The 72,089-nt window shown below is 34.2% G+C and overlaps 1 pseudogene across 1 annotated transcript; it reads left to right on the top strand.

The window, feature by feature from the left end:
* Positions 1–24,043: 24,043 nt before the first annotated feature.
* On the top strand, positions 24,044–48,462 carry LOC309629596 (small nuclear ribonucleoprotein G pseudogene; annotated as a pseudogene). Its single transcript has one exon. The product of its transcript is annotated as a small nuclear ribonucleoprotein G pseudogene (transcript).
* The last annotated feature ends 23,627 nt before the right edge of the window (positions 48,463–72,089 follow it).

Here is a 72,089-nt window from a genome sequence, read left to right as displayed (position 1 = left end):
TAACTTTTGTATGCACTGGGAAACAAAAACTTTTCTATGACTCACTTTATTGCAGTATTTGCTTTATTGTGGTGGTCTGGAACCAAACCCACAATATCTCTGAGGTATGTCTGTAGTTTCTCAGTGTTGATAACAAAATACCACATGTCAGGTGGCTGAAAGCAGCAGGAATTTATTCTCTCATAATTCTAGAGGTTAAAAATCAGAAATCAAGGGGTTGGCAGGACTATGCTCCCTCTGAAAGCTCTCAGGAAGAACCCTACATGGTCTCTTTTTAGCTTTTGGCTTCTCCTAGTAATCCTTGGCATCCCGAGCCTTGTAGCTACATCACTCCCATTTCTGTCTCTACTGTCATATAACCTTCTTCTCAGTGTGTCTCTTCTCTGTGTCTCTTTTCCTCTTATGTGGACACCAGGTATTGATTTTAGAGCTCACCTTAATCTAGTATGACCCCATCTTAATATAACTAATTACATCTGTGAAGTCTATATTTCCAAATAAGGTCACTTTGAATTTCTGGGTAGACGTAAATTTTGAGGTGATACTATTCAACACAATATATCTGTCTAAGATGCTTCATTTACTTTCTCACACATTTCCTCTAAGAATATGCCCTTAACAAATTCTTAGGGACCACTTCTAAGAAATCTGAAATCTATACTAATACACTATTATACTCTTAGTATATAATATACAGTAGCAAAGTATTTAGCACATAACGAAATATGTATATTTAATGCTAAAAAGTACACTTTATCAGGAACATGGGTAAATGTATGTATGGGAAATTGATAAATATGTGTGAATAGGAATTGGTAAGTATAAGAAGAAAGTACACACTACATTAGGAAGAGTTTTGTAAATTACTCTCCTATTCTGTTTGGGGAATGATTTTGCAAAAATAATAATAATTTCTGGAGGGAAATTTGGCTTCATTAACTAGTTCAAGCTATTTATTAAGCACCTGCTATCTTCTAGGTGGTCAAGACACATTAGTGGAACAAAACTGACAGAAATCTCTACCCTTAGGAAGCTTACATTTAAGTGGAAAAGTATATGAATTAATTATATATATATATGTATATATATACATATATATAATAAACTATATATATTCTATTGATTCTATAAAGAACACTTTACAGCTATTTAAAGACTTATATTTCAAATATGGCATTACACCTAAATTTGGTTGCCCTTATAATTGCTTCCAGGTATATATGTGGCCTGGAAGAGAAATATTTGAAGTATGTATTACTTGTAATAGGGGTGAAGAGCAGAAAGCAAGTGTAAAGCTAACAAATGGAGGGCTGAGATTTGATGAATTATAATCAATTATAATCAACTTACATTCTTCAACTTCAAGTAGAACTCCTATAGGCTTAAGCAATTTCCAAGACAGTAAGGAACTCAAAAATAAAAGAATATCATATTAAAAACCAGGACAAAATTTCAATAGATCTATCTTAATTCTTGAAAATTATTTTGTTTATGATTTTGTTTACATTGTTTATAATTGTGTTCCATTATGCTCACTAAAACATTTTCTGTTATATTTACAAATAATAACGCTAAGTGAAGTTGAGTAAAATGCTAAAATTTTGCCCAAGACAAAACAACCAAACAAAGTCTCTCCAAATCATAAAAAAATGGAATTAAGGAAACAAATCTTAACTGATCATTTGTAAGAATAAAGCTGTAGCTAGTAGAATACGTAGGACAAACAAAAGAACTCTGCACTCTAGCAATTGTAGATATATAATGTAGATATAAAAAGACAAGTCAAATCTTCTCTTACACTAGTTACTGCCATAACGGTAAACAGCAATTTTGAAATGGTGAGTTTAGACTTTTCTCTACAAATCTTTCTATAACGTATATCCTATTCCTAAGTCTGCTCCTCAAATTCTTTATGTTTTTTGTTCCACAACTCATTTTTCCAACAGTTCATTCCTTTAAAGAATATCAATAGTATTTCTAAATGAAGAAAGAAACTATTATCTGTTATTTTATGTTCAACTCCTCCACCTCATCTGTGCCATGTCAATACAGTAATGGGCAAAGAGAAAGATAGTATCATTCTTGCAAGTTATTTATAGCATTTTCAAATTATGATTAAGATAAATTATTCACAGACCCACAAAGACTCATGCTAAACAATTGTGGCAATCTTAGATAACACACCATCTTGTCATTGTGATACTCTGTCAAATAAATGCTTGAAGTTAAACCTTTGACCCTGAGAAGATTTAGGGCAAGGATTATGGAGGAAGGGGCAGTGACTTCAAATTCACTCACTGCTGTGATGTTGGTTTTTATTTTATTTTTTTCTTTATCTTTTTTCCTACTTTATGTCAAAGAAGCAGTCAATGTTAAAACTGTTCTCAATTTCCAAATGGAAAATACTACTCCTTTATGGTAAGAAAACAAACAAAAAACAAACAGAAATGCATTGGTTTCTTATCTTATTGATGTCAAAGATTTTTTTATAATCATCACTGGAATGTTTCAAAAACTTTTGGTCTTCCAAAAAATTTGGAAGGTCTGTAACTCAAAGAAAACGCAAACAGACCTTCATTTTAATAACATTTTAGTTTCACATTTTAAACAAGTTCCATTATCACAGAAGTGCTCAGGCTAGTAGCTGTTCCTTCATGTCAAAATGTGTCTGACTAAAATCAGAAATGGAAAGCAATATACTCTTTTCTATTTACCTTATTTTATCTGCTCAGTCCTATGCCATTTTCATTCTAGAAGACTGTAGAAGTGTGGAGACAGTACTTTCAGGTACATAGATGACTACAAGTTTCATTCTAGTACATCAGCTATATTCCTTTACAAGACCAGATAAATCAGAACCCGTGGATCTATGATAATCATACTATAACACAGAAACCCTCTGAAAGCGTAGTCCCTTATTGCCTATCACCTTCTGAGCCTGCCCCTGAATCTTGCACTAGGAGAGAAGAAACATAGGTTGTAGTAAATTGTGAAGTATGTATAATCAACACATTCCCTGACCGCAGCATGAAAAGTCATAGACTATCACTGCCTATTCAGCCAGGATAGTTTTTTGAGATCTTAGGTAGAAGTGGAAAGAGGCTGTTTTTGCCAACCAAACATGAGGGTACACTGATCATGCACTCATGGTTCTTAGGGAAAGCAGACAAGAAAAATAGAAAGCAAAAGCAAATAAATAAATAAATAAAGAATGAATGAATTTAAAATCTTTAATTCCAAATGACAGAAAAAGAAGTAAATTCTATACTATTAGCTACTATCATTTTGGCTAAATGGTAGGCATTTAGGCTTGAGAAAGTAGTCAACTTAATCGAGGGCAGGAAAAACAAATGGTCCTTGGTAATTCTGTAAAAATGTCATCAGCCTGAACAAGTGGTCAATTTTCAGAGGTAACCAATGGCACACCTTTCACTGTGGATAAATGGTTATTGATGACAATAGTAAGAAAAGCAAACATCAAACAGAAGGCTTGGCTTTGCTTTAAATTACTTTGATTTAAAATTAGGGTGGCATGATTCCATTTCTGCTTTTATTTAAATCCATGTTTGAATAGCTTAATAGCAATACAGAGTGCTTTTAAGAAACATAAAACAATATAATGTAGTTGATATATAATCTACTTTTATATTTATATAAATAGATCTAAATACTTGTTTGTGTGTGAGCATTTACATAATATGGACATTAAAGGCAAATGCTCATCACCAAATTGTTGAAGGATTATATAAAAGAATATGAGTTGTACTGTACAATATGAAACATAATAGCTGACTTTTATTCATTTGTTACATTATCTTTCTTTTGGTAAGATATGGAATATTATGATTCCCTGGAGATAAATGCACATGAATAAATCACCAATATGAAGAAACTGTCAAGATGAAAGTTAAAAGTAGCACTGCATGCAGAAATTTTGAGTCTTTAAGAAAATAAAACATTATTACTTGATTATTTCAGGCACATGAACCTCAGTGGCAGGAATAATATGAAAATTAATATGTTGATCTTTTAAAGACTAATAATGATTTACATAATACATTTTCTTCTGAAGGCAAATAAATATTAAATTTAAAAATTTTACCATTAAGAGGAAAATATTGTAATGACATCTGTGTTGGTGGCACATGGCAGCATTTGCACAACCGGATTAAAGGATGATGGAGTGGTATAACTTCTGCAACACTGAAGCATGAATGCAGCCTAATTAACAGAATTGAAACTGTTACACTCGTATTCTATTGCATTTATCTTTTTTCACTTCGTTTCCTTATGCTGTTGGGGTCACTAAAGGGCTGTTTCTCCCTGGCATGCTGTAGTATTTCCCGTCCACCTGCTGCATCTTGACTATGTCAGGATGTTGTGAGTGCAATTCTCTTTCTGCTCAGAAGCATTCTAATCAAAGTCTATTTTCTAACTGAGATTCTGCTATAAAGAGCAATTGAAAATGCTCTAACCTTCTTGCTCTGAAGAATAGGTGAAAACAATTATAAAAATGCATTTGTCAATTGCCTTTGAGTTATGCATCTGACAGTGTTACATACATGGGACTTTCATTCGCTTCATTAATTTTCTGGCTTAATTCTTTGCTACCATTTTTCAATATCCATAGAAAATAAACTTATAAGAGGGAGAAATAAGTGGAGATTAAGATAAATGTACTTTCCTGCCTTGGTCGTGGCCAATGCTTTCTCTCTTTAAATATATCAATTTTATTTTTTCAGGATATCAGCTCAAGTTTGCCTATGTCTTTTACCCCTTTTTTAAAGGATAAAGCAACTGTTTTGTTGTGTGGAAATAATATTTTAAGATATTATAACAAAATTATTTCTTTGGTGTTATGAAGCAGCACCAGAAGTACTAAGTTGTAACTCTGAACGTCGTTAAAAGTTTGACTAGGACAGGCCACATAATTCTAGGCCTTCATTTCTTACATGAATTAGGAGATAGAATGAAAACATGACTTTTAAAAACTCATTAATTCTGACATTTCTGTGGTTCCATTTATGTTTTACTCCTTGGCCAGCTGCAATTGCACATGTAGGTTCCTACTGGAACCAAACATATTTCTTTATATCAGTAATTAAAGATATGATAAAGATACTCTAACAAATACAAATAGGGTTTTTTCCCTATGCCACTAATTTTATACTAATAAATGTTCTTGAGCCCTAATGAGTGTAAACAATAGTGCTAGCACTTTAGAAACTGTGAGTGTTTTAATGTGACAATAACAAGAAAGTCCTTCTTACTCCACAGTATTTTCTTCAAATCCTAAAATGATGAGAAAAATTCAACCTTATATGCTTATCTTTTCTGTCTGTAATTGTTCTGGGATAATTTGTTTTATATATGATAAAAATATAAATATTTGTGTGGAAGGTCACCTCCATCTACTTGTAGAGCCAAATAAGTTTATTTCAACACCTCTCCAGGATGTTTCCTCTATACCAACATTCTCCTCTTGCCTCTTGGTCATCTCATTACTTCATATTCTTGCCACTTGCTCACCATACAGGAAAGACATACAAATATTTGAAGTTATTTTGAACTGTGACATTGAATCAAAAAGACATGGACTCTGGCACAACTAAACTGGTTTGAATCTCTAATCTAAGACGTGATCTTGATCAATTTCATTATTAAACTTTTCACTTGCTTATCTAGCAAATAGGTAACACTGCTTGCTTCAAAATGTTATAAAATATTATTTGAAGTAGATGCAGTAAAAGACACCTAAAATTCACTTGAATTTCATAAAATAATTTTGTATACTAGCAATAATATAGTGCATTATCCTTTTGAATATATTTGTTTCTATTAACTATTGGTACACTGATCTAATGGAATAAAGCACCAGTGGTCACCATTTTCAGTCCAAAGTCACTCATAAATATCTCTTGATTCTTCCTCTTTTCTCAATACCTACTGCCACTGACTTTTATCAGGTTGTTACTATCCCGTACCACAACTATTTTAATAGACCCCTAAAAGGTACCTCTTCATTCTTTTCTGGTCTATGCTCTCTTTTAATTTTATAATACTCCATTAGATTTTGATTCTAGTCAGATCTTTCTCAATTTTTGCACTTTGTAATATAGCTGCTACTGACTGAAGGATAAAGAGTGAATCTCTTTGCAGAGTCTGAAATATCTTTCCAAACATCCTAATCCCATTTTCTGTCACTGTCGTGATTCATGTTTCCTATGATTTATTTGTATTAAACTTCTTCTATTTTATCAAACTTAAGATTCATGAAACAAAAGTGCTAGAGGAGGGGCTTCCCTGGTGGCACAGTGGTTGAGAATCTGCCTGCCAATGCAGGGGACACGGGTTCGAGCCCTGGTCTGGGAAGATCCCACATGCCACGGAGCAACTAGGCCCGTGAGCCGCAATTACTGAGCCTGCGCGTCTGGAGCCTGTGCTCCGCAACAAGAGAGGCCGCGATAGTGAGAGGCCCGCGCACCGCGATGAAGAGTGGCCCCCGCTTGCCGCAGCTGGAGAAAGCCCTCGCACAGAAACGAAGACCCAACACAGCCATAAATAAATAATAAATAAATAAATAATTTTAAAAAAAGAAAAAAGTGCTAGAGGAGAAATATATGAACAGTAAATAAAAAAATGATTAAAATATCAGAGATCTGAGTGGAATACAAAATCAAACTTTGATTTGGATCTTAACAACTTTTAAGTTTAAAAAATATATATATGTTAATTAGAGTTGGTTTCCAGTTCTGCTTATATGGAGCTTGAAAGTCACCATTTCATCCTAACAATAAGTAAAAATCTGAACAGAATGAAAAATCAACCATTCTTCTTGGATCCGTAAGATAAGAGAGCACAGAGGACAAATCACTGCCCCCTGGATTGAAGAGACAGGCAATACCGGGAGTCACAACTTACCAGAGCAGAGACTCAGGACCGCAACTGCTGGGGAAACCAGTGCTGTGGCAGGAAAATCTGGACTGGAATTGACAAATCGCTGGAGGCTCAGGGCGGACAACTTTGAAAGTTAAAAACTACAGGGTGACTCAGTCATGGGGGGCGGAGGGCCCACATTATTGTGAAATTTACCACTAGGAGCTCAACCAGGTTCCCACAGTAAACATAAGAGAAAAATCCCCTCCTGTTTCCAGCAGGAGAAAAGGAAAAGGAGCCATTTTGAAATAACCCGGAGCAGCGTGTTCTTCTTAATAAGACCTGCCCTCAGGGGAAACTAGTTAACCAGAGTCTAGCCCGCTGGGGTTTAATCAGAGCAGGGGTTTCATTAGGGAAAGGGTAATACCCAACACCAGCATACTCTAGCCATCCTGTCCCACTTAAGGAAGAGGAAAAAAACCTGAGAAACACCTGTGAAGTTCAGGGTCCACAGGCACAGGCTCACTAAAATACCTAGACCTAATTGTAGGACTATACAACACCCCCTCCCTCCACTTCTCACTACCACTTCACTAAAGGTCTATTTGCAGCAGGTCCTGTTACCCAATAGGTCATGTCCAGCTATCAAGAAAAAATTATAAGGCATACATACCAAAGGCAAAAAACGCAATTTGAGAAGACAGAGCAAGCGTCAGAACCAAACATAGCAGAGAAGTTAGAATTATCAGAAAGTTATCAAGGATGAAAAGGGCATTACATAATGATAAAGGGGTCAATTCTCCAAGAAGACATAACAATTCTTAATGTGTATCCACTTAACAATAGAGTGTCAAACTCCATGAGTCAAAAACTGATGGAGCTGCAAGGAAAAACAGGTGAATTCACTATCATATTTGGAGGCTTCAATATCCCTCTCTCAGAAATGGACAGATCCAGCAGGAAGAAAATTAGTAAGGATATAGGTGAACTCAACAACACTATCAGTCAAATAGATATAAGAATGTTACAAACCTATGTGTGCTATTAAGAGTAGGATAAGGAAATATGACTATTGAGAGAAACAGAAATAGAGAAAACTCTTCAAATCATCAAGGAGAAATTAAAATAAATATACATTTCGTAATGCTATCAAAAAACTGGTCAATTTAGGAAAAACATAATCTCAACTTAGTAGTAAGCATATAATAATACCATACAAAAGAATGAAAATTGGATATAGCATTTATTGCATTTAATGTCAAAGGTCTAAAAGGAAGAAGTTATAAAATCAGGTTAAAATGCAGAACCAGGTTATATTTTTACAATGAATAAGTTTGAAACAAAGTGTCTAAGAAAGCCTGGAAAGTAAGGAATGACACAGATAATCAGAAACTATGAAACAAAGAAAGAGTAGAAACATTAAGAGCAGACTAAATTGGATAAAAGATTAAAGAAATTAAATGTAAAGAAGAACTTCATATAATGTTAAAAGGTACAATTAATGGAAGAAGTATAATTTCAGTATGCAACAAAAACATCACATTAAATAAATAAATTGAAAATTTGACAAAACGTAATTATAGTTGGAAATATTAAACTATCTTCCCCAGAATGAGACAGATATATATATCAAAATAAAAATATGCATTGTAAATCAACTATACTTCAATAACATAATTTTTAATTTTAAAAAATAAAAATGGGGCTTCTCTGGTGGCGCAGTGGTTAGGAATCCGCCTGCCAACGCAGGGGACACGGGTTCGTGCCCCGGTCCGGGAAGATCCCACATGCCGCGGAGCAACTAAGCCCGTGAGCCACAATTACTGAGCCTGCGCGTCTGGAGCCTGTGCTCCGCAACAAGAGAGGCTGCAACAGTGAGAGGCCCGCGCACTGCGATGAAGAGTGGCCCCCGCTCGCCGCAACTGGAGAAAGCCCTCGTACAGGAACTAAGACCCAACACAGCCAAAAATAAATAAATTAATTTATAAAAAAAATAAATTAAAATAAAAAAATAAAAATGAAGAAAGCAATCAACAATTTAATATATAGTTATATTATAAACTTTACATTCCATAAGGAGAAAGCTTACATTTTGTCATTTGTCAACAGTACATTTACAAATCAAACACAGACTTGATCATAAATAAAATCTTAATAATTTCCACAAGTAGGAGAACTTAAAAAACATACTGTCTCATTATAGCAATCAAATTAGAAATAAGTAATATCTATGTGGTCAAAAATTCAAAGATACTTGGAAGAATACAATTCTTAAAAAAAAAAAAAATGAATTTATTAAATTGGAAATTACTATTAAAAAAAAGAAACAGAATATTTCATACCAGTACTTATAAGGAACTACAGAAGTTGTATTTCCATGAAAGTTAAATATTCATGATATCCATATCTTATAGCATTCCTAAGTTATTAAAAACAATAAGGAATTCTTAAAAAGTATTTAAGCATTTGAAAGGATCTCAATCAGAAGTGAGTGGACAATTATTATAAAGCTAGAAATAAGGAGACAGAAAACAAAAAGAAAAATTGTATTAAGTGACCATATATCCCAAAGCTAATGCTTTCAAAAGACTATGCAATAGATTTTCCTGTTCAAGTAAAATAAAAAGTGAAAACAGAAAAAATGCCCAAGGAACCAGAATCGCAGATACAGAAAATATAAACAGAATAATAAAATATTAATATTTGCAAGTTTTGGCAGAAATATTTAAATATTTTGAGAGAAATAATTATATATGACTAATTTAAAACTACCACAATTGAACCTGGAGAAACAATATACAAAATTTGAATTGATTAACTACCACAGAAGTGATTGGAAATATGTTTAGAGAGGTATCACTGAAAATGAATTACACAGCTGAGTTTTATCTTACTAGAATATATAATCAGTAATCCTTACACTTCTAGGCATTGAAAAACATGGAAGTATTTTAATACAGATTTATCATTCCATGAAAATTAAACAAATTTAAATATAAAGACCAAATAAAAATAGTCCATAAAAGGAAAGTATAGATCAATTTTACATATATATAATTTTCATATAGTATACAGAAAAATATCAAAAGAATAACTCTTAATGAACAACCTAATAAAATTAATATAGTATTAGGAACAGAAATGGAAAGATAAAAAAGAATGGAGAATCTAGGACCAGATTAAGTGCATATCAGAGCAAATATATACAGCTGGTAATTCCATTCAGCTGTAAAAGGATAGATTATATAATTAACTAAATATTTATCTGGAGAAATAAACAAATGGACAACATGGACATATGCATTAAAATACTTTTCAAAGGGTACAGTTATATATAAAATACAGAATAAAAATACTACAAATATCTAAGATATTTCGTCTCATTATAGTGGTACAGGGGTTGGGGGAAAGTTCTTAAATAGAAATCTACAAAGTTAAAGATAAAAAGAATAAAGAAATAAAACTTCTTTGTAGGAAAAATACACCAAAATTAATAGATAAATATTAATTCTGGGGAAAAAACATGTGTTACAATCTTTAGTTCTTCTAATATATACCTATTTTTAATTGAAAAGTAAAAGATAGTCACTTCAAAACAAAAGCAGTCCAAGGAAATGAATAGAAAATGGACAAAAGCATGTGAAAAAAGTGTTCAAATATTTGGTTGTCAGAAAAATGGATATTAAAGTGACTAAGAGATGCTTTATGACTAACGGACAGGCAAAACATTATGTTTCATTGCTGGCAGGGATATGGGGAACTTGTGCTTCCTTATATTACTGGTGCAAAATATGAATTAATAGACTTTAATGGAGGCAAATTGGCAACACCTACTAACATTAATAAATGCATCGTTTGATTATGTGATTCTTTCCTACATAGATACAATGTACAAATATGTCCAAAGGTACACCCTAAAGCATTTTCATTGTGAGCAAGAACAGTAAAAAATTAATATGCCCATTAGTAGGATACTAAAACGAAAGTGTTACCTCATGTACCCATTAAAAAAGAAAAATTAGAGTAACACTTGGTTATTTGGAGAGATTTTCAGTAAGAAATTGTTAATGGGAAAAGTAATATGCAGAAAGATGTGTCTAATAGTATCCTGCTTTATAAGACAATGATAACAGTGTCTAAGATAAAACTGTAGATATATGTGTGCACATGTATATGTATGTGCACACGTAGAAACATGTAGAAAGGGCACATGTCACTTGTTAGCATGGATGAGTGTGGATAGTGATGATAATGGAGGGAGGAAAAAAATAACTTTGATAAATATTATATGTATTATATAATTTAAATTGTGTATATAACGAGGTCCATGAAAAAGAGGTCACCAAAATGTTAATATGTTTATTTCAAAATGTTGGGATTTAAGGTGATCTTTACTTTGTTCAATACAATTTATGTATTATTTGAAATTTGAAAAATAAATATCAGTGTTGAAAATATTTTAAAATTGCCTTTGATTTTATATATATAACACATGTATAATCATATAAATGCATGTTATATGTATTTATGCAGTATTGATATTTTTATTTAAATATGAGAAGACTATTAACTTTTGTGATACATATCTGAGTAACAATTACTACTGACCTCCCATTTTAGTTGATAATTTCAGAAGGAAATCTATGTTTAAAAAATTACACTTAAAAATCACCTGTAAATATTTGGGAGAAATGTCCTGGGCAATTACTTAAATTTCTTATGAAAAAGAAATGACTGTCAAGAATTGAGACACAGAAAAGGTGATGAGACACAGAAAAGGTGATGATTTCTTCCTCCAATAATGTTACAGTGTAAAGAACAAATGCTTTAGGGTCACTACTTGTGACCTTAGAAAATAATTTTACCTCTCTAAATCTCTCTTTTTGCATGTATATAGGGATGATATAAATAGCTAGTTCACTCTGTTTCTTTAAGGATTTAAAGACATTTCATTTATGCAAATTGTCGGCATAGAGCAGACCAAGCATGTTAAATCAATAAAAGCATAACTGCAACTAAAATTCTGTTTTAAAATCAAAGCACTCTGGAAAGGGTTAAAGTCTTCCTTATGAGAATCAGACTCAAAAAGACTTAAACATGTTCCCCTGATAGTTTTTATAGGGCTATAAAAACTATAACTGGCTGTATCTAGCCCACCAGTCTATAGCAGATTGGACAGGCAATGCAGTTAGAGGCAAGGAGATTAAGATTAAGGTGGTTACCAAGAGCAAAGGGTACAGATAGAGGAAAGTCAGTCCGTTCAGACTGCTATAATAAAATACTTCAGACTGGGTGGCTTGTGAACCACAGAAATTTCTCATAGTTCTGGACGCCAGGAAGCCCATTTCCTAGACAGCTGTCTTTTCAGTGTAACTTCACATGGCAGAAATGGCAGCCCATCCTCATGACCTAATCACCTCCAAGGCCCAGCCTCCTAATACCATCACCTTGGGGATTAGGTTTCAACATATGAAATTTGGGGTGACACAAACAGGGAAGGAAAAGATTTCTAAAAGTTTGCCAGAAATCCACTTGGAAAAACAGAACAAAACAAAACTACTCTATGGCCAAAGTGTATTTAAATAATCACTAGTCAAATACATTTTAAAATTCATTCATATTTATTGAATTCCTACCTCATAGTATACATTTTTATCTCATACTCTGCATTTACTTTCTAAATTTAAGTCATTTCAATTTCTAATAATGAAAATGCATATCATCAATAATTGAGAAGAAATCTAAAAAGAAAAGATATTAAACCTGACTTTTACGACATCTCATTGTTTTTTGTCTATATTTATTCTCATTGTCACTGGTTCACATGCATTGTTGGAATAAGGTACTCAATCTATTTTCCATTGAACTTCAAATGCCATCTAAACTTTTTACCATGAAAAAGGCATAATGCTTGAAGACACCGAGCATTTTGATATCATGATCTCAAGAGTATTCAATATGAAACTGTCTTTAAGACATAATTAAGAAACAACTACTAAATCTCCGGCAATGAAAGAAAATTATTCACTTCATCTTTCTAGCATACCTCAGTAATTCTAGAGAAATAGGACAGATAAACTCATCATTACTACATAGAAAGTTGAATTTTCATATATATATATAAATGACTATATTTGATTATATATATAAAATCTACTTTCAATAACCGATATTGGAAAACTATAGTCACATGTTTTCACCCAAAGTATGGCATTTTAAATATAATGTTTTAAATGTGAAAGATATGCCATGCTACTAGTAAAGACACACAGACTAAGAATGTAACAATATAGAGAAAATTAGAATATCTCTTGTGATATTATTTGTATCACTCTAGTACAGATTTTTACAAACTAGTAAGCTTTAATAAAATTTTGAGTCAACCCTATTTTACCATAAGTTTGCATATTTGCAATTCACATATCAAGTTTAAGTATAAAGTAGTTTAAATAACTGACTGAATGCTGTACATTAATTTAACTATTTATTTTCCAAAAATAAAGCTTTGTTCATAAATACATTCACATCATATTTATTTTCTAAATTTATGTATTTCCATTTAGTAGCATCAAATTATTACTTCTAAAATAATGAATAAAAATAAGCATTATTCAGTTACATCTTTAAGGTAAATATCTAATTTGACTTAATTTCTCCCTAATTTTTTCTATCCTTATTGGGCAAAATTTGCATTAGCAAATAGTGATATGAATAGAATTATTAACATTTATTGGTCTCTCAGTTCTGCCATTTTCTACTGGATTATGCTGCATAAGGATTTAAGTTAGCATTTTTCTCAGAATCCTTCTGCTATAGTTCCTGAAAATATCTGTGTAGCTGCTCTCTTGCTCATTTATAGCATTAGGACATTGACTTTTGCCTAAGGAAACTTCATATAATTATAAAATTTGGATTCATGAATTATTTAGTTTTAATTAAATCATTACATTTTTCTCAATGGTCAGCTACAGAATTAGAATCTGTAAAATATTAACTATAGCTCAGAAGTACTTCCAATAAGGTTTTCATGATGGAACACACTGTTGATTCTATGGAGGAAAATGGACTATTAGTTGTTGGCAGCCTAGGTATTAATTTTCTTTTTTTTTAAAGAATTTTGAAGATGAAAGACATAAATTAATTCAAATCACCTGGACTAAATTTTGTGATTTTTATATGGCTGCTAAGGAACCACAACTTTATAGCACTACAAATTATATCTGCATATATATTCTCCTTAAATTCTCTCACATCTTTGGTTTCTCCAGATTGAAAAGTATGTAATGATTTAGTGAATATAACAATAATAATAATAATTGCTGCCAGTTAATTAGAACCTATTCTGGAGCTTTAACTCTGATAGCTATTTTATAACTATATTTTTACTATTAATACAACAATGCTATAAAGTAGATTTAGTGCTAATTGTACAGATGAGGAGATGGTGACTCTGCAAATCATTAATCTCGAGAAATCAGGTTTTGAATCCAGAATTTGATTTAATATAGTTTTTAGGAAAAGAGTATGGTCTTTCAAAAAAAATAATATCTATATAACACGTGGTAGGTTTTCTAGCACATAGAAAAGGCTAAGAATGCTCATTACAGTTCTGTTTATTAATAATACGTTAAGAAAAGACAGAAAATAAATTGTTGAAATTGTTACTGTGTCCATCGAGGAGAGACCATGACAATGGTAGCGTTCATGAAAATGTACAAAATAGTACTACTGGAAAAGTGTACCCTCCCGAGAGAAAGTGGGCAGGGCGATTCCTGTGAAATTAGGGCAGCACTTAAAGGACATGTTGAGGAGAATGGCCCTTATTAAACATTAAAGTTTTGGAATATGTTTGAAGGAATAAGACTTGATCAGTTTGTCTTTTTAACAAAACCTCCCCAGGTGCTGTATGGGTTGGTCAGAGTTGGTGTAGCAGTGTTTCAAAAAGCAGGCAGAAGAGAACAAAAATTTTCTGCATTTTAATCTTGCATTAGTCCTACACATCAAACAATATTAAAATATACAACAATATATAGAGAAACACACTTCTCTTCATGGCCTTAATTGATAACATATTAGTTATAACTGGTTTTAAAGACAAAAGAGGGAACTGGTATTTGTCACCTTTCATATACCAGGACCTGCAATGGATCCATAAATGGTGGCCCTTAATTCTAATTTTGAGGGTGCTATTGTTATTCTAATTTTAAGATGAGAGAACTAAAAATCAGAAAGGGGTAGGAAAGTCCAACATTGAAGGATCCGAAAACAAACCCAGATAGTACCAGAGCAATTCTCTTTCTAATATGATTCAAACACTGAAGAATAAAGAGTCCCAGTTAACAGATAAAACTGATTTCTTGAATATATATTCATGGACATGACAAGAAATGCACTGAAATTGTTCTCAAATGGCACTCAAACAGGTACTCTACGTAAATGGCATGTATGGGTTGGTGTGCATGTACAAGAGGGTGGGCGCATGAGCAGTGGGGCATCATATGCATATGCATATTATACTTTTTTCTAGCACATATGAATAGTTTTAATCCAATTCAGAAATGTTGTATATGCTATAAGTGCACCAGATTTTTATAATTCAAATATCATAATATGTCATTATGCAGTATCATAACATACTGCATAATATCATTAACACTACATTTATATGCGCAAAATACTCTACTTCATGAATGCATACAGAATTTTCTCAAAGGTTTCTCACTGTTTCAAAGAATATCTGTTATCACTAAAGTGCAATAAAAAAAAAAAAGCAGTAATTCAGTATCCTCATGCTAAACACTCCAAGTACTTAAAAATTTAACAGCTTAGAATTAATGCCTCAAACGTAACATGGTCAGCACATAAATATTTAATCCCATTTCTGTAAACTTTCAGAATTAGCATATATTGTGGTAAGAGTTCAATAGCACTAACACATACAGAAGTAAAGCCCACTTAGTTCGTTTTAGCCTGTGCTTTGAGCCTCCAAAACTCTTACCAGAACTACTTTATGGGGGCTACCTACCTAGTCATCCTCTCCCGTTAAGATTTTCCTACTCAACTGCTAACGGATGCAACAAGACTTTTTTTGTTTGTTTATTTGGTTTTTTAAGACAAGAAAGTGAGCAAAGAAAAATGAGAAGGGGCAGGAATAATTCCTAAAATGCTTACTCCTTGAACAATCTATCAACTGCAAGTACACTTGGACTCCATGCATGTGCTATAGAGATGGATAGGAAGTCGTAATAAGAAATGAGGTTGTCTTCCACTGAATGTTGCTTAGCTAAGTTAGAAGTTCAAAAGTCAGTAGACACTGTGTCATGACAACCTTACAGATGTCATTGTCTCTTCAACTCGCTGCAGGGTTTTGGCATTTCAAAATCAGCGGACTCATTTTTCATCTTTGGTTGAGTTTGATTTCACATGAATCTTCAAGAAGGCATTTTAAAGTCCTTTAAATTCCCGGAGTAGAATTAAATATTAGAACTTGGATGATGCCCCAAATATCTTTTACACAGACAGATGTCAAATATCTAAAACAACACAAGATGCTCATTTGAACATGAGTAATTTAACAACAAAGGAGAAGTAGAACTAGGATATTATTTTGTGTTCTTTCCTCTGGCTCTTTTGAAATAGAGCATTAAAAGCTTGTGCTGATGATATGGGTTTTTGTTGTGACACTTATCAGTCATCTATACTTTGCATTTGAAAAAAAATGCTAAAGCAAACTCTGTTAGGGAAAGCTATTTCTTTAAATCATCTAAGAGTAATTTATGCCCCTGAGAAGATAGTGTGTCAGCAAAATTGTTACATTTTTGATTAAAAGATGTGTGCAATTTAATAAAGTTTGTAGGTCAGTGAATTGGCTTCAGGATTTCAGGCAGGAAGTAAAACAGATTTGAAAGAGCTGAGCACAAAAACTGCAATAACGAAAAGAGGACAACCATAAGAAAAAAATTAGAAGACTAAAACCAAATTGTTTCCTCAAAAATGAAATCTAATATCAGATGATGATCACACATGATATATTTCCAATAAAATATGAAATAGCAACTGAGGATTTACATTATAATTGCCACACAGCACTTATTAAGTTGTACCTGGTTCTAGTTCCTAGAATATCAGAAAAAATATGGGTCTATAATTCTGATTTATTAGCCTGCTTTTAATGAGATGTTTCGAAGTTTATGCAACTATCAGTCCACAGGAAAAGCAGAAGTAATCAAATTCATGATTTTGTTTGTTCTGCTTTTTAGTGAATAATTTTTAAACTGTTCATAAAAACAATATAAAAATAATTTAACAATAATAGCTGCAATTTAATGTGTGCTAGACACATTGTTCAATTGTCCCAGTGTAAATGCTGACATAAGAGAGAGAAACTTAACATCAACCAATGTATAGAGAAATTTTAGGTGAACAAATAGGCATTCATTCTGTAGATAAAATAAGTGTAATCAAAATGGGCATTCAAATCTAATTTTTTTCTGAGTTTTTTTTAATTTGATGAACCTAAATTTAACTCTAAATTTCTACTTTCCCACCCTGGAATTATGATTATGTCTCAAGATTTTCCAGTGTGAAAAAAAAAAAAAAAAAAGCCCACTTGTGCTGTCATCTAAACGCTCTGCTTATCTCTGTTTTTATAAATGGTCTTCAGGTTTGAAGTTTGGTGATTCTGCTAATTTCAATGCCACTCTCGGAATAGAGAAAGCTTGCTAGCCCACGGCACTCACATATTAAATCTTGACCCTCCCTAAGGACCTTTTTTGTGTTTTTCTTACGACGACTCTTTTCTTCGAGGAAAATAATGTTGCTTTCTAATTTGAAGGATTCTTCAGAATTCCCCTCAATGGCTCATGAAGAAATTTCTCACTTATAACAATACTCTGCTATTTGCTTTCCCTTATTATGTGTTAGAATAAAATCTCTAAAGAGTTTAAGATGTTATGAGATATTAGTGCTTTTGACTTTAAAAAGCATTTTCTATGGCAAATAATAAAAATAATAATGCAAAGAACAATACTAACCTCTTAAACTATCTTGGAGACGTTGAAGGTATAGCCACTTTAATTCAATGTCGTATGTCAAGAATTATTTTGCCATATATGTTGTATGAAAATCATAGAATTGAGTAAAAATCTTTATGAGAAAGGGATTGAGGAATTGAGGGAAAAAAATCGAGCTGATTCGCTTTCATGGCAGCAGTGCAAAATTGAAGACACTCTGGCCCTTAAATAAAACATTGTCATGATTCTAATAAACAAATATTTGCCAAGTTTCAGCACTGCCTGAAGTTGCATATTTATTAGACAACTCTTAATTAGGCAGTTTTGTAATTTGTACCTTTATGTACTATTCTTACAAATATATTTCACTTACACAATTTATATGCTGGTATTCTTGTTATGTTAGGGCTTATTATGTGTTTATTTCCACAGAGCTTCTAAAATCACTTACAAAATTTAACTCAGAATAAAATAGAAGGAATTATACATTAAAACATCCTCCCACCAAAACAACAAATTGGTCATAAGAAGCAAAGAAATTGTCATTCTCAGTTACCTTAAATGAGCTTTCTGCCATTTTATAATCTTCCTAATAGAAAATCATGTATGCTTTCAAAAATTGTGGCAAATTATAGATGTAAGTGGACCCTGGACATTGTTTTCCCTCTTATGAGATGACAAAAATTTCATTAGCAATGATATTGGCTATTTTAAGTAATTATTGCCTTTCCAATTCGGTTTACACCTATGAGCCCAAGAAATCAAAATTCATGTTACTAGAATCCTCTTTTTCTCCATTACCATAGCAACAGACTACTGAACATGTAAATATGATATACACATCTAATTTGTTCTTGGTCTACAGGTAGTTAACAAAGGAAGATGTACCTACTGAGATTAGCCCACTTTGTCGTTCAATTCATCTCACCAAATAAAATGACAGATTATGGTATTGCTGGGTGAGTAATAATAATTTCATTCCTTTACCTATTCTCACATCGTGTTTGATGAATTCTAATGTGTGTTTTCATGTTAGAAGTATTTAAGGGACAAGAAGTTCACTATGAGGTGACTTTACTTGGAGACTTCATGTTTTCATTTACTTGTTTGAATCATTTTACATTAAATAATTTTCTGTATTTTATTTGCTCTCAGATTATGTCATATATATTTGTCTCATCAATTCAACTGATCATAAGTATGTTAAGCACATAATAATTCTTCCAATCATAGTAGGACTGTTAAAGAGAGAGAATATGAAGCAAGGAGCTTTGGTTTCAATCCTGACCCCAACACTTATTAGCCGGATGATTTTCGCAAGTCATGTAACCGCTCTGAGCTGCATCAAGTGTATCACATGTAAAAGAGGGACAGTAACACGACTTACCTTAGTGGATTGTTGTGAGGATTAAATAAGATTTTTAAAGAGGTTTAAAAAAAACCTGCCTAATACAGAGATAACTGTATGTGTATTTATTACCAAAATCAGTAGCTATGAAAAATATTCTCCTAGAGTGTCTAGATTGGAATTTGGCAAACTTTGTCTGGAAAGGACCAGACGGTACATTTTTAGGTTTTGCAGGACACAAACATCTCTATCACATTTTTGTTTGTTTGCTTTGTTTTTATACTCCGTTACAATGTTAAAAACATTCATAGCTCACAGGCATAAAAATGCAGGCCAGATCTGGCCCATGGGCTGTAGTTTGCCAACCCGTGGTCTGGATGATAGGAATCCTTGTGGACTACAATATATAGTAACAGATAGAAGGAAAATTCACATAGCCCTAGAGAATAAAGTGTCCTGTTGTTTTCATGTGTTTTTGATTCTTTTTACTGATGAGGACTGAACAGAAAACATTTGCCAGACCAGTTGCTGCATATTGAGTGCCGGATGTTGTGTTGGTTAGTGCTAGTAAAAACCCCATAGCTGGAAGTAAACTAAGATCAAGGCTTAACTAATTGGTTATATTTGGGGTAGTCCATATCATTCAGCTTCATCTACATAGTTTTGATTGAGGATATGATGGCGACCACCATCCTTCCATCCTCTCAGTCACAGAGGGTGGACCCAGTATATGAAATGGATTATGATTTCTTTTCCTGATGATACTTCCTCACATCAGGGAACAAATATGAAGGTTCTGTTTTTTACTTAATATATCTATCCTAATTAAGCATTTGAGAACGGAAAACGAACAACATTGGGCACTCAAATATTGGACCAACTGTAAGAGAGTCCTGGGCTAGGACTCCATTCATATCTTGCAGCCATAAGACCACACTCTAACTGGGGGTCCATAATAGAATTCATGTTCCTTAGTATCAAGACCCTATACTAATAACCATCAAATGCCCTAGGTGTTCAGTTTCCCCCCGTATACAGTTGCTAAGGTGAATGGTTGCCGATTTCTTTGGGAAAGAACTGGGGGAATACTTATACAGTGGTGGTTTGTGGTATTTCTGGGTCTTTTTAAAGGGTATCCTGTCTTGCTTTCAATATATGGGCTATGGATCTTAAAATTGGATCAGACCTAGAAACAGGTAAGGACTTGTAATTTTCCATTGTCACAACTGACCTCAGTCTGTTTCTCACTAACTCCTTTTTCTTTCCTGTTTGTAAAAGTAAAGTCATTGCCTAGTTTCCTACCCATTTTTCACGGTTAAGACATTATAATTTATTAACCAGTGCCATAGATTTGTGTATTGAGTTTCATCATATTAAGGCACATGGTTCCCACAGTTGTTTTGCTGTCCATGCTGACGCTTGTGCCCACCTCACCTCTAATGTTTAAGGGTCGACACTGCATTTCTGCTATTCAAAAATCACTCATAACGTCACTCAACCTTAATGAGCCTAGTTCTATGGAGATATCTCCCATCATAATCCCTGAGGTAGAGAGGATATTCAACATGCAGCTGCCAAATGATGGAGGTTCCATTTCTTACTGTCTTAATGAAGTGTGTGTTGCCTGGGATTTTCTGGTAAACATTACATGTCCAATTCTCTGAGCTTTCAAATCTTTCTACAAAGGAGTTCTGTCATCTCTATCTCATAACATTAGGGCATCGCTGAGTGCAACTTTCAAGGGACTATTCAAGAAGTGCATCCAAGAACTGGCTCTATATCAATGTATCATTGATAGACTATTAAATCCTGAATTATAGGAGTTTCCACAACCCCATGTCAGTTAACTTTCCCTTATATAGCCTTATAATCTACTCCCTCTGGGTCAGCATACTTAATATACATTCTCACATGTTTTTCATTGCTCTTATCAGGGCATATTATCCTTGGTCTAGCAACTCGTTTAGGGAGTAAATTATATTCTCCTGGAGCAGGAGAACAGACTTCTCATCAGTTTATACTGAGACCTGACCACAGTTATCGGTCTAGATGCAATGAAGACAAGCTGGGGAAGACCTTGAGTAGTACAACCATCATCCAGGGGTATCCACTTCAGTGAGGTCTGCATTGTATCCAGGTAACCTTAGTAGATGCTGCAAAATAGTTTTTCAAAGTGGTTGTAGCAATTTAAATCCCAACCAACATGTTATGAAGGTATAAAAATTCCGTTTATTTCACAACGTCACTAACACTTTAATATTTCAAGCATATTGTCAAACATTTCACCCATTATGTTTTGGGACTTGTTGGTTGTATCAGGTGTTGGTTTAATTTGAATTTTTCTGATGACTAATGATGTTCTACAAAGTTTAAATACTAATTGGTCACTAAAGTACCTTCTTGTGAAGTAACCAGTCAAGATTTGTGTCCATTTATGTGTCATTTTCTAATTGATTGGTAGGCATTCTTTACACAGGATGAGTCTGTTGCCTGATATGATACATACAAGGTCACACTTTTTATCTATCTATCTATCTATCATCTATCATCTATCTATCATCTATCACCATCTATCTACCTATCATCTACCTATCTATCTATCTATCTTCTGCAATATATCTTCTCCAATCATATTCTCTCAGTGGTGTCTTTTAATGCATGTAAGTTATTAATTTTAATACAATTAATTATGCTCTTCCTTTTATGACTAATAAGTTTTACTTCTTGTTTAAGAGATGTTTGCCTACTCTGAGGTCAAGAAGTTCTATAATTTTTACTAAAAGCTTTACTGTTTTACTTTAAACATTTAGATTTGCAATTTACCTGGAATTATGAGCTTGTGTGTCTGTGTGTCTGTGTGTGCACACAAATGTGTGCATGCTTGTGTGCAGTTGAAAAGGACAGCCTTTTTCCCATGGTACTGCTTTTGCCATTTTCACAAATCATGTAACCATATATGTGTACATTTTTTTGAACTCTTCGTTGTGTTGAACCCTCCAGTTAGTTTATCCTTGTGCCAATATTACATGTTTTCCAGGAGGAACAGGGCCACACCCTCAGCTTTGTAAAGAATAAGAAAATAAACAATTGCAGATATACTGAATGATTGACCACATGCTATTTGTATCAAGAGAAAGTTTGTACCCCCATTATTCTGTTAATTCTCTGTTCTTTGGAAAGAGGGTATGTTTGATGTTGGAGTAGTTAATACATGAGAACACCACAGATAAAGCAAAAGCAAACAAACAAAATTAGAGAGGAATCTGGAACAACAACGAACTCTGAGACAAGAAAGCACCAATCTTTCAAGGGCATCTGAAAAGGAAATTTTTTTTATGTATAAACTTTTGGCACTAAACTTCGGTACCTATGCCAATTGAAGTACTCCCTCTTTGAAAAGTACCTCAGTTATATACAACACAAAATAAGACTGTATCACTCTGGATTAGGCATTTTGCTGTCAAACATGCATATGATATCTTTGTGTGTGTGTGCGTGTGTGTGTGTGTGTGTAGAGAAAGAGAATGAGAAAGGGGAAGAGAGAAAAACAAAGAGAGAGAGGGAGAATGTATTCCAATTTTTAAGGAAAAATTTAGCTTTTCATTAAATAAATATTTCACCTTCAAAAGGCAAGTTATTCATTAGCTGTTTTGACTAAACAATATACAGAACCTACCATAGGTTCAAAACTTTTATGAAGATCTTACAAACATAAAAGTCTCTTAAGGTATGGTCCTTATTTTAAGAGACTAAAATAGTTTTGGAAATAAGACTAAGGCATATTTTAATATTAGGAAGCAAATCATTTTGGTGTAAAATAGAATGCTAAGCATAATCTTGCATAGTGTAAGTACAGCAGGACTTGGGGGAGAGAGAGGTCACAGGAGGTTAGAATAAATTAATTTTTCTGATAATTTGACATGTGTATTTGAATGTAAATTCTTTATCTGTTAATAGTTTGCCTGCCCTCTCTTTTTTGTTTTCTTAAGAACTACATTTTGGAAAATGTGCTGTGTTTAATACAGACTTACTTTAATTTCCTTTTCTTTATAATGTGAGTGGGAGGGACAATAAAAAATGATCTTAAGTATTTGAAAATTTTAAATGGCCTAAAAATTTGGAAATCTCCCACTTTACTTGTTATATTCCTCCAAAACCACTCAAAGTCTTGTCTTTTATCTTTTATTTCAGGATTTTTAATTCCTGGATGAAGGAAGTAGGAAAATGAATACAACTGAAGTTTAATTATGTCTTTGTATGTGTAATGGTAACTATGATTAGAAAAATTATTACCTCTTAGATCAGAGTTGGAAAGAAACTAAAGCATCTCTCTCCTTAATTCAAGTGTAGACTAACGACCAACTGGACCCCAAAGCGTACTTATCAGATGTTGTATGGCTATATAAGGGCAAATAAAATTCCTGGCTGATTTATGATAAAAACCAACCATTTTCATATAATTTGTAACTAAGAAGTTGCTAACTCACTTTTTTTTTTTTTTTTTAATTTTTATTTATTTATTTATTTTTTATTTATTTATGGCTATGTTGGGTCTTCGTTTCTGTGCGAGGGCTTTCTCTAGTTGTGGCAAGTGGGGACCACTCTTCATCGCGGTGCGCAGGCCTCTCACTATCGCGCCCTCTCTTGTTGCGGAGCACAGGCTCCAGACGCGCAGGCTCAGTAATTGTGGCTCACGGGCCTAGTTGCTCCGCGGCATGTGGGATCTTCCCAGACCAGGGCTCGAACCCGTGTCCCCTGCATTGGCAGGCAGATTCTCAACCACTGCGCCACCAGGGAAGCCCTAACTCACTCTTAATTGATCTATTTACACAGTTAGTGTAGTAGATTTGTGTTATTAATATTTATTTTAAAATTATACTGATGGTTCATATTATAGTCTTAAAATGTTATCCTTCTTTCTTCCAATATTAAATATTTTGCTATTTAAAACAATAAAAAGGAAAGGAGTCTAGTCTTTTGTCCTGTAGCCTTACATATCTTTTTCGTTCACACTGACAATCCTGGTAGGCCAACAATCAAAATCTCCTACAGAAGAAGTGTGTTTTATTCATTACAACCACCCATCACATGTATCACTATGTTTCCTCCTTTTGCCGATGGCTTGAGTCAAAACATATATCCTTTCAGAGAAGCAATAACCTATCTTTAAGTATAATATCTGGCCATGCAATTCTTTCTTCTCTTACGTTAATAAACTAAGAACAACATCTTGTTAAATATCATTGGCTGTAACCTCAATGCCACGTCCTGTTACCCTTTGGTATGTAATAAAATTTTTAAGATGAAGTCTACTGTTTAAATGATCATACCTCCAAAAACAGTCTTTTACATGAATACATATTCACCTGGAGTTCTCAAAATTACAGAGGAGGTGAAAAACAAATGGTCATTTAACCTCATTATGTCTTTTTTCTCTCTTTATACTGTGAAGGATATTCGTGAAATTTACAAATAAGTTTAAGCTGGTTTTACCTCATTTAAACTACTTTCAGCCAGTGTTGTTTAGTGTTTCTTTAGAAACATCACATTCTAATACATTTTTCATTGATCTGAATACACTTTAATGTTTTGAAATATAGAGAAAACATACTAGGAAACATTGGTCTGAGGCTCCATTTATTTCATTAATTCTAAAATCAGTGTTTCTTTAAGGAAGTAGAGATACATGGAAAGTACTGAGAATGTACTGAAATGCTGAAACAAATTAAGAACTAGGCCAAATAATTTAGAAAACCACAGACACACAGACAAGCGTAGCTGCCTTTTCCTAAGATGGATGCTGAGTCAGTTCCACTGGCTTTCAGTCTCTAGTCATAGACGACTATTGAGCAAAATTTTAAAATAGGAGCATTTCTACCTATCATCATTTGTATGGAAGTTAGAACATGCCTAGGGTTTTTTTTCATATATGATCCATAAAGGTAATCCATTGTGCTTTAGGTAACTAAAACTTCAGGCAATTAAACTAGATGGTTTTTCTTTAGCAATGGCATTTATATACACCTTAATTAAGCATTTAGAAACAAAGATAAAGCAAAATTTCAGTTAAAAATGAATGCATTCTACATTGTAAAATACTAATTATTCATATCTAAACTATGATTACTTTTCTAGTCAGAAATGTGTGGTGATTCTAGTGCTCTCGTTCGTCAGGGGTAAGGAGAGAAGGTGGCTGTTTCAGAAATGACATTGGTGCAATTGCACCATATTCTTTCCAATATGAGAACAATGATGACTTTAAAATTATGTCTCAACCTAAATAACTCATGTCAATAAGCACAAATGTGAACATAAGTACCATAACCTCATATATCACACTATTTCTTCTTATTAGTCCCATAACAGAGATACCTTCAGTTTGAACCCTATTTCATATGCTTTGGAGGAGGCTAGTTTTTCTTGGTCCACGTTTTGGACAAATGACTCCTTTATAGGAATTGTTAGTAAATCATAATCGTCGCAAGTTCCCCACTGAACCTACCGAAAAAGACAATTCCCTTTCCTCTGATAGTGCTAGATAACAATATGATATGCATAAAATCCAGTGCTAGCCTTGTCTGGATATATCAAGACAGCAGTGGATAGTAGGTGATTCCAAGGCAAAGAGAAGCAGATTTAACAAGAGAGACCAATGATGGCAAAGAGGCTTAGTTACAATCCTGGATCTACCTACACTTGAAAGTAAGAAGGCCCATGGATTATTTTTTCTCTCATTTGAAAACTTATTTAAGATTTATTTATGTAATTTGCATTTTAGTTTGAGTTAGGATTACATGGCTTGTAACCCAAAGAGAGCCATTTACTACAGATAGTGCTATATGACAAAGGATAGTGCAAGTAACAAACCTTAAAGTACAGAATAAGCTGTGTTAAAGTGGGATCAAAGACATGGACTGCACACTGCCACTCTTCATTCCCAGAGCAGATATTTAGATTCTTTTTACATGCAATCAAAACAATTTTATAAATTGCGCAACTGCCATACCTTGGCATTCAGACTCACTCAACTAAAACTTTAAAGGATATGGTAGAAAACTGTCCAGGTGTTTGTGTGTTTCAGCTACTTTTTGTGGCTTTCCACACAATGAGAAGGACAATGTCTGGCTGTACAAAGCAGCATTTGGTCAAGCAAACAATTACAACAGAGAATGATAAGTGCCATGATAGATGCACACACGTGGTGGGAAATGTTCTTCTCACCATGCCATGGCTGCCACTTGTCCCAGCCACTTTACTCTTCAACATGGTAGGGCGGACACTAATGTATTTATTATATCAGAGCCTAGGAAATAAAGACTCAAAGAGTCTCTACCTCTTTAAGTAAAAAAGAAAAGAAATCATTAATTCTTTCTTTACCTCACAGGGAGAATACAGTTAAATAACTATATAACAATAACCATGAATACTTAAGTTGAATTTCCTCAGTAAAGAGTAAAATGGTATTGGACTAAGTTCAACCAGAATCCAGGAAATGCCTTTTTTTGGACATATGTATAACTTAACACTTTTGTGAGAATTTTTCAGTGATGTCTTCTCATTGACTGCTGACAGAATGTAACAGTATTAATGGACATAAGAACTTAGGTCCTTTTGTGAGGAAGTGATGGATGGTCTTGTTTCTTTCTGTTTCATTGTTCAGTATATCTCTTTGAGTAAATGCTGAAGACTATAATAAATTCTCGTCACATTTCCAGAACCTCTCCTTTATACTGAAGGTGTTTGGATATAAGCTTGCCAACACTTTCCAATAAAACTCCACTGTCAATGTCAAAGTAAAATTTGCCAAACAGCTTGTCAGATTAATGTTAACGACGTCCAGAAATAGATGCTTACTTTGATGCTTAGTTTTTAAAAAGTTAAGAATTACTTTATTAGAAGGAATGCATTCATTGCTTTCATGCTTTGTTTTCTCTAAGAGTTTTCAACATAGCAAAAAAAGTACTTCGTTTACTTTTAATGTTAAACGTTCTTTCAGTATCAACTGTGAAAAATGATAAAAGAGATCTCATTCTGTTAAAAAAAGAAACAAAACTGTGTACCACTTTATCACTGCCTCAGTATAGATAGATTATAGATAGTTGATAGATAGAAATAGATATAGATGATATAGATATAAATAAAAAAGGATAGATACAGAGATAGAGATAAAGGATTGAACAAATTACAAGCTTTCCAAATTCTTACTCCAGAAACGCTTTTCCTGTTATAATTTTGTCTGTCAGCAAACCTCAAATCATAAGTCTTTATTACAATAGTAAGTTCTGAGATCACAGTAGGTTTTGAAACTTGACACTGCAAAACCAAATAGTTCTGTGATGTTGGACAAGTTGTAGAACTTCTGTAAACCTCACTTTCTTCATCTAAATAATAGAAATGTAGTGGTTTAATGTGAGGAATAATTGAGATAAATTATTCAAAGCTGTTGGAAGAACACTGATTACACAATTCATGTTTGTTGGTTATGTTATTACCATCGTGATTCTTTTTGTTGTTATTATTGAATATCTATTAGACATTCAACCAAAAATCTATATATTCCAAAGATGTGGCTAGTGATTCTCAGTTACTGTAAAACTATTTGTTTACAAACTGATAGCTTATTAAAATCCTATATTGTTAATGGGTTGCACATTCATGTTGCTCTGTGAAATTAAGGTTTAATGTCCATTTGAAACTTCAATAGTTCAGGATACGCCTTTATATATAGGCAGTGTAGGATAATATTGAAGACAAGAGACTTTGGAGTTTTATAGAATGTAATGGGAGTTCTGACCCTGCTACTGCCTGGTCTTGAGACCTTAGACATGTTTTTATCTTTTCTAAATCAAAACTCCCTCAGTATAGTGCAAATGTGTCTTTGTGGCATACAACTCCTCACAGAATCTATTAATTTCCAAATACATTTATATTTTTTAAACAAACTTAAAAATTCCTACTAATGAAACAACTTGAAAATTTGGAAATTATAAATGCTTAAAAATAAAGAACACTAATCCCTCACTAGAGATAACCCTAGCTAAAATTACAACTACTTTCTTTTCAGTCCTTCTGTGTATCCTGTGGTTCAGACTCAGAGGCACAGGGCACTTAGGAAAGTTAATATTTGTATCACACTTTTTGAGAAATGTTATAAATGTTTCATGATAATTTGAACTAATTGTGACAACAATTATTTTTAAGGAAGAGCAAATACAAAAATGCATGTTTGATTTTAATTATACAATTCGTATGTTTGTCTTTCATTTGCCATCAAATATCATATCTAATCTTCTGAGGACTTAAAATGTTTTTATATGAAGAAATTTCATATTGGAATATCATGATGATAAGAAAAATTCTCCAGGTCTAACAAAACATATATTATTGTCTAGTACAGGCACAAAATAAAAGTTTGATTCTATAAAAACTTAGAAAATGTTGAGAATTCTTACCATTTTTTTCATAAGAGCACAATGTCAACATAAATGCACTTTCATATTTATTTCATTGATTTTTACGTAATGGATCAGAAGATCTAGGTAAGATTATTATGCTATAGTGTTAAATGTTTCAGTTTGTTTCCATGTCATGAGTAATAAGCTGTGATAAGCACCTGGGTTTTTTCCATACTTATTGTCGCAGAAGTTATTTTTACTCAAATGCTTAATGAATATGTTCTTTAAATTATGTCCTTGTTTTCCTCTTGCTCTCCCTCCCCAGCAGTCTCCAGGATGATTTTAGGGTCCAAGTGAGTCTGGAATGCTGAAAAAATCTACAACTGTTACACACCCATTATCTGAAAGATTTAGTGGGTTAAGGTGAGTATAAATTCACTTATTCTCCATCTTTGGAATATTTTAATTTAAAAGGTTCTGAGTTCTCTATATTTTGGGATTTTTACTTAAATTATTCTGTCTTATTTAATTTTAATAACTCAAGCCAGTAAAATAATTGTTGGTACTTATTTATAACCCTTTTGTTGCAAATGGGACCACATTATTCATATTGGTAGATAGATTAGATAAACAAATAGGTAGATAAACATAGATATATACATATTTTAAAGAATTTCTGCAAATCCCTCACAGGTTAATTCCCGAAAACACTTTGTTTTAAATACTCCAATTTTTAGTGGAAAAATTATAAAAATATAACTTTAGTATATATATATGCTAAAATAAATTGTACAAATAGCTATAGATTTATATATCTGGTTTTGGTCAATATTTATGGGTGAAAAACTCATATATTTAACATACACTTTTATTAAAATGATATATAAGAAAAATATCTAGTTATTATATATATATATATGTATATATGGTCAGCAAAATAACTCATTAATAGAAGCTTGATTGGTTGAATGAAAACATTAAATCTAAAATAAGTCTAGGCTGAATTGCCCCATCTACTTGATTTACATTTCTACTGTAATGCAATATTCATATTTGATCTATGAAAAGACTTTTTGTTTCATAGTCATACATTTAATAATCTCTAAGCTCTGCCCTACGTATGTTAATAGCTATGCTTAAGACAGGCTTGGCTTACGAAGCACTAAATGCAATGATCTCTTTTCAAATAAAGTGACATCTACTTTTTGAAAACTACTGCAGTTCTACTGAGTATCCTGTCAATGAAAGTTCAGATGGTAAAAAGAAGTGGATTGAAGGTGGAGAGAACAGAGAACAATGTCATTACACCTGTCAAATAATGATAACCAGATGCATAAATTACTTTCTTATCCTTTGTTCACATTTAGTTTTTTTTATCCTAGAACACACATACAGACTATAAAATTCACAATCATCCTGTTCCCTAGTGCATATTCTAGTACATTGTAAAAAATTAAACAGAAACCTCAATTAAATAGAGCTGGGAGTCCCGAAAGGGGGTGCTCTCACACCCTAAGACAGCAGAGCCCAACAGGAGGAAGAAAGACTCCTCTTCTTTCCTGGCAAGGACTCAGTCGATGAAAAGCCATGGACTCTGCAGTAGCCCTCCCAACTTCATTTTCTTCTTTATAAAATTTTTCTCCTTCCCTTGCTGTGCAGAAGTTGCACGCTATGGTTGCAAAGTCTGAATTGCAATTCTCTGCTGAGAATAGACCTGTCTTTGTTGGAGAAATATCTAGCAATCTATTTATTTCAGGTCAACAATATGAAGGCAGACACACACACACACACACACACACACACACACACACACACGCAGATTGGAAACAATTATTAAGACTGGGACTTCTTAATTTTTCTAATAGGATTTTGTAGCAGAGAGGAGGAGACCCAATGTGATTTCTTTTATACTGACTTTCAATTTGGACTGAAAAAGTAAGAGCTGATGCTTCTGACAATTTTTAATTGTGTAAGCATTTCTACTGTAATTTTATGGAAATTGATATCTTACTGTAACAACTGAACACAAGTTATTTAATATACCACATTTTCTTAGTTTTAATAGAACTGTATATCACATTTTATTTGTATCCATTACCTCAGCCAGGGATAAAGAACACATTTTTTTTTTCTACTTTTATTAAAGAATTGCTCTAACCGCTGGAACGTGAGGGACAACTCGAATTCCTTTTGGAGGCATCTTTGAGCTCATCGAGTAGACATTATGAGCAAAGCTCACCCTCCCGGTTTGAATTAATTTATGGACAAGAAGTTATCATTAAAATTAAATGGTGGTAGACATGTCCAAGGAATATTGAGGGGATTTGATCCCTTTATGAATCTTGTGATAGATGAATGTGTGGAGATGGCAACTAGTGGGCAATAGAACGATATTGGAATGGTGGTAATACAAGGAAATAGTATCATCATGTTAGAAGCCTTGGAAGGAGTATGAACAATGGCTGTCTTCACCAGAGAAATCAACTGCTTCCACGTGACCCCTTTCCACATTTTACTACGATGAAAATTGGGTTGTGTACATTTTCTTACTGAACTTTTTTGTTACATAAATTTCTGTCATAGTCAAAAAAAAAGAAGAATTTCTGCAGATACCTTGAAAATCAAGGACACATATAGTTCAAAGAACCTTGATTAAAAATAGAGGAAATAGTTTGCCAACTGAAAGAGGTATCACAGAAGTTCAAAAGGGTCAACTTTGAGGAAGTTTACCAAATGAGTTGCAAGGTGTTACAAAGAGACGTATTATTTTGCCAAGGTTGGATTGTGTTGTATTCAGAGTGGAAATACAGTTTCTTAATATAAACAGGTGCAACACAGGTGTTTAGGAAAAAAATTACTCTTAATGACATAATAAATGATAATTATATTTTAGCCACTAGGGGTTAACTATTTTTCTTTTTTCTTGTTGCAAGGGCTCCAAAAGTTGAAATCTAGATTAATTCAAGTAATCTTCTGTGCTCTGGAAAACTGTCCATGGAACTGGCATTTAGCTTTTTCTCACCAATTAAATATTATATGTCTCAAATACAGTTGATTGCATATATTTGAATTTCCGTTAATTAGTCAATTCTTGCCAGAGGTTTTGCATCTTTCAGTTATTCAGGAGAATAAATTTTCCACAAAGCAGTGCCATAATATATTATATAACTCTTTTACAACTTAGCACATTATTTTATATAATTTTTTAAATATTTAAAACAACTCGAATTCATGGGAATTCTTGTAAATGTTGTTTAAAACTTACTATGTTAAGTGAATATACTTATGTCGACTCTGGGCAAGTGGATATTATTTTTATTATGGTCTACAGAGTCCACGTCTCTCTCTACAAAATTTCTTAGAATATTCCCCTAGTTACTTATGAAAGGTACAGAAGTTTGTTTTTTAATGATTAAAAAACTTACTGAAAAGATGAAATATATTCATGTACATATTATATACAATAATATAACTTCTTATACCTCAACAATATATACGATAAACCCAAATACCTACCATTGGATTTACTACAGTGGTATGCTGGTGCTGGTTATTATTAGCCCTCAAGAGTTTATTATTCAATTTCAGCAAAATTTTACAAGCAGGTTACTAGCTGGAAATAAATCATGGTGGGACTATAACACATACACACAGAAATATGCAAATCCTACAAATCAAGATTCTATTTTTCCCAGACTGCCAGTTTTTAAACATTTACCAGCTCACCAATGGGTTGTTTTCTCAACTTCTAGTACTTTCTACTTCAGAAATTGTTCAAGAAGAGTCTCTCTCTTTAGTCCTGGTTGTTTTTATTATCCTTTCAAATGTCCTATTCAAATATTCCTCTTTGTGAGTCCCATTTTTATCCTTTTATAAAAATTTTCATAGTTTGAACCATGTTATCATTTGCAGACTATTCTCAATTCCTGCTCATACAGTTCCTCAAAGTTCCTTAGAAGTACACTTTTTAGTCATTTATTTGTAAAATTATGAGTAATTTCAAACTAGTCTAAAAAAATTTTCAACACAACCGACATTGATTTATCTTAAAAATTGGTCCTCCATAAACTCCTGCCCTCTTTGTGCATGTACCACACCACCCACTGAGAGATGGAGTCGAATCCTGTATGTTACTGAAACAGTGCTGCTTTGATCAGTAAAATATAGCAGGAGTGACCTGGGGCCTATCCTTTTAGAGGATTGGTGGTTACAGTGTCCTATTCATAGCGCCCTGGGCTGCCATGTCTGAGGTCTGTGCTGTGGACAGAGGATCCAGGTGGGGGAGCATAGAAGTGCAAGCAATTAAAAAAAAAATAAGTGATCTAGTTTTATTGAGCTTCCAGATTATCTGGCCTGCACCCACCACCACTGGTTTATCCTAATAGTCTGCTAGAGGACCTGGCCCTGGGACAGGGTTGAATGAGTAAATGATGGATGGCACTGAAAAATATTTGCTGCTAAGAAAGTTGTATTTTAAACTAAACTGATGTCAGTTTCTAAAATCCACATATAATTAAATACATCAGATAAATGTTCTGTTCCTGTGGCAGAGATTATCTTCTGTTCTTCGGTAGGTATTGCAAAACATCATTCCTCTCCCCACTGACCCTAAATAGCACCTCTTCTCATCGACTCTCCTCCTCCCCACCTTTACCTTTAGCCTAATTCATGAAGATAATATCACTCAGGTGCAACTTTTCTTGTTCATGATCATCCCCTTGCCTACGAAAATGTTGGTTGCATATATTCTCTTTTAAATAAGTCTAGCTCCCAGAATGATTGTTCAAGAAACTACTTCCTTTCTCCATTGTACTTTCCGTATTTCCCCTCCTCTGAATCAAGTATTTCTGTCCTTAACAAATGAGCAAACTTGTCACGAATCTAACTTACTCTCAGAATTTACATCTATTTAAAAAAATTTCCTTACAGGCAATTATCTTTATTTTATTTTTTAGTACCTATTATAGATGGTTAGGTTATCTCTACTTGATTCAAATAACTCAAAATGTTGACAATTGCATGCAACCTCTTTTAACTAAAGAGGTTGTGTTGTCTAAAAATTTCTTTATCAAAATGAGAAAGGAACATGATATAAAATACAATACAGAAAACTGAGAATTAAAAATAACAAAAAATGCCATCTTCTGTATGTAATTCCTTTACCCATTGATTGATCTGTTGAGCCCACTTTTCAACACTTTCAGTTGTTTTTTTTTTTTACCACTTACTTACCGCTGTTTTCTCTATAGCATGCTTCATGTTTTTGCTTTCTTACTTATATCTACTGATTTTCTATGAAAGATGATGATTGCTTATATATTTATCCCCACTCACTCTCAGGGTTTCTTTCCAAAATTCTTTTAATATATTTCAAACATCTGTGGTAAATTATATTTCAATTGGAGACCTCTTATGACTATGTAAATATCATTCAATGATAAGTAGTATATTTTAGTCACATATATGTTTTCCTGCAGCCTTTTTTCCCCCAAGTGTTAATTAGCAATCTTCTTATTTTTAAAATTTGCAGGGCTTTTTTGTTCTAATCTAATTGTTTTGTAAAACTTCCAACATAACATCCAAGAACTTAGTAAAACACCTCTCAAACTGATTTTGCAACAATCAAATCTACCAGATAATCTATTATATATGTATTTTTTTTTGTCCCTTTGAGACTTCTTTTCTGGAACCCTCCATCCTCTCATTCCAAACTGGACTTGTGACTTTGTAGGAAATTTGCGTAGCTGTTGTCCTTTGAATTTTTCCTGTCATCATCCTAGGAATTTCCCTCTACCATATCCTAAATTAAGTTCACTTTTTCCAGGATCCTGTGTATTTTTAATTGTTGTTGGACATTGTTCATTTATTCCCTAAGGAAGGATTTCTCAGTCACATCTGCATGCACAGGGATGGGGGTACAAACAGGTGGGCAGATACCACATCGAGAATGGTACCAAGCTGCACATGCCCAATTCCTTGTCACAAATTAACTAATCAGATCGAGCACTTCATCTTTCGAAGGGAGGAATAAATGAGGGATGGAAAGAAAATAAGATCTTTATGTTAAGGGAGGCCCTTTCCCATGGAAGGAATCACCAGAAATAGTGAATATTCATTTCCCCTAATCTTCTTTACTTCTTGCCTTGGGTACAGCATGTATTCAGTATTCATCTGACTGGGGATGTTATTACCAAAAATATGCTGTATTTTAGACTTTTGAAAAATGAAAGAGTTAATAATTTTGTCAATCATCACATACCTCTGCTATCTATATATCCAAACAAACATGTCAATAACACCTTTCTCCATTAAACATTTGGGAAATATCCTATAAATATAACTTTCCTCCATAGTTCAGTCATCTTCTTCCTTCCTCCCTCCTCTCCCCTTCTCCCTCTCCCTCCTCCATCTTTTTTTCTTCCTCTTCTTCTTCTCCTTCTCCTCCTCCTTCTCCTTCTCCTCATCCTTCTTCTTCTCCTTCTTCCTCTTCTTCTTCTCTCTCTCTTTTTCACTTTATAATTTCCAACTCTAGTTATATAACCCATTACTAGACATTTGTTTAAAATCTCTGCATGGATGATTGCTACTTCAGCTCCAGCATTTATTCTGAATCTATAAATTCATGTTTCAAATTGCCTGCCAAAAATTAGTGTGACTATCCTGCTAGACTATAATTCAACCTGTTAAAAGTTAAACATATCTCTAAATAAGTTTGTCCTTTCATTTTTTAATATCCTTAATTTTCCAATGAGACATCAACTTGGCTCATCATGTCATCATTTTCCAGGGTGTTCAAGACAAAAAACTTGATATCATTGCCTAGCCATTTCTCCTCTTCAACATTCTTCTTTTCTCAGCTAAAAGGATATATTATTGTATCTCTGATATGTCACATTAATTCCAAGCTACTTACTGCCTCTATTACAAATGTTGCAAATTCTACATATGTCCTCAGCATTCCTCATTTCGGTAATTGCAATAATGTCCTGTTTTCCCAATATTCCTGAAAATTGGCCTTGCTAGCTAATTCTTAATACTGCTGGAAAAAACAAATTAGCCCATTTGCATATTTGAACTCTCTATTGGCTATGGAGTATAGCTTATATTTCCAATACAAGTCATTCCACTGTTGGGCTAAATTGCTACTGCCTATACATGAAATATATTCCTCAATAGCTTACAAATATATGTTCTTTTTATTTTTAATATTTGTGCAGTCTAAGTCATGTGGAAGTACTTATTTATATAAAATAAATATTGATTTTCACTTATGTTATGGACTGAATGTTTATGTCTCCTCAAATGCATATATTGAAGCATAATCCCCAGTAGTATTCTGAGGTGGGTATTTGGGAATGATGAAGTCATGAGAGTGCAGCACACACGAATGGGATTAGTGCCCTTCTAAAAGAGACCCCAGAGAGCTCTTGCATCTTTACTGCCATGTGAGGACACAGTGCAAACATAGTCTATGAACCAGGAAACAGGCTCTCACCAGACACTGTGTGCCTTCTTCTTAAACTTCCCAGCCTCCATAACTGTGAGAAATAAATTTCCTTTGTTTATAATTCACCCAACCTATTATTTCTGTTATAACAACCTGAACAGACTAAGACAACATATCACACTTTCTTATATTTAGGCAAATCCTCAAGTTTTCTAAATCACATTGTACAGTTTAAATCAGAATTTCTAAAATCACTTTATAGTTCAATGTTTTAATGGATTTTACTCAATTAAAAACATCACATCTGATCTTTTTCAACTTAAAAAAATACTCTTTTCAGGTTTAAAATGGACATGGGGCACCTTCATTCTGAGTTTGTGTGAGCTCAAATAAATTTTATTGTAGATCTAGGCTACAAACTTACAAGCATGTTGCAACAAGATTGCTGTAACTGGTGAGGAACTCTGGGAGTTTTAATCCTGGTTCTGTTATAAACCTGCTGTATGACCTTGGCAAGCTAATCTATATCTGTGTATTTTTATGGAAAAGATCACTGTTGTACCTAAGCACTTTGATAAACATGTCACCACTGTATAGTGTAATACACAAGGAAAATCACAGAGTCACAGAATGTATGACCTGATAGAGAACATGAGGGAGTGTCCTGTTTATAGTTTGAATCTCAAACAGTACTGTCTATAAACAACTAGTCACATCACGGCAGATTCAGTGTCAACTGTAGATGGAGTGCCAGGCAAGTGACATCTATTTTAAAATTAACATTTAAAAAATTTGATAAAAATGATTTCCTGCATATTTTGATCATTGATTATAAAATCAAGTAACAATGGTCAATTATATATATGATATAGTTTGCCCATTTTTCCTTATATTTCTAAACACTATCTTACATTCATCCAGTACATTGTTTGTTACATGTTTGAAGATGGATTGTTAAATTCATAGCTCTTTACTTTTTTCTTTAAAAGCCTGATTTCATATCTTATCTGTCTTTGTATTTTTTCTACGATATCTGAGACCTTGCCTCCACTTATACTAGAATCCCAACCACAAACACTTTGACTTATAAGTTCAGGAAAACTTAGATTTTGCTCTCAGACATGGAGGTGTTGAAGAAATGAAATCTTAGGGCAATCTTATTTAACTTAGATTTGTAGAACCTTATTCAGCACACACTATTCTTAAAAGGGTGGCTTTAATTAACTAATGTGTTCTTTTATTAACCTCCACACGCATATGTTCTTTATAATTCTACATTATATATCCTTATGTTAAATATTTTAAACATCCACTTGATTATAAGAAATATGGTATAGCAGAATTTGCTAATTTTGAGAAGAGTGCTAAGCCAACATGGGGAAAAATCTATTCTGGGCAATAAATTCACTAGATATTTTTGGCATGTGAAATCAAAGATTGAACAATTTGGTTTGAAAAAAGAATGACAGTATCTGTAATAATTCTGGCTTAAAAGATACCTTCACTTGTTTATAAACTGTATATACATTTTGAGTAGGAGAATTTAGAGAAATATACTAAATCACCGAGCCTTAGCTATGAAGAAGGTGCATTAATTAAATTCTTGGTATAGTATTATTTTGGATATTTCATATTACTACTTACTGATCCATCCACACACCCCTTTTAAAATCAACTTTACTGAGGTATAATACATATGTAATAAGATGAAGCTATTTTAAGTAATCAGTTCATTAAGTTTTGACACATATACTTACTTGCATGAATATTACTCCTATAAAGTTTCAGATTATTTTCATTGATTTGAAAATTGCCTCTTGCTGCATTTACAGGCAATGTCTCACCCACCCCTTGCTCTAGGCAACCACTGATCAGTTTTCTGACAGTCTAGATTAGTTTTGTCTCTGTTAGCATTTGTTTAGCTTGTTGAATCTGTGAGTTTGTGATTTTCACCTAATAAGGAATTTTAGCTGACAACTGTGCCAGTAATCATTAGTTTCATCATCACTTTCATTTTACAGATGAGGATATTAAGCCACCAAATGAGTAGGTGGCTTGGCTTCTATTGTATGACTGGTTAGAATCAAAGTCAATCTCAAAAACTAATTCTTCTCACTCCTTGACCAAGGATTTCTCATCTTTATTACTCTGTACACGCCACAAATAACGAAAAGCACAACACGATGAATATTTTAAAGTAGTGATCTCTCCTTATATTGTGCTGAATATTTATAAAATAGAGCAAGTTATCTCTTCATATTTTTAAAGAAATTTCTTCATATACTGAACTTACAATTCAATGGGGTTGAACTTTTAGATATTAATCATAAATATTTTAATTCTACCAACTTGGACTGTATTTGGAGCTAGTCATGGTTAACATGAAACTTTTCTTCAGTGATGCTCTGAGAACAGCCACTAATCTACTTTCATAAAAAAGAAGTGACATATTTTAAACCAGACAGAGGATAACCGCCTTTTGTTTATGCTTTTAAAATGTTAAAAATGTTAACATTTGGCTTATTTGTCAAATGTTACTCTTTTTAAGTAACTAAGTTACTAAGCTTTCTTAGTTATCAGAATAACAGCCAAAGACAAGACAATTTTGTGTAAATTGAACTTAATTTTAAAAATGTATTTATCTCTTAAAATCAGAATACATCCTGACAATAAAGTATTTTAAAATATATTAAAACTAAAAATAATAAATAGAAAAGGAAATTCTGAATGTGACAGTGTGCAAAATATATATTAAATCATACTTACACTACTGTGTATCAAGTAAATAACAGTGAAATAGTAGAGAAAAAGTTTTTGAGTTTGTATGTTGCAACACTTTATTAAGAAGCATGATGCATTTTTCTCTTCACTGATTTATAATACTTTTATTTACATGGCTAAATATTCCCCTCCTACTGTTTCCCCATCTGGGCACTAGAATTGAGTTTACAGTAAAAAAATATTAACTTTATTTTAAGAGTGTTTACTGAGACCCTAATCTGTCCCATGACATATGCTGGGCTTGAGCATGTACACAAGGCATATGTCTTGTGGAGGAAACACACAGAATACTGTCAGAAATCAAATAATCAAATTACATTTCTTGATGGGAGGAGTAGAAAGCTGAGACCTAAAAGTTGAGTGAATTAGGCAGGTGAAGAATGGAGACAAGTATTGAATACATTCCAGGTAGTAGCTTTCCCCAAACCTACATCTTCAGAAGTCAAGGCCACCACTCTCTTCTCAGAAAAATGTGCATCCATGTGGAAATAACAATCACAAATAAATATACTTATCTGGGACTCACAGATGAGATTCATGGGAAAAAGACAGGAATTTGGGAATTAACCTCTAATTTGTATGGAGAACCACAGAAATGATGGGACTGCTTGAAACATGAGATTTTAGCATTTGAAGCAAAGAATAACCAGTCTTGATTCCTAAGGAACTTTACCAGTTAGAGGACAGGTACAGTAGGAGAGGCCAGTAAAGTCTTCTGAGAAGGAGTGGCAGAGTTGAGGGAAGAAGTAGCAGTGTGAAAGGGGGAAAAATGAATAAAAATGTATTTTAAAGAGTTATGAAATAATGCCATTCACAGCAACATGGATGGAACTAGAGATTATAGTATTAAGTGAAGTCAGAGAAAGACAAATATCATTATCACTTATATGTGGAATCTAAGAAAGTGGTACACATGAACTTAACAGAACAGAACTAGAGTCACAGACATAGAAAACAATCTAACAGTTACCAATGGGGAAAGCAGGGGTGGGGGGAGGGATAAATTAGGAATTCAGAATTAACAGATACACACTAGTAGATATAAATAGATAAACAACAGGGACCTACTGTATAGCACAGGGAAATATATTCAATATCTTATAATAAACCATAATGGAAAAGATTCTGAAAAAGAATACGTATATATAAAAAAAACTGAATCACTTTGCTGTACAACTGCAACTAACAAAGCATTGTAAACTAACTACAATTTTTTTTTAAAAAGTAGGATTGATCAACTCTGTAGAAGTCTGTGGGAGGTAAAGTGAGATAAGAAGAGAAAAACACATATGAGACTTAGGAAATTGGAACGCCAGAAAAAGTTAATAAGAACAGCTTTTTCAGGGGCTATGTATATATCAAAACATGATTGGAATTGACTGAGAGGTAGAAGCAAGGTGGTGAAGTAGAGAGGTCACAGGACACCACCCTCTGAGGAAGTTTACATGTTCTAGGGAATAAACTTACTGACAGGAGCTGGATATAGGGTCAGGACAACTTTAGTTTGCTTTATAAGGAGAGACAGTATCACTTGTCCACAAGCTGATAGAATGATCCCATAGAAGGGAGGGTTCGATGTGCAAGAGCAGGAGGGCATAATTAATGACAGCCATTCCTGAAAAGGGAGAAAGAGCACAAGGGGAGCTTTTGATCTTCTGTTAAGAGGAGGAAAGAAGTAGCGAAGAATAGCAAATTTGTAGATTTGGGGGTGTGGTAAGTAGTGATTATTGTTTGATGAATGATATTTACTCTATGAAATGTGAGACAAGGTCATTAACTGAGGATAAAGTAAAATTGGCAATTTCTGTAGACTGCAAAAGTAGCTTGTTTGTTTTTTCTTCAACTATGCTAAAACCTGGGACTTCACATTTCAAACACAATTGCAGCCCATTATTATTTTGGCCTTGAATATGGTATATGAAGAGGAAGGAACTGAAGAGAATGTTGGGGATAACTTTAGTGGTGTACTGTCTGTCACGAAGCCAAATCATGCTGGAACTATTGAATCCAATCTAGTACCTTCTTTCTGATTCTATCATTTTTCCACTTCCTTTGTAAATTCTGCTTCAAAGAAAGTGTGTTTGGGTGCGCACATGCGCACACACACAGTATAGGATCATGGCATATAATGAAGAGAATTTCCATAAGACTAGTGATTTATGCAGAGTTGGGCAGTCAGCTATTCTCCACCAACAGGGACAATAATAAAGATAATGTTATGTTAAATACTTTATACCCATGTAATCATTATTCTTAAAGTGATCTTTGGGTGCTACAATTTTTCACAGGCACATTTTTGTGCCTTTTCAATAGATACAGTCACTTTTTGAAAAACAGGACAGCATGTTGTACTTTGTAATATCCCATTGGCGCCCAGTGTTACTTCGTCAATTGTTCACTTTTGGCATTTTTCATGGATATTTTTGGCCTAAAAATAATGAACAGGTGGTGCAGAGGTAAGAAGCCATGTGTGTGTTAATGTGGCATCACTTTCTGCAGAACAAGAGGAAGTGTTTTCAGAATCTCAGGCTGCCAGTCTACTCAGTTGGCACCTGTAGTCTAAACTGGAACACCATTCTGAGAGCAGGCATGTTGCCATCGTAACAGATGGTTGTGAGTATTGATGGCCAAGTGATCATGTATGTACATCAGTTGTGGGTGTTGAAAGCAAGCTGCTCATTTGAGAAGGTCAAACAGCAGTCTGTCCAGAGCTCTCACCAATAACATTAGAGTGATAGCTGTCTATTTCTCATATTCTATTATTTATCTTCTTATTTACACTCTCATACAATTACTTGGATTGTGTTCAGCCTGAGAAATCCCATATTGCAATCAATAGAACTCAGTGGCATAGCAGGTGCACTGAATGTGGAATAAGTAAAATAATTAATTTTGATAGTCAAAAAAAAAGGGGGGAGGCTTAAATGTCACATAAAATGAAGGGAAGTTGACAGTTAATTACATGAAATATATTCTTTTTAAACAGGATTTTCTTGTCTAGTAAATTTATTTTCAAACAGCCCTCAAGGTTCCACTAAATTGACTAGGCTTATTGTTTATTAATTTTGGAAAATCAGCACATTATAGACCCTGTGAAAGGTCCACAGAGCATTGTTCCTAGTAGGTTTTGTTCCCTAAATAGGCTCAATTCAAATACTACCAATGTACAATGGCATAATTAGTCATCCAATTTCAAATGAATAATCAAAGATATCACAAGGCATACTAAAAAATATATGTCCTCCAATAACTTACATTCAAGTTTGTTCAACCAACAATATTTTTATGAAAGAATAAATAAATTCAAACCAGTATGTGTGGCAGATTCTAAGAAGCCTCCTTCTCCAATTATTCCCAAATCCTGGCACCCAGGATGTTGTGGAATTCCCTCTCTTGAGTACTGGCAGGACCTGTGACCAATGGAATATGACAAAGGTGATGTCATCATATTACTACCATTATTGTATTACAAAACCTGTAACTTCTATCTTGCTAGTGGACTCACTTCATTGCCTTTATGTTTTATATGCTTTGAGGAAGAAAATGGCCATAGTGGAGAGGCCCATGTGGTAAGGAATTGAAGGTCACCTCTGCCTAAAAAGCCAGCTAGGAGATGAGGGGGACCTCTGACTGATAACTAGCCAAAAAAATTAGTCTCCAGAAGATTGCAAGGAGCTGAGTCCTACCAACAACCATGTGAGATTGGAACCTGATCTTTCTGCAGTCAAGCCTTAGATGCACTCCCAACTCTGATTGATACCTGGATTGCAGATTTCTCAGAGATCTTGAAGCAAAGTACCAAACTAATTAAGGACTGGATTTCTGACTCTCAGAAACCGAAATTAAAAATGTGTGTTGATTTAAACCACTTAGTTTGTGTTAATTCATTAAGAAGAAACTCATAACTAGTATAATATGTTTATTCATAGATTAATGAAAAACTCAGGTAATAAAGGAATCTGTAGGACTACAATGGCAAGGAGAGTTTCATAGAGGAGATTTTCTTTAAAATGATAGAATAAGTGTTGTCTGCATTCCTAGAAGACAGAAGGAAGTATGATCCATAAAGAAAATATCATGAATGCTAGGAAGAATGTTAAATGATATGGAGATAATAATGAAAATTTCTGCCCAGATGACTCCACACTTTTGTCAACCTTCTTTATCTTTGAATCTCATCAATTTTTGAGTTATTGGTATGTAGTAGATTCTCAGTAAGTTTTCTAAATAATTACAAAATTATGGAAAATTGGAGGAATAGTGCATGTATCATAAAAATAATAATACTGACATGCTAGATAAGAGATTATTTGGTGAATAATTGATTAAATGACTGAATATTTTGTGATAAGAATTATCATGAGAATAACTGACATTTACTTCGTATTTCCTATGCATGAGCAATAAGTAAGTTTTCTATATGCATTGTTATATTTAAGACTGGTGACAAGTCTGTGAGTTAGCCACTATTTTTTGGCAATATATATACCAGCATGGTAAGGCGTAGAGATGTTAAACTGACTGTGCAGAATCTCTCACTCTTGAAAGAAGATGAGCTGGGGTTTAATCACAGGGTGTCTGATCTCAGAAACAATGTTCTCTACCAATACAAAAAGCTAGGCAAATGATGAAAGAATGGAAAATTAGGAAAGAATAGAAAAGCTGGATAATATAGTTTTGAATTAACAATGGAGTAAAAATAAAAAGAATGAAAAAGCACACACGCATTATAATCATAGCTCTATCACTATAGAATGATGTAATTAAAAAATACTTCATCTCTAAAAAGAATTATTTACTAAATAACCTGAACCTTACATTGTAAAATTCCATAATTCTAGAAAAGCATGAGAGGCTCATTTTGAGATCTGAGAGTTAGAAATTTAAACATAGTGTAACTATAATATATATATATATATATATATATATATATAATGTATATATGTATATATATATACAATTTCTACCTTTTTTAAGATTTTGAATTAAACTTTAATGGAGGTAACAATATTTTATATTTCACCTTATTATTTCATTTGACAGAAGGGTTTTTTAGGATACTTTGTTAAAAGTACAGTAAGAATGAAGGATTTTATGTTCTAAAAAAGCAGGGGAAAATGACAGTAAATGGTCCCCAAAGGGAGATGGGAAAGGTAAATCATAGTGCAAGGGGAAGTATTGTGTTTTAATCACAGGGACACCTGTTTTCTTGTGGAAGGGAAGGGAAGAGAGATGAAATTATGAATTCAAGTGTCAGAAATTTGCGTAGTTACTATATTATGGCTTTGATTTGCTCTTTTCCAGATGAAGTAAGTATATTAGTATATAAGGAGAAAAGGAAAGGGAAAAAAAAACATAGTCTGAAATGACTTGAAGTAATCACGGGCAGTGGACAAAGAACCAAGTTCCTTGAGGATCATCAAAAAAAAAAAAAAAGAATCAGAGATTAAGAACTAGTTGCTACTAGTGACTATGAATATATGGAATAGTGGCACCTATTTGATTTTATCCATCAGCATTTAGTTATAGAGGGGCAGGTTTAGAGAAATTACATGGAGAGATTTTAAACATGAAGAGGTATTGCTTAGAAAGTTACAAAAATGATAGAAGGAAAAAGAAGTTAAAAACTAAAAAGACATGGTCCCTGAATCTCAGTTGTATATAAAAAAGATATAGCCTGTGATGAGAAAAAGCTATGGTCAGAGAGTAGGATATTTAACACAATAACTTCAAGGATGTTTTAGTTCCCAAAGATCTAGTATGTGACCATAGGATGCGTGACAAAAATGTAATGGAGAAAGTTATTTATAGGAGATAATAATTTTTTATCAATGAGATGAAGCCATTCTAATGGATTAGAGAGATCAGACAGGAAGATATTAGATGAATGAAGATAGTATCCATAAAAGAGTATGATTACACAATGAAGAACTGTAGAGACAAGTATATCAAGGTGGTACAATCACCAAAGAATAGTGAATTTTGCAAGGATGGAGGAGAAATCGTTTGGGAATAAGGAACAGTGATCTTGAATCCCAGCATGAAGTCTATGGAACATGAAAGAATAAAGAGCTTCTTTTTACATGAACTGAAAAGAAAGCAGCATGCTCAGTTAAAAATAGAGTTAGAAGGAACTTCTAGACAAGAAAAGTTAAGAGTACAGCTTAAGATATTGACATTGGAGCTGAAGATTTAGTACTGATAGCAGCATTAAAGGAGTGAGGGAATGGAGAGGAAACCCCATCATGAAAAAGGAAATTTAGAGGGTTACTAGAGATATAAGAATAAAGTACAAGACTGATGCTCCAAGAAACTTATATGTAGAGCATTGACCAAAACCAATAGTGACAAGTGGTTAGTCTTGATGTTTTCTTGCAGAACAGAGAAAACCTTTAGGTCTAATGAAATACACCAGAAGCCTGGAAGGGACAGTCTAGTAGTTATGGTATGGAGCTGGGCATTACTTTTCCTGAGTTAGTACAGCCGAGGCTGTCACAAGACTCAAATATCTTGCAGGTATGAGAAGACACTGGCCCCATCTGGCCATTACTCAGCTCATCCTTGCTGGGGCAGCTTTCTGCTGGGTTGGATATATTGGTTCACCTTGTTTGCCATTTTTCAAGGTCCTGCCTTATTGGCAAGAGATGTTGCAGTGATTACAAAATTTTCATTCCATAAAATAATCACCATAGTAGTTATCTCAGTGAGTCAGAGAGAATGGTAACAATGTATAGGAAAATGCTAAGGCTGAGGGCAGATTTGTGTACCATATGCTTCCACTGCAGGAGTAGTGCTGCAAATTCGGTTTTAACAGCCAAACTAAAAATGGACACATAATCAGTTAAATGATTCATGGTATGCAGAAGGGAAACAGAAATGTTAAGTAAAAAAAAAAAAACAAAAACACAAACCTCATTTTTTTTATTAGTAGTAGTATTTTTTATTGAAGTATAATTGATTTACAATACTGTGTTAGTTTCAAGTGTACAGCAGAGTGATTTGCTTATATATATATATATATATATATATATATACACATATATATACACACATATGTATGTGTGTGTATATGCATATATTCTTTTTTTTATTCTTTTCCATTATAGTTTATTATAAGATATTGAATATAGTTCCCTGTGCTATACAGTAGGTCCTTGTTGTGGGGCATCCTATTTTTATGCCCATTTTACAGATGAGCAAAATGAGTCTCAGAGAGATTGGGTAACTTCTCCAGAATTCCAGAGCTAGGGCCTAATCTGCCTCTGATCCTAATACAGTTCTATTATATACCCATGTTATTAACGTCTACACTTTACCATTTTCCTTGAGATAGTAGTCACAGTAATCATGGGGTTTATATCTATAAAGCTGCCCAAAGAGGACCTGAATTTGAACAGGAGAAAAAAAACCCCTCATTTTAAAAGAAAAATATATTTTCTGATATTAAGAACTGAGAAAAATTTCTTTCCTTAAAAAATGAGCTCTCTTTAAAAAAAGCTGATAGAAAAAGTAAAAAAATATTCTTTAATTTATCCCTACAAATTTCAGGAAAAATGTTTTGAAGTTTCAAAAAATATAATATTCCTCTCTTTTCTTTTCATGCATCAATTTATTCATCAGTAAAAATGGAATTACAAATAGTACATACTTCATGAGATAATTAAATGAGGCCTTTTAAACTAGCTTAGCATTGAGCAATATACATGCTTTGGTAATCAGGGAGGCACAGGGAAGGGTTAAGTCTTTTCAGAAAAAAATTAAGATCCAAACAAAAGACCTAGTATGGTTATTAGGGCAGAACGGAAGTATACCTAAGTGTAAGATCTTACCTTCTTCAGGAACAGATCTTAGGGCATCTATTCCAATAATATAATTAATAAATAGTCATGGTCCCAAAATGCTATGCCATGGAGACTGCATGTAAGATTTTAGTTTGGAAAATATTCAAATAATGACCTGGTGTGACTAAAAAAAAAATCCGTTAAATCGCACAGTGTCTCATTTAAGAAATACGGTTATGTTGAAACCCTCAAAATGAAGCTTGTAAATTGGACCCTTTTATAACTATTGGATTGTTGGCAGATGTATCATGAAATACTTGAAAACCATTGATGAAGAGAGTGGTTTTGTTTTTAGAGTAATTAATGATAATCTTGGTTTCAGGCAATGATTAGAGAACAAGAACAAGAGCCTGTTGAAGTCACTCTGTCATAGTGCAGGAAATAATCATTTTAATATAAGGGTGTTTGAATTTGGCATTTTCAGAATTAGAATTACTTTGAAATAATTTTTACAATTTAGAATGGAGAGATATAATGTAAAATTTAAAATTTCATTCTTGGGTATTGCTAGTGAAAATTTTGTCTGATTTTTAAAAAGCCAACATTTTATATGATGATTTGGAGAATGGAGGTTCTGATCAAAGAGACAGGCTATATGACCATTACAGCCATTCAACAGTGAGATGAGATGGCCTGAACAGGTGTGATGGAACTGGCATAGAGAAAAATGGGTGAGGCTGAGATAGATAGATAGATAGATAGATAGATGATAGATAGATAGATCACAGAAACACAGAACAGACATTTGTAACCTACTGAAATCAGAAATTCTGGTTTAGGAGAACTACCCAGTGCCAAGTTATAACCCTAAATTTTAATGCACATATATATCTTTACTGGTATTAGCAATGGCATTCACTGCATGCAATTGAGTGTGTATACAGGAGATAAGCTTTAAACCACTGTTTAACTGAATTTAAAACACTATTCCACTGAATTTGAAATGTCTTAAGATATCTTTGAAATAAATAGTCGTATGTATCAATATTCTTCATTTTTGAAAAAAACGTTTCCTTGAACAGGAAATGGACGTATATGTGGCAGTGAGACTCTCCTCTCCTGAGATGCTCACACACTATCTGTTCCTGGCAGCTTTCCATTTGGAACAGCGTTTCTCCACTCTCTTTAGATTCACAGGATGCTTTTGCTTGCTCCTGTGAGATTCCTGCCCACACTTAACTGAGAATGGATTTTGAACAACTACTCCTCTTGGAGCTACTTATTTCTTGAGAGATACTACGTCTGCAATCTGGGCAATATTTACTAGGTGAATGGGTAATATTTTCATGGATTTACAAGCCTAGCCTCCTAAATACCATGATAATTAAGACAACAGATGCACAGTGCATCCCCTAGTCGATGATATTATTTCAAATATGGAAAGAAACTCAACACAAATACAAGAGCTGATTAGTCATTTAGTACTAATGATGTCACACATATTTGTTGAGCAATAACACATACAGCAAAGCTTGCAGAAATACAGAATTAGGGTTTCCCTGGTGGCGCAGTGGTTGAGAATCTGCCTGCCAATGCAGGGGACACGGGTTTGAGCCCTGGTCTGGGAAGATCCCACATGCCGCGGAGCAACTGGTCCCGTGAGCCACAATTACTGAGCCTGCGCGTCTGGAGCCTGTGCTCCGCAACAAGAGAGGCCGCGATAGTGAGAGGCCCGCGCACCGCGATGAAGAGTGGCCCCCACTTGCCGCAACTAGAGAAAGCCCTCGCACAGAAACGAAGACACAACACAGCCATAAATAAATAAATAAAACACAAAAAAACAAAAAAAACCATTAAAAAAAAAAGAAATACAGAATTATATTAATATTTTGGTAACTACCTAGTTAGGTTTAAACATTAAATGACTTTTGCCAAATGTAGACCTCATTGCTTTGCTTTTTTGCTTCAGTTCTATTTTATTTTGAATATATAACACTTCAAGAATTAATGTTAATATTTGACTTAAAGTGTATTCTTGTACTATTTTGTGCTCAAATGATCTAATTAAGAGTATCCTGGTGGTGTGAGTTTGCATTAAGTGACAAAAAGCACTCAGCATTCACTAAATAGCATTTTGTCCATTGAAGAATGGTCTCCATTTTTCTATCTTGATTTTTTTGATTTTTTATCCTTATGACTAGCTGCTTCAATAACATTCCATGATGAAAATACAATATTTATTTCTCATAGGTTTCTCTACTTCTGGTTTTTTCCTCAGAATAAATCTTTATCCGTCTCTAATTATTGTGAAAGATCAGGAGTCCTACTTCAGTGAAGCAGGATAGAGTATAGCAGGATAAAGGTAAGCAAACCAGTAACATTCATAATACTTGACAAAACAGACATTCACCAGGATAAAGTCATAGAGATTTGCCTTTGCAATGGATAATCAAGCCCACATGACGTGCAGGAAAAATACTCAGCATCACATGATTCAGAATGCTATTTGATCAGCACTTTTCAATAAAAGAGCTAAATTTCAAACTATAATAATATTTCAAATATTAATGATATTAACAGGTAAATTTATGGAGTACTTATGGCTAGAAACATTTTGTTTACATTATGAAGTGCGTTCTACAATTATGTCCATTTTTAACAATAAAATGAGTCACAGAATATTAAGTGACTTGCTCATCCTCAGACATCAAATAAGTGTTTTCATTTCTAAATAAATGTGTTTTATAAACCTTCTGAATGTCAAAAAAATGATAAAGGGTGATATAAAATGGTATAACCTCTTGTGCAGCCTTTAATTCAACCTCTAAGAAAAAAATAGAACTCTTATACATATTAATTCTTAAGATATTTCTCTCAAAACTGGTCTCAGATGCTCTTTTAGAATAGTAGGATTTTATAGTGGAAAGATTAGGTCATTTAGTAAACAACCTTTAGAGATGGAAAAATTTATGATAGAAAATAAGATCTCCATACTTAGTTATTAGCATATCTAAGATTTAAATGCCTGTCATAATCTGTACTAATTTTTACATATTTATTTGTGTGGTTAGTTACATGCTCAAATGCTTAATTTATCCAGGGAGATTTCCAATGTTTGCAAATAAGAACGCTGACTGACAGGCTTAAAAAAAGAAAAAAAGAAAAAGCAAGCTTTTGACCCCCACATTTACCTGAAACTTTTATTTCATTTGTAATAAAGCAACTCAAAAATGTAATCTATATTTCCACCCAATTTTCTTGACTTATAGTCTCTAATTTAACCAAATTTAGACTCCTCTCTTCAAATGTCAGACATATTTTCCCCTTAGATACCTACAAGGCAATTCAAAGCAGAGTTTGTGACACCACCCAATCCAATTCACCCTACTTCTCTTTCTCCATTTCTTTTTTCTTAGTAAGTGGTGCCACTAATTACTCAGGTGATCAGGCAAACCTCACAGATATATCATTCTTAGTTCCTTGTTTCCCTTTAACCAACAACCAACAACCAATTCATCATTAAGTCTGTAGGCAATTCTTCCAAACCTGTTTAAGAATCTTAACCACTTTTTTGCCAGCTACATTGCTATCAGCTACTCCAAGCAATCATCTCCCCTGACCTGTATTGTATTATTACAACAGTCTGGTAACAGATCTTCCTGATTGCATCCTTTGCTTTCTATTGGACATGGTGATATTGTTACACCTAATTTGGAGTCATCAATTTATAAAGAATATTTAAAACCATGGGATGAGACCAAGAGCTCAAAAGAAATAATGGTAATGTAAGTGAAGAGGAATAAGTATTAACTCTAAGTCACGCCAACATTTAGAGGACAAGAAGAGGATGAGAGGCAGAAAAAAGTTAAGAAATAACCAGTGACATAGCAGGAAAACCAGGATATTATAACCTCCAAGAAGCCTTGACAAAGTTTTTCTAAAATCAGACCGTGTTCATTTTTGTCAAGTGGTATTGCAAATTCCAAGAAGATAACTGATACAACTGGATTTGAGAAAAACAAAAAAAATCAAGTTTGTTGGTAACTTGACAAAAGTTGCATCCGTGAAATACTAAGGACAAGAGTGTATTAGATATTTGTGGTGAGGAATTGTTGACAACAAATAGAAACAATCCCTTTGAGAAGTTTTTTTTTTTTTCTATGAAGGGATCACAGAATTGTGGTGGCAGCTGAAGAGACAGTAGTGTCCTGGGGGGATTTTTGTTTGTCTGTCTTTTAAGAAAGGTGCTAATCCAGTATAGTTGTATGCTAATCAAAATTGTCAAGTAGGGAGAAAGGAAAGAAATCAGTGATTTAGGAGAGAGAAAGCATGTTTTTTTATCAGTTGAGATAAGCTATTAGTTCTTTCTTTTTTAAAAATATTTTTTGAAATTAATTAATTTATTCATTTTTTGGGGGCTGCGTTGGGTCTTGGTTGCTGTGCGCGGGCTTTCTCTAGTTGAGGTGAGCGGGGGCTACTCTTCATTGCGGTGCGCAGGCTTCACACTGCGGTGGCTTCTCTTGTTGCAGAGCATGGGCTCTAGGCAGGTGGGCTTCAGTAGCTGTGGCACGTGGGCTCACTAGTTGTGATTTGCGGGCTGTAAAGCGTAGGCTCTGTAGTTGTGGTGCACAGCTTAGTTGCTACGCGGCATGTGCGATCTTTGGACCAGGGCTCGAACCCGTGTCCCCTGCGTTGGCAGGTGGATTCTTAACCACTGCACCACCAGGGAAGCCTGCTATGTGTTCTTTATTAGAGACATAAGCCTTGGCTATAAGTGGGATTTTTCATCTTTCATAGCAGGAGTAAATATTTCGGTAGAGATCATGTGTTATTTGAGAAACAGAAGAAGAAATAGTGTGATCAGGTGAAACAAGGTTTCAATTAGAGTAAGAAAGGGAACACAAGGTGGAGAGAAGAGATGGAGTACATACATAGAAGACTTTTCTGAAGACCGGCTATAAATTCTTATGGATACAATGAAGTATGTCTGGCAGGGCACCAGGAGGAGGCATTCATGAAGGAACTGGGAGAATCCTAATAGCTAGCTATCTGTGTGTGTGCCCAACAGACACTTACCACAAGAAAAGCAAAGAAATTAAAATTCTGAGTAGAACATTAGGTAGCTTTCTTCACAATGTTTCTGTCTCTGGATTAAAATTTTAAGAGCAAAAAACTGAAACAATAAAAATTGGAAACCATAAAGAAAAGGTGAATAGAGGTAGACTTGTAAAAATTTAAATTTACGAAGGATACTAAAAAAAGAAAAAATTCAAAAAGAAAAAGAAATCATGCTTGTAATAATTTGCAAAACATTGAAATATATTTCCATATTTCCAATTTTAAACGCATATAATATATAAATATATATTTTTATATTTAATATGTTTAATATGTATGACAAAGTACAAAAGTTCTTACAAATGAATAAAATATTAAAAGAGAATTCAATAGAAAAATGAAAAAAGCCGTGAGGTTATAATGTAGATAACCGGCATCAACCCTGGGGGAGTGGAGCTTCCTAAAACCAGATGTGTACAGAATTGACTTCAGCTCTAGTGAATCTACATCTTTAGAATTAGGTAAGCTATCTACATGTTTAACTATCCCCAGATAATTTTATAGATGAAATACTTGAACAACTACTGGGTTAAAAAATTTTAAGTACTATTTATAAGACTTGCTGTGGGAATAGCTTACAATTGCTGAAGAAGGAAGTATTAATTGAGCTTATTATTTTACTTATTTATTTTTAACATCTTTATTGGAATATAATTGCTTTACAATGGTGTGTTAGTTTCTGCTTTATAACAAAGTGAATCAGTTATACATATACATATGTCCCCATATCTCCTCCCTCTTGAATCTCCCTCCCTCCCACCCTCCCTATCCCACCCTTCTAGGTGGTCACAAAGCACCGAGCTGATTTCCCTGTGCTATGCGGCTGCTTCCCACTAGCTATCTATTTTACGTTTGGTAGTGTATATATGTCCATGCCACTCTCTCACTTTGTCCCAGCTTACACTTCCTCCTCCCCGTATCCTCAAGTCCATTCTCTAGTAGGTCTGCATCTTTATTCCCATCTTGCCCCTAGGTTTTTCTGACCATTTTATTTTTCTTTCTTTCTTTTTTTTTTTTTTTTAGATTCCATATATATGTGTTAGCATACGGTATTTGTTTTTCTCTTTCTGACTCACTTCACTCTGTATGACAGACTCTAGATCCATCCACCTCGCTACAAATAACTCAGTTTCATTCCTTTTTATGGCTGAGTAATATTCCATTGTATATATGTGCCACATCTTCTTTAATCCATTCATCTGTTGATGGACACTTAGGTTGCTTCCATGTCCTGGCTGTTGAAAATAGAGCTGCAGTGAACATTTGGCACATGACTCTTTTTGAATTATGGTTTTTTCAGGGTATATGCCCAGTAGTGGGATTGCTGGGTCGTATAGTAGTTCTATTTTTAGTTTTTTAAGAACCTCCATACTGTTCTCCATAGTGGCTGTATCAATTTACATTTCCACCAAGAGTGCAGTAGGGTCCCCTTTTCTCCACACCCTCTCCAGCATTTATTGTTTGTAGATTTTTTGATGATGGCCATTCTGACTGGTGTGAATGATATCTCATTGTAGTTTTGATTTGCATTTCTCTAATGATTAATGATGTTGAGCATTCTTTCATGTGTTTGTTGGCAACCTGTATATCGTCTTTGGAGAAATGTCTATTTAGGTATTCTGTCCATTTTTGAATTGGATTGTTTGTTTTTTTGATATTGAGCTGCATGTGTTGCTTGTATGTTTTGGAGATTAATCCTTTGTCAGTTGTTTCATTTGCAAATATTTTCTCCCATTCTGATGGTTGTCTTTTTGTCTTGTTTATGGTTTCCTTTGCTGTGCAAAAGCTTTTAAGTTTCATTAGGTCTCATTTGTTTATTTTTGGTTTTATTTCCATTTCTCTAGGAGGTGGGTCAAAAAGGATTTTGCTGTGATTCATGTCATAGAGGGTTCTGCCTATGTTTTCCTCTAAGAGTTTGATGGTGTCTGGCCTTACATTTAGGTCTTTAATCCATTTCGAGTTTATTTTTGTGCATGGTGTTAGGGCGTGTTCTAATTTCATTCTTTTACATGTAGCTGTCCAGTTTTCCCAGCACCACTTATTGAAGAGGCTGTCTTTTCTTCACTGTATATTCTTGCATCCTTTATCAAAGATAAGGTGACCATATGTGCGTGGGTTTATCTCTGGGTTTTGTATCCTGTTCCATTGATCTATATTCCTGTTTTTGTGCCAGTACCATACTGCCTTGATTACTGTAGCTTTGTAGTATAGTCTGAAGTCAGGGAGCCTGATTCCTCCAGGTCCGTTTTTCTTTCTCAACATTGCTTTAGCTATTCAGGGTCTTTTGTGTTTCCATACAAATTGTGAAATTTTTTGTTCTAGTTCTGTGAAAAATGCCAGTGGTAGTTTGATAGGGATTGCATTGAATCTGTAGATTGCTTTGGGTAGTAGAGTCATTTTCACAATGTTGATTCTTCCAATCCAAGAACATGGTATATCTCTCCATCTATTTGTATCACCTTTAATTTCTTTCATCAGTGTCTTATAATTTTCTGCATACAGATCTTTTGTCTCCTTAGGTAGGTTTATTCCTAGATATTTTATCCTTTTTGTTGCAATGGTAAATGGGAGTGTTTTCTTAATTTCACTTTCAGATTTTTCATCATTAGTGTATAGGAATGCAAGAGATTTCTGTGCATTAATTTTGTATCCTGCTACTTTACCAAATTCATTGATTAGCTCTATTAGTTTTCTGGTAGCATCTTTAGGATACTCTATGTATAGTATCATGTCATCTGCAAACAGTGACAGCTTTATTTCTTCTTTTCCAACTTGGATTCCTTTTATTTCTTTTTCTTCTCTGACTGCTATGGCTAAAACTTCCAAAACTATGTTGAATAATAGTGGTGAGAGTGGGTAACCTTGTCTTTTTCCTGATCTTAGTGGAAATGGTTTCACTTTTTCACCATTGAGGATGATGTTGGCTGTGGGTTTGTCATATATGGCCTTTAATATGTTGAGGAAAGTTCCCTCTATGCCTACTTTCTGGAGGGTTTTTATCATAAATGGGTGTTGAATTTTGTCAAAAGCTTTCTCTGCATCTATTGACATGATCATATGGTTTTTCTCCTTCAATCTGTTAATATGGTGTATCACAGTGATTGATTTGCATATATTGAAGAATCCTTGCAATCCTGGGATAAACACCACTTGATCATAGTGTATGATCCTTTTAATGTGCTGTTGGATTCTGTTTGCTAGTATTTTGCTGAGGATTTTTGCATCTATGTCCATCAATGATATTGACCTGTAGTTTTCTTTCTTTGTGACATCTTTGTCTGGTTTTGGTATCAGAGTGATGGTGGCCTCGTAGAATGAGTTTGGAGTGTTCCTCCCTCTGCTATATTTTGGAAGAATTTGAGAAAGATAGGTGTTAGCTCTTCTCTAAATGTTTGATAGAATTCGCCTGTAAAACCATCTGGTCCAGGGCTTTTGTTTGTTGGAAGATTTTTAATCACAGTTTCAATTTCAGTGCTTGTGATTGGTCTGTTCATATTTTCTATTTCGTCCTGGTTCAGTCTTGGAAGGTTGTGCATTTCTAAGAATTTCTCCATTTCTTCCAGGTTGTTCATTTTATTGGCATATAGTTGCTTGTAGTAATCTCTCATGATCCTTTGTATTTCTGCAGTGTCAGTTGTTACTTCTCCTTTTTCATTTCTAATTCTAATGATTTGAGTCTTCTCCCTTTTTCTTGATAAGTCTGGCTAATGGTTTATCAATTTTGTTTACATTCTCAAAGAACCAGCTTTTAATTTTATTGATCTTTGCTATCACTTCCTTCATTTCTTTTTCATTTATTTCTGATCTGATCTTTATGATTTCTTTCCTTCTGCTAACTTTGGGGTTTTTTTGTTCTTCTTTCTCTAATTGCTTTAGGTGTAAGGTTAGGTTGTTTACTTGAGATGTTTCTTGTTTCTTAAGGTAGGATTGTATTGCTATAAACTTCCCTCTTAGAACTGCTTTTGCTGCATCCCATAGGTTTTGGGTCGTTGTGTTTTCATTCTCATTTGTTTCTAGGTATTTTTTGATTTCCTCTTTGATTTCTTCAGTGATCTCTTGGTTATTAAGTAGTGTGTAGTTTAGGCTCCATGTGTTTGTATTTCTTACAGATTTTTTCCTGTAATTGATATCTAGTCTCATAGCGTTGTGGTCAGAAAAGGTACTTGATATGATTTCAATTTTCTTAAATTTACCAAGGCTTGATTTGTGACCCAAGATATGATCTGTCCTGGAGAATGTTCCATGAGCACTTGAAAAGAATGTGTATTCTGTTGTTTTTGGATGGAATGTCCTATAAATATCAATTAAGTCCATCTTGTTTAATGTGTCATTTAAAGCTTGTGTTTCCTTATTTATTTTCATTTTGGATGATCTGTCCATTGGTGAAAGTGGGGTGTTAAAGTCCCCTACTATGATTGTGTTACTGTCAATTTCCCCTTTTATGGCTGTTAGTATTTGCCTTATGTATTGAGGTGCTCCTATGTTGGGTGCATAAATATTTACAATTGTTATATCTTCTGCTTTAATCGATCCCTTGATCATTATGTAGTGTCCTTCTTTGTCTCTTGTAATAGTCTTTGTTTTGAAGTCTATTTTGTCTGATATGAGAATTGCTACTCCAGCTTTCTTTTGATTTCCATTTTCATGGAATATTTTTTCCATCCCCTCACTTTCAGTCTGTATGTGTCCCTAGGTCTGAAGTGTGTCTCTTGTAGACAGCATATATACAGGTCTTGTTTTTGTATCCATTCAGCCAGTCTATGTCTTCTGGTTGGAGCATTTAATACATTTACATTTAAGGTAATTATCGATATGCGTGTTTCTATTACCATTTTCTTAATTGTTTTGGGTTTATTATTGTAGGTCTTTTCCTCCTCTTGTGTTTCCTGCCTAGAGAAGTTCCTTTAGCCTTTGCTGTAAAGTTGGTTTGGTGGTGCTGAATTCTCTTAGTTTTTGCTTGTCTGTAAAGCTTTTAATTTCTCTGTCAAATCTGAATGAGATCCTTGCTTGGTAGAGTAATCTTGGTTGTAGGTTTTTCTCCTTCATCACTTTAAGTATATCCTGCCACTCCCTTCTGGCTTGCAGAGTTTCTGCTGAAAGATCAGCTGTTACCCTTATGGGGATTCACTAATTTTTTATTTCTAATAAAAAAAAAGAAAAAAACGGACAGACAGAACCCTAGGACAAATGGTAAAAGCAAAGCTATACAGACAAAATCACACACAGAAGCATACACATACACAGTCACAAAAAGAAAACAGGGGAAAAAAATTATATATCATTGCTCCCAAAGTCCACCTCCTCAATTTAGGATGATTCATTGTCTATTCAGGTATTCCACAGATGCAGGTACATCAAATTGTTTGTGGAGATTTAATCTGCTGCTCCTGAGGCTGCTGGGAGAAATTTCCCTTTCTCTTTATTCACACAGCTCCCAGAGTTCAGCTTTGGATTTGGGCCTGCCTCTGTGAGTAGGTCGCCTGAGGGCATCTGTTCTCTCAGACCGGACAGGGTTAAAGGAGCAACTGATTCGGGGGCTCTGGCTCACTCAGGCGGGGGGGAGGGAGGCGTACGGATGCGGGGCGAGCCTGCGGCGGCAGAGGCCGGCGTGACGTTGCACCAGCCTGAGGCCCGCTGTGTGTTCTCCCCGGGAAGTTTTCCCCGGATCCCGGGAGCCTGGCCCTGGCGGGCTGCACCGGCTCCTGGGAGGGGCGGTGTGGAGAGTGACCTGTGCTCGCACACAGGCTTCTTGGTGGCAGCAGCAGCAGCCTTAGCGTCTCATGCCCATCTCTGGGGTCCGCGTTGATAGCTGCGGCTCGCGCCCGTCTCTGGAGCTCCTTTAAGCAGCATTCTTAATCCCCTCTCCTCGCGCACCAGGAAACAAAGAGGTAAGAAAAAGTCTCTTGCCTCTTCGGCAGCTGCAGACTTTTTCCCGGACTCCCTCCCGGCTAGCACCGAAGCCCGAGCCTCAGCTCCCAGCCCCCGCCCGCCCCGGCGGCTGAGCAGACAAGCCTCTCGGGCTGGTGAGTGATGCTCGGCGCTGAGCCTCTGTGCGGGAATCTCTCTGCTTTGCCCTCCGCACCCCTGTGGCTGTGCTCTCCTCCGTGGCGCCGAAGCTCCCCCCTCTGCCGCCTGTAGTCTCCGCCCACGAAGGGTCTTCCTAGTGTGTGGAAACCTTTCCTCCTTCACAGCTCCCTCCCACTGGTGCAGGTCCCGTCCCTATTCTTTTGTCTCTGTTATTTCTTTTTTCTTTTGCCCTACCCAAGTACATGGGGAGTTTCTTGCCTTTTGGGAGGTCTGAAGTCTTCTGCCAGCGTTCAGTAGGTGTTCTGTAGGAGCAGTTCCACGTGTAGATGTGTTTCTGATGTATCTGTGGAGAGGAAGGTGATCTCCGCGTTTTACTCTTCCGCCATCTTGAAGCTCCCTTGAGCTTATTTTTAAACTAACTTATTTCATCATTACCAGAAGCATTGTAGGTATCATCTTAATATTAATGATTTGACTTTAGTTATATAGTTAGAATATCCTAAAGGATAATCTGTCCAGTTGTTAAATGGGATTATGAGTCATCATAGTCATCATTTTATCTTTTATTCATTAAAATACAGTGATTCAGCGTAATTATAGAAAACAGAAAGCCAACCTCTCAGTAGGATCTAAGATGGTTTCTAAAAAACTGCCTATGACATTTTGAATATAATTTATGTAAGAGCAAACATAAATTTTATATTTATCTTATTTCAAACTAGCATACATTCACTTCTTTTGTTTATGCTAGGTGAGTTAACCAATTTTCTATTTTCTTTTGTAAGTATAAAAATATTTCAAAAGAATTTTCTAAAAAATAAAATGATTCCTAAGGTCATTTAATGATATTTCAGAATATATGTTTATATTACCATATTCAAGTTCACCTTTGGTAAAGTGAGACCATTTTAATAGGTAGTATTAGCCCGTCTATCCTCTCAACCCCACAAGGTAGGTAATGCTATTATCAGCAATTTAGAAGGAGAGGGTGACTTGCTGAAGATCACACTTATTGTTATCAGACCAGCTGGGATTTGAATCAAGGTAGTTTGATATCAGGGTCCCTATGCCTAAAGACTATACTCTGAATGCTTTGAAAAATTAAAGACAACACTTTCAGCAAATCTATGTCATTGAATGTGTCAAGAATGAAACTTTACATGTACTCAGAGTGAAAATACCGTAGGAATAAGAATCACTGTAAATTTTTTTAAGCGAGGGAATCTATATGTAAAGCACAAAACTATAATACTCATAGGAGATAATGAGTTAACTAGTGATAAGTTAACTTGAATTATGGTCATAACTTTTTAAATACACCACCAAAGGCATAATTCATGAAAGAAATAATTGATAAGCTGAGCTTCATTAAAATTAAACACATGTACTCTGAGAAAACAATGTCAAGAGAATGAGAGGACAAGCCACAGACAGGGAGAAAATATCTGCAGGACACATCTGATAAAGGACTGTTATCCAAAATATACAAAGAATACTTAAAACTCAGCAATAAGAAATCAAACAATCCAACTGAAAAATGGGCCAAAGAGCTTTACAGACCCCTCACCAAAGAAGAAATACAGATGGCAAATAAGCATATGAAAAAATGTTCCACATCGCAGGTCACTGGAAAATGCAAAGTAACATAGTAATGAAATACAACTGTATACCTGTTAGAATGACCAAAGTCCAGAACACTGATAACACCAAATACTGACAAAAATATGAAGCAAAAGGAGCTCTCATTCATTGCTAGTGGAAATGCAAAATGGTATGGCTAATTTAGAGGCATTTGGAAGTTTCTTGTAAAACTAACATGCTTTTGCCAGATGATCCAGCAACAGTGCTCCTGGTATCTACCCAAAAGAGTTGAAAACTTATGTCTGCCGAAGAACCCATATACGCATTTATGGATGATGTATTCATAATTGCCAAAACCTGGAAACAACTAAGATTCCCTTCAGTAGGTGAATGGTACATCTAGACAATGAAATATTATTCAGCACCTAAAAGAAATGTGCTATGAAATTATGAGCTATCAAGTTTTTTATCAAGCCAAATGAGATGGAGTAAACTTAAATGCATATAACTAAGTGAAAGAAGCCAATCTGAAAAGGGTATATTCTGTATAATTTCAACTATATAATATTTGGGTACAGGAAAACTATGGCGACAGTAAAAAGATAAATGGTTGTCAGGTGTTGAGGCAGGGGATAGCAGAAATGAATAAGCAGAGCACAGAAGATTTTTAGGCAGTGAAACTACTCTGTATGATAATGTAATGGTGGATCCATGTGATTACATGTTTGTCCAAACCCATAGAATGTACAACACCAACAGTAAGCTGTAATGTAAATTATGGGTTTTGGGTGATTACGATGTGTCAATGTAGGCTCATTGATTGTAACACATGTGCCACTTTGGCGGGGGATGTTGATAATGAGGGAGGTTATGCATTTGTGGGGGCAAAGGGCATCAGGGAAATCTCTCTACCTGCAGCTTAATTTTGCTGTGTCTTAAAAGTGCTCCAAAAAAATAAGGTCTTAAAAAAAAAGGTGAGGCATACATAAAAATAGTCCATACATTCTAAAACTCAATAAATAATTAAATATTATGAGTCACTTTTTTTCCTGTAATTTTGAAAGCACTAGCAGTATTTTAATGAAATATTAGAAATTATAATTTGTCTAAACAGGGATGATTTAGATTTTATGTAACATCATTGAGATTTTCAAAGCGCTTTTATATGTTTCTCTACAGTTAGGATAATGGAAGGATAATCAAATGTACATAACTAATTATAATGTGTGAATTATAATCTGTTTCAAAGTCAAACTTATATATTATTTTTAGAATCTATGGCTATTGGGAGATATGACCATATTTAAGAAAATGAATTAAGTTAAAGTGTTTTTTTTGTTTCTTTGTTTGTTTTTTTGGCCGCACTGCACAGCATGTGGGATCTTAGTTCCCTGGCCAGGGATCCAACCCGTGCCCCCTGCAGTGGAAGCACAGATTCTTAACCACTGGACCACCAGGGAGGTCCCTAAAGTGTTTTGAATTTAACATAATTACTGGATATTTCTAGTAATCCTGATACAGGTTTTTAATACCAAAATTATTGCAGAGTAGCCCTAAATAAATGAAAATCCATTACCATAACCCTGTATAAAAAAATGACAGACCAAACTAATTTCATTTCTGTATAAGTTGACCTATATATATTGTGCATAGTGAAATTTTATTAACAATACTTTAATGATACTTTAATGTGAGGGGCAGAATTAATCATTTTAGCTTAGATTGATACAAAAGCTTAACAGTTAATTTAAAATACAATATCAAAAATATGTGAGTATGATTCATATAACCACATATGAGTATATGCATATGCAAATATGTATCTTTACCTATATATCTGTATTTATAAACACAATCTTTATCAATGTCTATAGTAATAATTATAACTATATATTTGCAACTATGTGTATTTATATAACCATATGAATATATATAAGCCTATAATTAACATATACTTTAGTATATATACTAATATATAGTATATAAAATAATACATATATTATAGGTACAGATATATTTATATCTTAAGTAAATTCACCAACATTTTAATGTGTTTATCTTTGTAGAATGAAATTTCAGGTAAATGTTATTGCCTTCATTATACATGCCTGATTTTCCTAAATTTTCTACAATAATTGTGTACTACTTTTATTACTCAAAATGTTCTTTCTGGTTTTGCTAAGCACCATTTTCAAAGATCAACACAGGTGAAGATGAAGTCTTTGACCACGTGATGGTGGAGGGGAAAAAATTTTGATATATATGAGTTATCATTAAGATTCATTCAGCAAGTATTATTTTTTAATTTTAGAAAGGAGGAGAGAGAGACAGAGAGAGGCATATGGGGACAAGAGACATAGTGCTAGAAACAAAATGTAATTCATGGATCTCAACACTGGGAGAAAATTATTAATCTATCCTATTCATGCCTAATTCTAACATCATAAAACTTAAAACTACTTTCATTAATTGAATTTTAAACTTCTGTGAAATCAACAAGAATTATTTACCCTGCTCTATAAGGGCAAATACAAATAGAAAAAAAAAAATTCTCCCCCTTAAAATAAAGGAAGAGATTTGCCCCATTCCCTTTTCCTTGAGCATCTACATTAGAAAACCTGTAATTGTAAATTATTTCCGGGCTTCTTGAAAATGCATGTAAATCATTCCCAAAGCTGAATAACGCTATTGCCCACTTATAGCTCAGGAATGTCTTTCTCAAGAAAATGGGAGCCATCTCTTTGAAATGTAAGGAAGATAGAGCTCCCATCTCCCTGTTTCTGTGGGAGGTTAGGAGCCTGACTTCTGCAGGTGCCTTGCTCCGACTTGAGGGTACTTTTTTTCTTTTAAATAAAGCCAATTGGCTAGCACAGGTGGTCACTCTAAATACGAAGTGAGCTTAGAATAAGTTCTGTGTCACAAATAGTGCCACCACCTCCTCCACTTGAGAGTTAGTCACTGTTTTTCTCGACAGCATGTCTGTAGTGGGTTGTATCTGGTTGGCTATGAAAAGGGTGAGATTTTTCTCTGCCTTTGCAATTTCTTAGCGGGTTGCCTGCGAAGCTCATCACCTTCTAGTTCAGTGCTTATTCAGTAATAAAACTGTTTCACTTTTCTTGTACATTTGTGGAAAGGAATTCTCCTTTGGGAGGAGATTTTGTTTTTAATTATATTTTCCACAACACTTCCTATTGCTAATGAATTTCAGCTATTTGCCTTATGATATAATAATGGTGAGGTTTTTTTTTTTAATTTCTTGAATTTACTCTTTATGGAAACCTCCAAAGTGTCAAATATTTCCAAAACATGCATTGTAAACCTTGAACTGTCAGAATTTGTATATGTTCATCTTGAGTAAGTTTGCTTTCATTTTTAATTACATTGGCTCATGGAAATAAGACAGTATCATGGAAGAAAAAATAAAGTATCTTAATAGCAAAAGTGTAATAGTTCACAGGGCCTAAAATACAATATCATGTTTCCTTTTTCTTATTAGCTAGGCAATAGCAATTTGTTACAGTGTTTTTTCTCTGAATTTACTTTTATTTTTTGTATCACTATTAATAATCAGTGTATGCGGTTAACCAAGGCAGCAGATGTGATGTCCTCCTAAAAGACAAAGTGAAATCACTTGAGACATGACTTTCCATTGTCATTATTTGTCATTTTTCATTATGTTTGCGACAATATTATGGTGTTTAAAATTAATATTCACACACACACACAAAAATTAATATTCACAGATAAAGGAACCATAGTGGCAATAACAGAGTTCTTTAAAACAGATAAAAAAAGATTGAAGTCACAGAACTCTGTATATTAATTAAATGCAAAGGCTGAAAACATTTTGTTATGATCATAGACTTAAGAATTTGGCAATTGCATAATTAGAACTGCATGGACAATTCATGCTTCTGACCCTTGCATATAACAATTCATAAAATATGTGCAAATGACCAGTATTATTTTCCAGACACGAGTGAAATATATATGAGTAAAGAATATATTTTCACCATACTAATAGCTAGAATGCTAATATTACCAAAAATAATCCCATTCTTTGCTCTGTAATAAATAACAGTACTGTAGGAAAGACACGTTCAATCTCAGCTCTTTCCCTCCAAATCACTCCCTTTATCTTTAACCAAGTTAATCAAAGCTTGCCTGTCTGATGTAGTAAGGGAGAGGAAGACAAAGGGAGCCATTCCTCCTTAAGGAAAATATCAGCAAGTGAACCACGGTACTATTCCTACTATATCATTGGCTGGTACTAGTCACATTGCCACATCTAGCATTTAATGCAAGTACAGAGCAGGAGCTTACTTTTCTAGAAAATAGTATGACCAGCACCTCCCAGCTCCAAGTTTAAACAAAACCTTAATAATACAAAAGAAAGAAAGAGAAAAAAAACCCCAGAAATAAAAACAAAAAAAGACTCACAAAAAACCCAAAAAAGTACCCCTAAAACCCAGGCTTCTCAATACAAAGAGGAAAAAGGGAGAAAACTAAAACTGAGGGAAAACTAGCAATCTCTGTGACAATCCCCAAAACAAGTAGAGAGAATACTAAACAGATTACTTGTAATTCATATAGAAATTCAACAAGGTTAGTTTAATACAGTGTACTTTAAACACCAATACATGTTTTTCCAATCAAAAAACAGCCAATCAATTGATTTTAAGATTTAAACACTGAAAGTAATCCTAACATTCCCTGTTATTTTAGAAATTACAAATACTCTGAAACATAATAATAAATATAACAAGGCTTGGAGGATCAGATGTATTGATAGAAGGAGAAGATTTTATGAATCATAAGTTTGAAAAATTCAGTTAATATGATAATTCAGGGTGACACAATGACACATTACGAAAGATTCTCAGCGATGACAACTTTCTTTAAACTGTTATTTAAGAAAAATGACAAAAATACATAAAAATTAGTCTTTATCATATGAAATATTTCAAAATATAGAATTAAGTGATTTTAATGTAAGGGCATTACAGTATAAAATTTTCAAAATAATATCTAAAGTAAAATTTTATATAATACATTCATAACTAATCAGCTTTATAATAAAGTTCTAACTTTCACCTCCTCTCTTGAGGAAGTATGATCATAAACATGCACACATGCACAGCTTGATTCTTCACCATATCATAGGGAAGATAACTTTGTAATTCCCATGCTGAGTTCTAAATTGGTATATCACAGTTATTGCCACATCAAGGTAACTTTCCTTTTGATGGTCTTTTTGGAAAGGCAAAAGGAAATCTTTAGGGTGAAATATTATGTGTCTTGATATGAAGTAGATTACGTGGTTTTATACATTCCTCAAACTCATCACACTATACATAAAGTTTCTTTTCATTTTACTTTATGTAAATGAAAAGTCAATGAAATAATTAATTTCAAGGTGTGTAAGGGGTGAGGGCTAGGGGATATGTTTTATAAGTATGTAATTTGCTACCTCTATATATAGATTTAGTTTAACTATATGTTAAAACTCTAAGACACTTTTCTTTTGAATGATATTACTTAAAAGAGAGTAATACCTTCATGATACTTAGATTATATTTCATTAAACTTTATTATACAATTATTTAAAATTTATTTATAAAAGCAGAAAATAAACAGACTAAAACTTCTTAAACCAATAAAGCATTATTATTATTTAACAGTATACAAAAGTATTATTGTTACAATAAAGTTATTATTATTATAACAAAAAATTTATCTCCAATATTAAAGCATAAGTGAATAAGTGGCTTACGTTTTCTGGCATTGCTGATCAACAGACACCTCATGAGATGATCATTATTTGAGGAAGTTCTTCTGATATACGTCAAGTATCCCATGCTACCAAATTTATGATAGTCATACAGCAGAGATATATTTTGAAAGTAGTGTTACAATGTAGAGAAATCTTTAAAAGTAATATTTTACCCTTACAATTTTGCTGACTAGAAAAATAAGAATCTCAAATAATAGAAAGATTTATTTAATAAAGCTAATAAAACTTTGCCATGCATGATACTATAAAGATTTATAATGTAATGACATTTCCATTGAATAGTTATATATAATTTTTGGTTTTTTATTGAATCAATAATTCCTTAAAATGTTTAAAATTATATTTCCTTGATTTTAATATTTATTAGTGAATATAATGAAAACAATATTTTATAACTACGCTCATTAAAATCCTTTCTCTAGGGTTTATTTCATGGGCTTACCATACAGAGAATAAACTATAATGAGGTCCTTTGATCATTTCTGGAGCTATTTCTCTCTAGACAGCCACAAGATAAATTGACCTTATACAGAGATATTCTCTAAATTACATTGCATGTTAGCACTATTGATGCTTCAACACCTGCAAAAATCACATCATATGAGAATAAAACATCAATATTTTAGACTCCTAATAATCTTCTACTTTACATAAGTCAACATTTCTCTGATGTACACCGGTCACTCTGGGCAGAAACATGGAAACTCACATCAAATTAACACACTGCTAAGTACTGCGTATTTTATTTACGTATTTAGAAATTTTAATGGACTTACTGAGAGTCAGACAATGTTCTGTGTGTTGTGAACAGACCAAAAAACAAAAGCATATTCCCTGTTTGCATAGATTGTGCATGTTTGAGAGAGAGAACCTAGAAATTAAAAGAAAGTAACAGTAAATATGCAATGTGTCAGGTATGTAAGTGCTATGAAGAAAAATCAAGATGGTTAAAATGTGGGAGAGAGGTAGAGATATTATTTGTGGAAATACGTCTGATTAAAATAAGGAAGCAGGCATGCAGATGTCTGGTTTACAACAAAAACATATTCTCATACTCACAGGTCTGCAGGTCTCTGGGGGGTCAGCTGATCTAGCCCCTGCTTGGCTAGGGGTTCTGCTTTAGGATGCGGGCTGGATGGATTTGGATTCTGGCTAGACCTCCTCCATTAGTCACTGTTTGGACCTGCAGTTGAGACATGTTCCCCACAGGGCAAATGATAGATGGGAAGTCAGACTCCAGAAACCTATTTTAGGACTCTCTTCATGTCAAATATGCTCATATTCTACGGGCCAAAGCAAGTCATGTGGCCAAGTCTAACATTAATATGGGAGAGAGATATGTTTAACCCATAGTGAAAGAGCATTGCAAAGCACCTGACAAAGGTTATGGGTCAATTATCCTATTACACAAGAGAAAAAATTTAGAACCGATCATTCAATATCCTGTCCTTCAGAAAGTACAGGATCTTTTGACCACAGTAAAGACTTTGTTTTTCATTCTGAGTGAGATATGAAGGTGTGATCAAATTTTGAGCAAAAGAGACAGATTATCTGACTTATGTCTCGAAAAAACTTCTCTGTTTACCTTTTGAAGAATAAACTGTCAAGGGAAATAATTGGGACTTTATAATAACCTAGGTGAGAACTGACCAAATCCAGGACCGGTGGGTAATAAAAATTGATGAAAATTAGTGAAAAAATGAGATTCAGGATATATTTTGAAGGTAAAAATAATAGGATTTTATCAATTATCCATTCAACAAATACTTTTTGAGTATCAAATATGTGCCACTATCCAAAGCTCTTGGGATACATTAATCAACAAAACAAATGATAATCACTAATCACAGAGCATTATGGTGAAGAGGACAGTAACAACCAATGTAAATGAGAAAAGTTATGGTATGTTAGAGAGTGATAAGTACTAAATAGGAAAATAAATCATGGAAGAAAAATATGAAACTTTTATTTTAAGAATAGTTGGTTACAGATGAACTTATATAGGTAGGGGCGTAGTGGAGACTTCACTGAGAAGCTGACTTTTAAATAAAGAACTGAAAGAGAGTGACAGAGGTTCAACCATTGCAGATATCTGGATAATGAGTATCCAGTGCAGTGTAAAATTGCTCATTCAGGAGCACACATATTACTGTGTTCCAGGGAAGAAAAAAAGAAGTACCCAATGAGACTAGAGCGTAGTGAAAAAAGGAAGCATCCAAAAGAGAACAAGAGTTATCATAATCAACTCATGGATGGCCATACAGGTCATGATAAGCACTGTAATAGCTTTCTCCAAAGAAACGGAATCAATAGAATATAAATGAAGATTTATAATAAGGAATTGGATCACATGAATATGGAGGCTGAGAATTCCCACAATCTGACTTCTGCAAACTGGAGACCCAAGAAAGTCAGTGGTATAAATTCCAATCTGAGTCTGAAGCCCTGAGAACCAGGAGTGTCCATGGCCTAAGTTCCAGGTCACGGGCAGGAGAAGACCAATGTCCCAACTCAAAGGTCAAGCAGAGAGAGCAAATCCTTGCTTTGTTCTATCCAGGCCCTGAATTGACTGGATGGTGCCCACCCTTATTTGGGAGGCAATTGTTTTATTTAGTTTACTGATTTAAATGCTAATTTCATGTAGAAACACATTAACAGGCACCCCCAGAATAATGTTCAGTCATATATTTGGGCACCCTGGGGTCCAGTAAAGTTGACATATAAAATTAACCATCACAAGCATACTAGCTTTTTCTCTGTGTGAGACAAGAAATCATGGAAGGTTTTGCCTTAGAGAGTCCATCCAGGTACTATTTTGGGAATAAAAGGATAGAATAAAAGGGAAGTGGATTGGTGGCAGTTTGAATCAAAAAGCAAAAGAAAAATTGGGGAGGGTTGCTTGTCCCTGTTCCATGAAGCTAGAGGCCTCACCTGGATTCCTTTATAGTCATAAGTATCTCATCATTTGGGTCAGGAATTATCTGGATGTATATTCATTCACATGGCTGCCCTCTGATCCTTGTCTGAGGACCACAGTTGGGGCTTTGGGTCAAAATATCAATACTAATACACAGTCTTTCCATGTGGCCTGAGCTTTATGGCAGCACAATAGCACAAAACTTCCTACAAGTTAGTTTAGAGCTCCAAATGCTAGTGTCCCAAGAAAGCCAGGTGGCAGCTGTATTGCCTTTTATAACACAGCCTCAGAAGGCATGGAGGACTGACTTCTGCTCTAGTAACAGAGTCCTTCCAGAGTCCACGGTAGAAAATGTAGGCCTTATTTCATGAAAAGAACATCAAAGTCACATTAAATAAAGACAGGTGGGATGGGAGATGTGGCAGTCATCCTTGAAAAAATACAATATGCCACAGTATTCCCTCAGCCACATAATTTCACATCTCTCCCACATGAACAATATACACATCCCCCCTTCATTACAGTATTAGTTCAAATTTGAGAACTTAAGGTTCCAGGTATGGATGAAGCTGCTTAGGTGAAGCATATTGGGTCCACCTCTTTGTTTAATTCTCTCAATCTGTGGACTTGTGAACCGAAAAGAATAGATATTTCTCTGCTCTACCACACACTCATCACACAGCTGTGGAATAGGCATAGGTGACCACTATAAAGATCTCCCAGTTTAAAATAGGAAGCTCAAGAGGCACTCAGAAGCCACTAGTCCGTAGTAATCTTGCAATCAATTCGGGCAAATTTTTTCTATTTAGATTCAGGCCCAGTTGTAATGTCTTGGAGTTGCTCCCTGTGTCTTTTGATCCTGACTTCTAGGCTTCTGGTTACATGTGAGTTATCCCTCTTTCGCAAGAAGTGGCACATGTGTATATATCTGGGAGGTTATTTTTCAGAATTTTGTTTGCTTATTGAAGTTTGTGGGTCAAAAATTCTCTTAATTTATACTGTCTATTTCCTTTTCAGTACAAGTTTATGCAATCCCTTTAAAAATGTGAGTAGGTCAAATTATAAATCACTCCCTAGGCAAGAATCACACTCCCAAATCTCATCAATATAATCCCCTACTGATTTTGTCTCCCAATGGTACTGCTGTGAGAGAAAATCCTTAAGATTCTTAGAAATCCCTTTGTTTAACAGAAAAGACCTGTGTGACCACCTTGTGATTTTTAGAAGGATTTTTGTCTAAAAGATTGTGTGAAGCATCATCTTACATCTTTTAAGGTCTTAACATAGGAATTTATGGTTCTACCATGGATTTAATCTTTGCCTGAAAGCTATTTCTTAATTTGAGAATGATTTGTCATCTGGAAAATTTGACAACAGGAAGCAGTTTGAATTTAGAATTCTAAAAACTCTGACTTTAAAATATTTAACAGTTCATTTTTTGTTTTATTTAAATTTTATTTAAAGCAGAGAGAAAAGGCCAGGTGGCCACTGCAACAATTTGCCTGGAGATCTCCTAGTTAGGTGATTAAGTTAATTAGATGTGATTTCTATTTTGCACATTCAGGCAAGCACATTGCCAAATTTCCCAGCACTATATGGCAAGTCCCCCTTTCCTCTATTTCCCAATGCCATTTCCCTTAATCTCTTTTAAGATTTTACCAACAAACTTCTCCAGGCCATTGAGGCTTCATTAATACTATTCTAATATTATCTAAAAACCCTTTAGGCTTTGATTAACAGTAATCTCAAGACTTGCAGTTGGACTCCATTTATTTACAAGTGCATACCAAATCACCCCAAATTTCTCATCTTCAAACAATAATCGTATTATGATTACAAATACTTTGGGTCAGCAATTCAGAAAAAAAAACAGAAGGAATTTCCATCTGCTCAATGACTTCAGAAACTATCCCTGAGAGACCTCAACTTCTGGGCAAAGGAATCATGTGAAGGCATTTTCAATCATGTATAGTGGTTAATGCTGGTGGTAATTAGGGATTCCTACTGGCTCTGTCAGCCAGAACACTATTTCACATATTCTGGGCTTCCTCATACCATGGTAGCCTTGGACTTGTTACATTATCACTCTCAAGGCTCTAACGTTCTCCAATTTCCTTATATGAACCAGCCTCAGACCAGCCATAATCAAAAGCCCACCACTCACCGAGCTGATCTCCCTGTGCTATGCGGCTGCTTCCCACTAGTTATCTATTTTACATTTGGTAGTATATATATGTCAATGCTACTCTCTCACTTCATCCCAGCTTACCCTTCCCTCTCCCCATGTCCTCCTCAAGTCCATTCTCTACGTCTGCGTCTTTATTCCTGTCCTGCCCCTAGGTTCATCAGAGCCACTTTTTTTTTTAGATGGGGGGGATAGGGAGGGTGGGAGGGAGGCGAAAGAGGGAAAGGATATGGGGATATATGTATATGTATAGCTGATTCACTTTGTTATACAGCAGAAACTAACACAACATTGTAAAGCAATTATACTCCAATAAAGATGTTAAAAATAAATAAATAAATTAATTAATTAATTAATTAAAATCAAAACCAAAAAAAAAAAAAAGTCCACCACTCAGATTCACAGGAAGAATACAGTCCCTCATCTTTTGATGGAAAGAATGTCAAAGTCAAGTTGCATGAAGCACATGTGGAATGGGAGATATTCTTATGGACATTTATGGAACATAAAATCTGCCACACCTGCCCAGGTCAGTCTTTTCACATAGATTATATCATTTAAGCAAAAGGCAGCAGAAATTATTGTGTACTGAATAAGTGTATTAGTGAGAGTATTTTCCTTGTTTTGCAACAGTAAATTGCTGTTATCTATAATTGGTTAGAAGTTACAAAGGTACAAAGCATAATCAATATCATATCACATAGAATGCCAGACACCAGGTGCATTTTCAGTGTTAATTTCTGAATTAATTATGTCTTTGATACTGTTGACCAAAGTAATTTTCCCTTGGTTTTATAGATATGATGGCTAATTTTATGTGTCAACTTGACTGAGCTGTGGAGTGTCCAGACATTTGGTCAAGCATTATGTGTCTGGGATAGTGTTTCTGAATGAGATTAACATTTGAATTGGTAGAATGAGTAGAGAGGATTGACTTCTCTAAGGTGGGTGGGCCTCATCCAGTCATATGAAAACTATAATAGAACAAAAAGCCTGAGTAAGAGGGAACTTCTGTGGCTTGATCTGAGACATCTGTCTTCCCTTGACCTTGGACAATAAATCACACTGTGGGCTCTGCTGGGTTTCAGGCCTTCCAACTCAGACTGGAACTTAAACCATCAGCTCTCCTGGGTCCCCTGCTTGCTGACTGTAGATCTTGGGATTTAGCCTTTATAGGCATGTGAGAAAATTCCCTACAATTAACCTCTCTCTCTTTCTCTTTTGTTCACTAGATAGATAGATGGATGGTGGATGGATAGATAGATAGATGGATAGACCTCCTATTGGTTCTGTTTTCTCTGGATAATCCTGACTAATATAGTAATATAGTGGAATTCTATAATTCTGGAAGGAAAAATGAAATCTCTTCAAAAGTAAATTATAATAACTGTATTTTTAAAGTCATGAAGAAAAATAGTGTCATCATATTTTTAATTGCCTTAAGGGAAATAAAACACAGGCTTACACAAATTGAAAAAAAATATTTCATTCCTGTTACTGTGGAACTATTTTTTTTGCTAAGCTGTAATAGACCAAACTTGAATTTTTAGTATTGAAAACAAAGTGGCGTTCATATTTCAGGTTCCTACCTTGGGAATGATACACAAATAAATTGAGGGGAAAAGTGCTAAATGTACATGATTTCACATCTCTTGGTCTCATTTTGTAAGAAAAGACTATTTGCACACTATCTTACTACCAGTTCACTTATTCATTCCACAAATAATTATTAATAGCTAAAAACTCTTATTATATGATTACCAAATAAGATTTTACCAAAATTAGATAAGATGGCAACATATAGATGAAGAACCAAATTTAGGAAAT

Source organism: Balaenoptera borealis, assembly GCF_965194805.1.
Source record: "Balaenoptera borealis genome assembly, chromosome: 5".
In the NCBI taxonomy this organism is placed as follows: domain Eukaryota; kingdom Metazoa; phylum Chordata; class Mammalia; order Artiodactyla; family Balaenopteridae; genus Balaenoptera; species Balaenoptera borealis.
This window is presented reverse-complemented; position numbering and strand designations above follow the sequence as displayed.